The sequence below is a fragment of the Coffea arabica genome, chromosome 5e (genome assembly GCF_036785885.1).
Source record: "Coffea arabica cultivar ET-39 chromosome 5e, Coffea Arabica ET-39 HiFi, whole genome shotgun sequence".
Taxonomy (NCBI): domain Eukaryota; kingdom Viridiplantae; phylum Streptophyta; class Magnoliopsida; order Gentianales; family Rubiaceae; genus Coffea; species Coffea arabica.
The window spans coordinates 30859624-30931712 of NC_092318.1; the positions used below are offsets into that span (position 1 = coordinate 30859624).

The 72089-nt window shown below is 35.7% G+C and overlaps 3 protein-coding genes across 6 annotated transcripts; 1 reads left to right on the forward strand and 2 right to left on the reverse strand.

Annotated features, from left to right (window-relative positions):
* Positions 1–17631: 17631 nt before the first annotated feature.
* LOC113743583 (F-box protein SNE-like) lies at positions 17632–18545 on the forward strand. Its single transcript, XM_027271633.2, has one exon. The coding sequence runs from the start codon at positions 17747–17749 to the stop codon at positions 18305–18307; it is 561 nt and encodes a 186-aa protein (XP_027127434.1). The 5' UTR covers positions 17632–17746; the 3' UTR covers positions 18308–18545.
* An 8681-nt stretch (positions 18546–27226) lies between these two features.
* LOC113743215 (uncharacterized) lies at positions 27227–33615 on the reverse strand. 3 transcript variants are annotated; one of them, XM_027271176.2, is made up of 6 exons: positions 33478–33615; positions 33236–33353; positions 33051–33121; positions 32808–32888; positions 32634–32677; positions 27227–27635 (listed from the first exon to the last, which is right to left on the reverse strand). In XM_027271176.2, the coding sequence occupies exons 2-6, from the start codon at positions 33273–33275 to the stop codon at positions 27536–27538; spliced, it is 336 nt and encodes a 111-aa protein (XP_027126977.1). In that variant the 5' UTR covers positions 33276–33353; positions 33478–33615; the 3' UTR covers positions 27227–27535. The 3 variants fall into 3 exon arrangements, with proteins under 3 accessions (XP_027126977.1, XP_027126975.1, XP_027126978.1); XM_027271174.2 differs by lacking the exon at positions 33478–33615 and having other exon boundaries at positions 33236–33419; XM_027271177.2 differs by lacking the exon at positions 33478–33615 and having other exon boundaries at positions 27336–27635; positions 32808–32879; positions 33236–33419.
* A 6066-nt stretch (positions 33616–39681) lies between these two features.
* LOC113688190 (uncharacterized) lies at positions 39682–43464 on the reverse strand. Of its 2 annotated transcripts, none has more exons than XM_027205914.2 (3): positions 43324–43464; positions 43107–43218; positions 39682–42465 (listed from the first exon to the last, which is right to left on the reverse strand). In XM_027205914.2, exon 3 carries the CDS (start codon positions 42369–42371, stop codon positions 40077–40079), a length of 2295 nt encoding a protein of 764 aa, XP_027061715.2. In that variant the 5' UTR covers positions 42372–42465; positions 43107–43218; positions 43324–43464; the 3' UTR covers positions 39682–40076. The 2 variants fall into 2 exon arrangements, with proteins under 2 accessions (XP_027061715.2, XP_071904561.1); XM_072048460.1 differs by having other exon boundaries at positions 43332–43447.
* Positions 43465–72089: the final 28625 nt, after the last annotated feature.

Below are 72089 nucleotides of genomic sequence, written 5' to 3' on the forward strand. Positions count from 1 at the left end.
GGGTACAAGTTCGGCCAAGTCCTTACTTATATACCTCGAACAAGAAGACTCAAGTACCCTAGATGGTTCAAGTACTATTCATATCAACTCGACCCAAGTCGCAAGTGTATTTATATAGTCCTCGAGCGTAAATTTGGGCAGCATGCCCTTTGTGTTTACCTAATTTTCCAGCCATTTAGGCTTCATTATTTTTCTTCAACAACAGCCCAACAACATACATATCAGCAATTTATGTCAAGAGCCGTTCCATAGGCTCACAATATCATAACAACAAGAACCGCATCAAGTACAAGTGCAGAAATTCAATGTGGCACAAGACAGATTTGACGTATACAAGCGGAAATAACTTATCCAAGGCTACACTTATCGGATTAATACGAAACCTGTGCCATTTCGAAGCTAAGACACAAAGCTACAACATTTATGAAGGTCACTTAGTCCATTTCCTAATGTAACTTAGTAAAAATCTCAGACTACTAAACCAGAAACCAATTCATCGGCTGTTTAAACGCATTATGCTGTAGCGGACCTAACTCAGTGTACACAAGTCCGAATCAGGTTTTCTTTGAGGCATTTTAAAGCTACTTCAGAACACTACAACTTTTATGTTTTGGCCCAGAGCTAAATCAGAATGGATCCTGATCAAAAATCGTGATAAACTGGACTGAACTGAAGAAACGGACTGCTGGGAAATTCTTAAAACAGCAAGGGTATTTTGGACTTTTCACGACCTCCGTTGCTCCGATTGAGCTGAAATTTTACAGGAACCTATAAAATGCCATTCTATACAACTTTCCTTCTTTGACCAAAGGCCAATTAGGCCTCTAACATATAGGTACAATTTCGGACAGAATGCTTGGGAAATTTTCCAGAAATCTGGAATTTTTAGCTCTAAGTGTAATTTCCTCAAATTTCTGGTTCTAATCACCACTAAACAACCTTATATAACCTTAATTGCAACATTTACACATCATACATCACATTGAGCAGAAAATCAGAACCCCTAGTTCATCAAATAAATTGGGGAAAACCTCTAAATCATGCTAATCATCCATGATTCCACCACTATAATCAAACTACTAACTTAATTTAACAAAATCAAAAGCAAAACTTAGAGAGATGAGTTCTCTTACCTTGGTTAGAAGTCTCTAAAAGCAGCCCCAAGCTTTCCTTTTCCAAACTTTCACCACCAAACACTAACTAACCACTCAAAGACAAGATTAATCGGTTTCTTTTGTTTGATTTCTCACTTTGTTGGTGGATTGAAGAAGAAATGGAGAAGAGTTTTGTTTTTCCTCTCTTGTTCTTACTCTCTCTCTCTCGGCTCTTAGCAGCAGAAAATGAAGAGAAATGAAGCTGATTTTTGTCTTATAAGGAGTAAGAAGGTTAGAGTTAATTAAGACCACAATTTGGCTAACACTTGGACAATTCTTAGCCACTAATTTTTCTCTTTCTTCCCCTTGCTTATAAGCCACAAATTTCGGTCCCCTTAGCTGTAATATAAGAAGATATTTTGGCTCAAATATCAATAAGCTTGTGGTGCAAGAAAGTGGTGGTCCAGTGGTGCGTTCAAACGGTAGTGCGCGGGACCCGCCGGTTCGCGCCGTTTTTCTTAAAAACTCACGTACTAGGGTTTTTACTTCCCATTCACTAACCTTATTTTACTGCTACTACTCACATATTATTTTTCACTTAAAAGTCACTTTTAATCTCCAAATTTAATCCTTACTCTGTACCGAAAATTCATCCGGCGAAAAATCGCGAAAACCCTAATTTTACTCCAAACTTGAAACCAAAGCGTAAAACCTTATTTTCTAGGTTTATTTACACTTATCATGGGATAATTGGATAGTAGGGCTTTAATAAATGATAATCTTCAAATAAAAAGAAATTTTTAAGAAAACGTGAGGAATTTTCCAATTCCAGTAATTAAAATTAGGGTTTCAATTAAAATATGAGAGATTTAGGAAAACCGGTTAGTCACAAGTAAACTAGGGTTTTTGGCTACAATATTAGGGTTTCTAGTCTTTTAAACCAAAATAAGGTTTTAAATCAACCCAAAGAAATACACTTTAATATTTTCTTCACAAACAACCTCCTAATATTCGGGATGTTACACAGGCTAGTATAGTCTAGTTTTTGAATTTTTACGATTGTACTCGCGCTAGTGCTCGATTAGGGCTAAATGTATCTGGAACTCATATCTTTTGATATATTTGGGATTGTATGGATGATTGCAATAGAAATGAATGTATTTGTACGTTCTAAGTTTGGAAACTGTTATTTCCTTTACTCTTGAGATTGTAAACTATTTTATTCAAAATGAATGAGTGAGTCCTGGCGAGAGTTGGGCAGACAGTCCGCTAAACCCTAGGGTAAGCCCTAGAGGGAGGTGAGGTCGTCACAGCTAGTGTCAAATCAACTGTTGGATATTTTCTCGAGCAACTCTTGACTACCTATTGAGGTAAATCTCTAACCCACAAACTTATTTCAATTTCTTATGGCTAACATTTGAATGATCATAAAATACAAGTGCCTACTGTTAAGCAACCACTAAACACAAACATATACTGTTTGACTTCTTTGATGTAATATTTTTCCTTTTAATTCTACTTATTTATCTTTAGAATTATTTGTTATAAATACTTATATTCTGATGCATTGAGTTTTGGAGATGCTATTATAGAAAATCAATTATGTTTGAGAATCCACTTATCTTTTGAAATACTTAAAGAAAAAGATTCGACCACCTGAAGATGGTCGTTCTTTAACGAAAATATTTGGCCACTAGAAAATGGTCATTATTTCAAAATCTGGTATGATAAATTTACTTATCGCTGCAAGTACACAATTCTGCTATGTTTAGAATTATTTCTTAATTGAAAATAATATTCTCTACATATTTCTCAAATATGCTTTTGTAGTAGCAATATTGAGAGAAAATTTGAGAAGTATTATGTACTTATTGCATGCTAGTTCTAGTCCATTCCCAAAAGTGAATGTGACTAAATTTCAATTTACTAGTTATGGTTGCTGCCATGACTATAATTTTGGCAAATATGTATTTTACTATGACAAGAGAAAAAGTTCCCACTTGAAGTGAGATAAAATAATGATAAGAACAAGAAAGTAAGGATCCTAAAGATAAATGTCCCGAAGTACATTTGATGAATCAAAATTATAATATCATTTTCACATGGCAAATTTCTTTAAACGCTCTGAAGGTGTATGATGATTGATTTAATTTATGATAGTAATTGACTTTTCTTCCTGAAGAAGAAATGGATGTTAAATATTTGGAATCAAAGGATTATGGTGATGATATTTGTGAGGACTCGTAAAAACTATTATTTTATGCCTAATTTATGGCTTAATAAACTATTTAATTGGATTTTTGCCACGAGGAATATTTTCTAGCCTTATTAGACCTAAATACATGGAAATATAACTTCGTTATATTTTTAAAGTGACTCGTTCTGAAAATTAATTTCCTGGAGTACGTTTAGTAAAAATAGTGAATAGTACTTGGAGATTTTATCCGCGTAGTAGCACAATAAGCTTGGAATATTGAAGACTTGTACTATGGTCCTAAAATAGGTAATCTTATGAATAAATACTCAAGTGATAGTTAGTAGTACAATCGTTATAAGAATTTCTCGGAAGTTTCGCGTTATATCGTTAAAATTGACGGTACGCGTTTTCAAACGCGCGACTTTATTTGAGGGACTTTAGACCCTTATTTCGGGACAATTAAGAGTGAATAATATTTACATGAATATATATGCATTGGAGGTTTAGTGCATTAGTGAACCAAACGCGCGAGAAAATCGAGCCGTAATCGCACCAAACGGCCCCTAATGAGAGTTGACTTTTGGGTGAATTTCCACCACTTATTTCACCTTCTCTTGGAAGCTAAAGGAAATCAGATTTCTCTCCATCTTCTCTCTCCTCATAGCCGACCAAACACCCTCCTCTCTCTAACTCCATTGCTTCAAAATTTCTGCTCACTAATCTCACTCAAAACCACCCCAAATCATCTCCAAATTCAACCAAACTTGCACCACACCTAGCTTGACACTTGAGGAGCATTTTGAGCTGCAAACAAGGGCTGGAAATCACGGTTTTTCTGGGGTAATAGAGGGCCGAAAATTCTGCTGAACATCAACCCAAAGTAAGTGATGATCCACTCTTGGAAACTTGAAGTTTGGAAGCTATCTTACCTTGTTAAGTTCATGCATGCATTTGGTTAGCTTGATATGGATGTAAAATGTGATAGTGGGCTCTTTGTATTCCCACACTTGGGTTGTTGTTGCTGATTTGAGGATCAATGTTGGATTTAATGGTAGTCTAATGGTTATAATGATGAATTTATGGAGTGTTATTGTTGGGAACTCAAGTAGAGGTCATGACCAGAAATTGCCGAATCTGCCCCTGTTTTGTTCGGCCATGATAAGGCCCATTTTTGGTGATTTATTGGCATGATCCTGATGTGTATATGTTATATTATGTGTGTAGAAATTTTCGTTGGAAAACATTAACGATTGGATGGGCAAATGAATTTATTCATGAACTAGGCATGCTGGAAAATTATTTTCGGGTAAAACTGTCCAGTGGTCGTATTTTGGCCATAACTCTGTCCTCGGGTGTCGAAATCAAGTGCCGTCGGTGGCGTTTGAAACTAGACATTCCTAGATTTAATTTGAGATAAAATGCACGTTCTGATTCTTTGTGAGTGATCCGAACCAAACATTTTAAGTTAGCTGTCCTGTCTCTCGGATTTGCTGGAATGGCTTGTTGAGGCAGCAACTTGAGGCTCAATTTTGAGCTGGTTGCTTGCCAAATTTCAGAACATTTCCTTCTGTGAACTTTTAGTCCCGTGAATGTATTTTCTAACGCCATAAACCATGCCTCATTCCGAGTTAAATTGATTGAGTTGTGACTAAAACAAGAGGACTGCCCTGTTTTGGAAAAACGTAGTATTTGGACTGATTTGGGGCAAAACTTGGGAATGATTTTATTAATTGAAGTTCTTGATGCTCATCACTTACCAAAGGTATCATGGATGAGTCTTAGACCTTTGTTTCACAAATGAACCATGTTCGGATAGTTTTCTTGGTTAAACGATTTGAAATTGTGAAATGAAAGTCACAAGGCAGATTGCCTTAGAATTTTTCCTGAACTTTGGTTGACTAATTAACTACCTTCCCGAGGGTATTTTTCCCTGAAATTTGATAGAGGAATACCTTGCATATAGGAGTAAAATACTGCCAATTTTGGCACCAATTCAAGTTCGTTTCGATACCGAATTAAATTGCTAGTGTTGGAGGTTCAAAACTGGAAATTCTTCTTCAGTCTTGAATCTTCCTCAACTTTGAGCTACCGTATCTCGGTACTCGAAACTCCGATTCTTGATCCGCTTGTTTTGTTATAAACCTCACTTGTAACACTAATTGAGCTGTAAATTTCAGAGGCCGGTTTGCAACATGTGAATCGTGCCGAATTTCCAAAGTTGGCCGAAATCCAACTTAATTCTGCCTTGTACGCCGAACCTGTACCTTCAAACTCATTTTTGAATACCTTCCACTTAGATTCCTGGAAAAGTGTCTTTTAAGAACTTTTAGTACTTTCTAAGAGGTTTCCAACGGTACCAAGTTTTATAATTTTGGACCTATTGAGTGCAAGATCTGATTTTTCTAAATTTGACGCGCAAAGCTGAAATTTGCTGATTTCTTAGAAAATGAAAATTTGAAAACTTGTTACTCCTTCTTGATGATAATTGATCGCTTTAAACTTGATTTCATGAAGGAAATCAGTTTTTCTTGTGTTAATAAAACCTCACTTTTGAACCTTTATTTTGAGTGGCTAAGGTTCTTGGTTTAAGGTATTGACTAGTCCAAATAAGCGTAACTCCTTTCTTGATTAATACGTGATTGTGAGTGAAAAATACTTGTTAATTGCTTCAGGTGCTCAAGCGAGTCTTGAAAAGAATCCCGGAGGGGACAACTAAAGATTTTCTCGCTCAATTACTTTTGAATTGGTGAGTGTCAAGTGCCTGACTTGTCGTGTTTACTTGATTTACCTGCTTATATACGTGAATATCACTTGATGAGACGAGTGTGTACTTTATCGCACTCGCTCTCCTTTACTTGAACTTTACTTGTATTAACTTGGTTTTCAAAGTCGATTGAGTGAATCTCGTCGACTAAAATATACCCGTTTTCGTGTGCGTGTCGTGTTGCCATGCATGTCGTGTATGTCGTGTGTGTCTTGTTGTCGGGTGGAGTGAACCTCCTCGACTTATGGGGACGCCCAATTCTCTTAACTAATCTTACAACTCGAGCCGGCATGGGCTTGGTCGAGAAGTTTGATAAACCAAGAGAATAACAAAACACAACTTGATCTTTTGAGATCTTGTTCGGCATACTCGTGGAGTATCGCCCTTTCTGTGCGTGTTCAAAAATCAAAACTTGATCTCTTGAGATCTCGTGTGGCATACTCGACGAGTATCGCCTTTTTCGTGTGTGTTTGGTTTCGGATCCGAGAGGGTGGAATGTTGGTCGGAGGAAGTAATAAGTGAAGTTTCTACGGATAAAATACTCACCAGGATAACGGAGTGTCATCACGAGGGGGTATCGGATCGAGCCGTGGCGAAGCAAGAGGAAAATAGCTCCTGAGAGTTCCTATATCCTTGAATTGTTTCTGTTTATTTTTTCTCGCTCGAATTGTAAATTACTTGAATATTGGGATTGTTATTTGGACAACGTGCTTGCATGTGTGTTTTCTTGGCCTCACGAGCGTTTCGCTCACCCCGTAGATTTGTTTTCCTTAACAGGAATGGATGGAGTGAAACTCGTTGGAACCCTTTGGATGTACTTTTGTATTAGGGTTTCAATTGTAATTGACTAGACATTTTGGCTATTGTATATATTTGGGAATTGATGTATCTTTTGGATCCTGACGTAAGAATTGGATAACGGATGTATTTTGAACACGTGGTACAAGACTTGGATATTCGTTTATGGAAGCGATTTTTTCCTTATTAGACTGGTATAAATTGTTATATATTGTTAAGTTTGAATTGATTTGTCTCGAGTCCTGGCGAGAGCTAGGCAGGCGTTCCGCGGATACCCTTGGGTTCGCCCTTGGGAGAAGTGGGGGCGTCACAATATTTGTCCCATAAAAATTATGGTGATAATGATATGTGTCTCATTAATAAATGCTACTATATACACTATTTTCCAACAAAAGAGACAAACACAATCAATGGTAGTACTTAAGTGATTGAAAACTCCAGAAGAACCACTGCTATATTTCTTCTTGTAGGAGAAAAGTTTATGATAAATAAAACACTACTTTTTACCATGTCTCGAAAAATTTATTGAATTTGAATATCCATCGAAATAGATATCAAATTGAGACATTAAATGAGACAATAATGGATATCATGTTTAGAAATCAAGTGAGATAAAGGTTAATTATATCATAATAATCATTCGAGAGAGAAATTGTTATCGATATAGTTGTCTTCATTCTCATTTGATTTATGATCATCACCTGCAGTAAACCAGAATTTTACTGATCCCAATGGATATATGATTTGGCAAAAGTGAGAATATTTGAGAGTCGACAAGTATTTATACATACCCCCTTTATATTATATATGGCTCCAAAAGAAATTTAAAATTTATGTCGGGTATGAATCACCTATTACGATTAAATATCGTAAAATATTGATGGGTGATCTATTGAATGGTTTATTTATTCTGATGAGCTACGATTCCCGACATTAGGGGGAGGAAAAAATCAACTGAAAGGAAATCATCTGAAAAATTGGATTTCCTCAATTCTCATACAAAATAACATGAACTAGAAGTTCAAGAAATTATTCATTTGTAGAAAGTTGCAAATCAATTGTCAAATATATTTATCGACTCCAGAAGAGTCATTAAATCAACTATTACTGCATGAAATACTCTGGTTAAAATTGATGTCCCTGAAGGACATGCACAAGTGCTACAAATAAATTTAAGGCCGGCCTACCTAAATAAGGTATAAATTGATTTCAAATATCTCCGGAGATTAAATAAATGTCATGACAAAATTCAACCTCTTGAAGAGGTCGCTCCTGAAGAGCCAACTCCTCAAGAGAATGAAATCATAGAAAATTTAATTAGAACCTAATGAAATGTAGCACTTGATATTATAGAAGTTAATGAGGATCATGAATCTAGATCGGTTGATGAATGACGGTATAGAAATGATTGGCCAAAAATGCGATCCAATATGAATTCGATTTATTGGTTAAAAAAAAGTTTTTGGACCTATAGTCCAAACACCTGAAGGTGTAAATCCAGTAGGTTATATGGGTATTTGTGAGAAAAAAATTGAGAAAAATGAAATTGTAAGGTATAAAGCAAGACTCGTAGCCTAACGATTTTCACAAAGGTCTGGATTTGATTATGATGAAACGTATTCACCTGTAGTGGATGCTATCACATTTAGATATCTTGTGAGTTTTGCAGTACATGAAAAACTAGATATGCATCTAATGGACGTTGTTACTGCATATTTATATGGAAATCTTAAAAATGATATTTATATGAGAATCTCTGACAGAGTCAACATGCCTGAAGCATGCAAATCAAATCCTAAAAATATTTATTCTATTAAATTACAAAGGTCTTTGTATGGATTCAAACAATCTGGACGTATGTGGTATAACCGCCTCAATGAATGTTTAACTAAAGAAGGCTATACCAATGATCCAATATGTCCATGTGTTTTTATCAAGAAAAATGAATCAAATTTTATGATAATTGTTGTATATGTTGATGATCTAAATCAGATTGGAACTCTTAAAGAGATTCAAAATAGTGTTGAATATTTGAAAAAGGAATTTGAGATCAAAGATTTTGGAGAGACAAAATTTTGCCTTGGTTTACAAATTGAGCATTTGAAAGGTGGAATTTTTGTCCACCAAACTGCTTATACCAAGAAGGTATTAAAGCGATTTTATATGGATAAAGCACATACATTAAGTACCCCAATGGTCATCAAATCACTAGATCCTAATAAGGATCCTTTTAAACTACGAGAGGAAGATGAAGAGACACTTGGTCTTGAAGTACAATATCTCAGTGCAATTGGTGCACTAATGTATCTTGCTAATTGTACAAGACCTGATATATCATTTACAGTTAATTTATTAGCAAGATTTAGTTCCTCGCTCACAAAACAATATTGGAATGGTATTAAACATATTTTTCGTTATCTCCAAGGAACAATTGATCTTAGTTTATTTTATTCAAATAAATCCAAACCTGAATTACTTGGTTATGCTGATGCTGAATATTTATCTAACCCGCATAAAGTAAGATCTCAGACTAGTTATCTATTTACATATGGAGATACAACCATTTCTTGGCGATCTACAAAGCAATCATTAGCCGCCACTTCATCGAATCATGCTAAAATAATAGCAATTCATGAGACCGGTCGAGAATGTGTTTGGTTAAGATCAATGACCCACTACATACGGAAGAGTTGTGGGTTATCCTCCGAAAAAGAAAATCCTCCAACTATATTATATGAAGATAATGCAGCTTGTATAGTTCAATTGAAAGGAGGATATATTAAATGAGATAGGACGAAACATATTTCACCCAAATTCTTTTTTACTCATGATTTGCAAAAGAATGGTGAAATAGATGTGCAACAAATCCGTTCAGATAATAATTTGGCAGATTTATTTACCAAAGCATTGCCAACTGCAATATTTGAGAAATTGGTGAAAAATATTGGAATGCGTCGGCTAAAAGATCTCAAATGATATTTGCATCAGATGGAGAGATCAATACACAAGAATAGTATACTCTTTTTCCTTCACTAGGGTTTTTGTCCCTTTGGATTTTTTTCTAGTAAGGTTTTAACAAGGCATATTCTTTGTGTAATGGACATCCAAGGGGGAGTGTTATGAAACAACTAAAAGTGTGGATATCCATTTATATTCTCAATAGAATCAATTCATAATTCATTGCTACATTAAGTAAAGGAATTACATTGGATGAACAGTTTCAATCCACAAGAGCTATTCATGTATTTGATGAACAGTTTCATATGCCTATTCATGTTCTTATAATAATGAGTGTTTAATAGAATTGATGTACCTTTAATTTTGTAGTACCTATATATAGTGGTACCTTGACACCTCTTGGGTGTACTTTTTGATTATTTGGAACAATAAGAACATCATTCTCTATTTCTCTATTTCCTTCTCTAATATTTCAATTCTTATTATAGTAGTTTATTTTATTAGTTTTATAATAACTTCCTTATAATTTCCTTTAATCACATACACCAAACTCCCATGCATTCCTCCTAGTATTTGTATACTAGTGTGGTCCCGATATCACAATTTCTACATGCATCATAATAATGACTGCATATGGATATCTAAGTTCATCAATTTTTTATGTAACTGCAGCCACAATTTCTCAGACTCGTCAAATTCAACTTTCAAATGCTTTACACATTTTTTGTTCAGTCTCTTTTCTTTTATGAATGATGTATGTAGTCCATTTCCAAAAACCACAAAGAATCCATGACCTCACACACATATCTCATATTCTAGTATTCCAAACCCTCTCTACCTACGAATCGAGGACAATGCCCTTTAAAGCTTATCAAACATAGGGTTTTTTCTCTTCTTTCATAGGTTAAGTATGTATAGGCACACGTTATATATATAAATATGTATACACACACTTATATAATAACCCATAATAACTTAAACAACACTTTCGATTGTTTTAAATAAATAAGATAATTTCATTTATTCACTGAAAGTTGCATTACTAATAGCAAATACATTAAGGATTTGCAACAAATACCATAGATAAAAGGAATTTTCTTCAAATATGAAAAGATAATACTATATAATACTAGATACGTATAAACAAGCATATCTAACATATAATAGTTCCAAACCCCAAGACAAAATTTATACCTAACTAGAACATTTATGAGAAATTTCAGATTAAAAATACTCAGAACTACAGAGAAAGAAACTATGAAAACAAGGAAAATACTGACAAGAAAATTTCAGCGACAGAGACCAGATCACATAGAAGAGAAGAAGTTTTAGAGTTTTGGAAATGGGAGAACGAGGAGATAATGAGTAGAAAGTGATAGTTAACTAATGATGTTTATATTACTAGAATTGGAGTTTGAACATCCTAGTCGTTATGTGTTTAACCAATAATTAATTAATAAGTTGTTAGTACTATTAATTATGTTGGTTGAAAAAGCTTCTACTATGCCATACTTTGAGTTAATTTCCAAATTAATATAATTACAAAAACTATTTCCCAATTTAATATTTTTCAAAGCTATTCCTTGATTTAATACTCCTTGTAAGTTGCGGACTTTTAACAGGTGAAAAAAACCACAAACTATGATAACAAGTTTGTAATGACAAGGATATGTTGACACAACAATTCCTCTACCTTTCTCTATTTTATTTACCTTATTGTCTAACCTCTATGCTTTCTAACATTACCACTACTAGTTTTTCTATTTGTCCACCACTCTTGAATATTTCTTGTCCACGCTTTTGAACATCTCTCACTTTGTTTATTTTGGCTCAAATGAACATTGTCTGCCACGCTTTTCAACATCTCTTGCTTTCGAATATTTCCTGTCCACGCTTTTGAACATCTCTCACTTTGTTTACTTTGACTCAAATGAACATTGTCTTGCACCTCTCCATTCTCAATTGGATATGCCTCTAACTGAAGTACTAGTAATTAGTAAAATGCATAAGTTTTTATTCACATAATTAGTCCCAGGATTATTACACTATTTTATTGTTAAATTAGGACATGCTCAAGGTGATTGTAATAACGGACAAGTGAGATTTAAGGATTATAATTATGGGAATTTACATGAATCCAAACTTTGGCTTGGGTTTTGGAAAAGTTAAATTGTTTGCAGTGTTGGATCAATTTCCAATAGAAGAGCTTTCGAAGACCGTAAATTAATTAAAAATCTCAAATTTTTTGAATGGTTAAATCCAACCAAGGAAGAAGTAAAAAAGATTGTTAATGTGGAAGATAGGTATAGGGACAGAAGGTAATGACGGCTTTGATTTGGAAGGAAAAAAGAAAGGGCTTAGTTTGGTGCATATCTAAAATGATTATAGTTTCTCGAACAAGCCATAAAGAGCATTAGGTTAAGGAATAGTGTGAGGACCCAAAAATTTTCACATTTTCTCAACATTATTTTATTTCTTTGATTATATTTTATACTTTCCTTGGAAATATTGAATTTTCTATGCATTTTTACAAGTAAGTATAGTTTTAAAATCATCTTCCTAGTATGAGTTAGTGTACGTTGAGTTTGAAGTGTATTATTGACGTGGGACCCGCTAGTGCGGTAAATGCGTTATATTTTGGCAACTTGTTGGAGTTTTGTATTAAGTGATATTATTTTACGAGGTGTTAAGAGACAATTAGATGTTAGCTAGATTAATTAGTATGGAGAGACAAGAAGATAAGATTAAAGCTTAGAGGCGCCACGTGTCGCGACCCGATTAGTGAGTGGACTTTGACTAAGAGTATTTCACTTTCCTAAACTTCAATTGTCACCCAATTTCTATCCCATTTTAAGCTTCCTTGGCCGGCCACCTTGAGGGAAAGAAACCAAGAGAGAAACTTCATTTGTTCTTTCCCTCCATCAAAGTTGTTTATTAAGGTGGATTAAAGGATTGAGTGGAGTGATTTTGAAGGGACAAGCTCCAAGCTACTACCTTTCTTGTGGTTTTAAGGTATTTTGCCTAGAACATCCTCTTTACTTCAATTAATTGCTTATTAGTGGTTTTTAGTTGCTTTAGATGTTGTTTTGTGGAAGATTAGCACTTGAATGCATGAATTCCAGCTTGGATGATAACCTGCCCTGCTTCTGTCAGGTTCTATTTCACCTTGTTAGAGGCCGAACTAGCCTTAGCACAAAACATAAAAGTTGTAGAGAATGATGTTTTATAGTTGCCTGCAAATGTTCAGCTCAATCAGAGCAACGTAGCCTGTGAAAAGACCGAAATACCCCTGCTACCCTGTTTCTGTCCGAAAATGAAAATCAGCCTCTGTAAGTGGTTAGTTTGACCAGGGATATTACCGAATTGGTTGATGATGTCTTCTTAAGAATTATAGTCTTGTATCTTAGCTTTCAAATGGCTTTGGAATTACCTGAATTGGAGTGTGTGTGCTGAGATATGAGTGAATAAAGCAGGACTGCTAGTTGATTTCTGCAGTGAATTTCGAACTGGAAAATCTGGAGTTGTTTTGGTAAATTTGACCTAATTAGGGTGAGAACTGGACTGAATGGTCTTCATAAAAGTTGTAGGTATTTGTCTTAGCTTTTCAACGCCTCTAAGAACGCCTTAAACGGACTTTGGTAGCCTGCGATATGGCCATTTAAAGGTAGTATGGTTAATTAGCCAATTAGTTGGAACTTGGTTCTGGGAATTGGGAATTTGACTAGGTTACACTGGAATTTGGACTAAGTGGTCTTCATCAAAATTGTAGCCCTCTGTCTTAGCTTCGAAATGGTATAAATTACATCCCAATCCGATAAGCATAACTTCGGATGTGTCCGTTACGCAAAACCCGTCAAATCTGTCTTTTGTTAAACTTCATTTCCGCACATGTTGTTAGCTTGATTTTTGTACTTATATGACTTTGAGCCTATGGAATGGCTATTGAAATGAGATGATATTGTGTGTGACTTTGGGATTGATTGAGGAAAACAATGAAGCTATAAATGGCTGGAAAAATAGGTAAATACAAAGGGCGTGCTGCCCAAATTTTCGCTCGAGGGCTAAGTTTCTATTTGAATTTGTATATTTTTGTTTGGCAAATACTATGACCGTTTTCCATCTTAAAACATGATCCTTCTTCAATTGGAAACTCCAAATGTTTACTTACACTTACCAAATAAAAAGGAGTGGTTTAGGGTTTTCTTCATTAAGACATTTAGTCTATAATATCTACTTGAATATGAGATGATTTTGAACCATATAAACGATCCCGAAAACAGTATTTCTTAGCCTATCTAGTTGGATTCCGACTTGTCTTTGGTTCAACTATTTCCATTGGAAAATTTTATAACCCTTTTGAGTTGGGTTTTACGTTTCGACTATGAAACCCTAGTTATTTTTGTCCACGGGTCCAAATGTCCTCGTTTCACTTTAAAGTCTTTTATATGTTCTACTCATCAATTGTCGAGTTCTTTGATTTCACCTAATTGTTTGTGTTAGATGAGCTGTAATATTCTTTCTTGTTTAATCTTAGGTTTTCTTGGTGACTAAAGATAATATCCGGAAGGATATTTTGCACGTTGTTTTGTGTATATAGGTGAGTGTTCCTTGTTTGTTATATTTCCTTGACTTATTGGCTTGTTATTATTGATTGATAATGTGTTAAGTGCTTTCAATGATTGTTAAAACGAGTTTTCTAGGCGAGTGTGTACTTTATCGCACTCGACCTAAATAAATGTGAAATTTTCAATGATTAAATGCTAGTTGCGCATGAATGTAAGCCGTTTGGCTGAACTGGGCCCTGCCCTTCGTTACCGATCGACTCGAGCCAGAAGCGGACTCGATCGGGCGATATGGTGACCCTGGGTGTGAATGTTGGTATACTCGAGTATTACCTTGTAGGTTGGTGGAGCCTGACCAACATCCAGGAGGGGGTGAATGAAATGAAACGAACGAACGAACGAGGGTTTTACTTACAAAAATGCATTTTCAAACAATTGGAGGAATAAGGGGAAATGTCAGGAGAACGAATGAACGAACGAAAGCATGGCTCCCTGTGAGCCCGTATCCTTTTAATGAATGTGTTATTATCGCTTTCCATTGTAAATGTTTCTTGAATTATTGATACTCTATGTTTAATGTATTGGATTGATTGTTTGGTTATGTGTTCGGAACCTCACTGAGCTTTTAGCTCATCCCTTTAGTTTTGTTTTCCTTAACAGGGAAGGCGAACCAGGACGGGAGTTTTGGATCGACTAGCCTAGACTAGTTTCTTGGTTTTCTTTTGTAATGGTTCTCGCCCTAGTGCTTGGCACGGGTTGGATGTATGAAGAATTGAGAACCTTTGTATATTCGATGTTTGTACTCTAATGTACATAAGTTTTGCGTTGAGTTTTAGATTGTCATTATATTTATTCCTGTATTTTATTTCGATTTTAATTGAGGACTGAGGTGAACGACTGAGTCCCGGCGAGAGCTGGGCAGACGGTCCGCCGAACCCTCTGGTTCGCCTTAGGGGGAGGTGGGGCTGTCACAAATAGTCTAGAAAGTCTTGTACTGGCAAATAATTTTGGTTATAGCATTATTGTGGAAATTAACTAAATTTACTTTGTAGTGCTTATAAGTTTACTCATTATTAAATAAATGATTCGCCAACCAATTCACTGTCTTTTTCTTTGCGGTGTTAGTTCACTGTCATTTACTTTTAGTAACACCTAAACTAAAACCATTCCTATTTCCTGCTTACACATATTTTCCTTAACCTTGGACCTATTTGGCAAAGGAGTTTTTTGCCAAATTTTTCTCCTATAAGTTTTTTAACAACTTTACCTACAATAATCTCAAAATATTGCTCAAAATTTTTAAAATACATACTTTAAAATACCCAAAAATATACAAAAAAAAAAAATTAGCTTCCTTCCTTTTTTCTTCTTCCTTCCCCATCTCAACCCACCACTATCTCTGCTGTCACTGACATTTCCACTGGTGCTAGCTCCTCTTTTTTTTTCTTTCCTTTCCCCTTTCGCTCTCTTCCTCCCCTTTTCTCCTTTCCTGCCCTTCTCCTCCTTCCTTTCCCCTTTCCCTAGCCATCTCCTCTCCCCTCCCTTCCCTAACCACCATCCCCTTCCCCCTCCCCAAGTGCGACCATATCTGGTCACGCCGACCAGAGGGGGAAGGAGATGGCAGGGAGAGAGGAGGAGGGGAGGAGAGGGGGAGAGAGGAGAGGGAGAGGGAGAGGGGGAGATGAAGGAGGAGAAGGAAAGGAGAGAGAGCAAAAAAAAAAATTTTGCCATTGGTCGTTGGCGACGTCAACCAATCAGTGGGCAAGGAGGGAGAAAAAGATTGTAGTGGGGTGGGGAGAAAGAGGGGGAGAGGAAGTAGGAGAAGGGAAGGAGAGGAGAGGGAGGAAGGAGAGAGAGAGAGAGAGAAAAAGAAGTTTCTACTACCGATCGCCGGCTACTGGTCAGTGGGGGAGAAGAAAATTGTAATTGGGTGGGGAAGAAGAAGAGGTAAGGAAGGAAAGAGAAAAAGAAAAAAAAAAGAAAATTTTTTTAAAGAAAGATTTTTACACACCTCAAAATGTTTCTACAAATTATATAGTAAGTTACAGTAAAATGTTGGACAAATATCCAAAAAATTCACTTATCAAATGGGGCCCTTGTGTTACTTAATTATTGTAAGCATAAATTTTAAAGCTAAAACATAATTTTGTTAGTTTCATAGTGATAAGTTTTTTCGAAGACCAAGCAAAAATATATATAACACTAGATCGTAAGAAAAATATGTAATGCTAGTCCAAATGTTGGAATTTAGTGGTGCAAAGCATAAGAAATTATTCCCTCCGTTCCATTGAAAGTGTCATACTTTTCATTTGGGATGTCCCAATTGAAAAAGTCAAAGCACCTTTTAATCTCTCTTTACAATATAACCCTTCTTTCTAATCATATGCATGTTACCATTCAAATTTAAAATTTGAATCTATTGGGATAAAATTAGAAAGAAAAGGTACAGACATCACAATCAAATCACTATTTTAAAAAAGTTGAATACTCCAAACATGACTAAATTATTGAGACGGAAGTGAATATTGACAAGTTGACCAATCATGCACCACATGCGTTCAAAAAGGTCATCAATTTGCCTAAAATTTGCCAATTTTTCAAACACGTTCATCAAAAAGGTCAAAGTGGGACAAAACTTAATGTTTAAGGATCAATTTGTCTAGAATTGGAATTCTGATAGTAAGAATTATAATTGATAAGTGCAAGCTGTAGTAATATAGAAGAATTTCTACACCAATAATCAAATAACAGCCACCCAAAAAAAAAAGTTCCACCAAGTACGATGCCTCAACGTTCATATATGACTTTCACAATCAGAAGTCACAACCGACCTCAATCTCAAAGTCTTAAACCCTCATGCATAGAAGTATGCAAACAACAAATACAACAAACAACATTTTTACTTCCCCCAAAAAAACCACTAAACTATTAATGCAAAGCCTCTGGTTCAATTTCTTCTCTTTGGCGCTTCTCGTTTGGCACCTTCTTCTTCCCTCGATACTCTCTTTTTCCTCTTTCCCACACACCACAAGAGACTAAGTCAAAACGGAAAATACTTAGGTACTGCCAATCTACAAAGCTACTTATAAATCATATGGTAAATTCAAGAGTTACGTAAGAAAAAATGAACGGTGACGATAGAAAGGAGGAAAAAAAAAAACAAAAATCCACTTGACTCCTGAGCTACCTGGTTTATAAGGTAATCTTGAGATTGAGTGTAGACAAATAGTTTCAGTCTTAACCCCTCCAGCTACTACACCTACAAATACTCATTATTTCTCTCCAAACTTTTTACATCATTTCTAACCAAATTCTCTGCAGAAAAAAACCCATTAGTCTTTATCCTTTTTTGCTTCAAAAGAGAAAAGTAAAAATGGTGCAACTACATGAAAAAGATGAGATGGAAACGGGATCTATTTTCGAAGATGAAGAGAGCAAGAAACCCAAGTTGTGCATCAATGATAACATGGATGTCCTCATTGAGATACTGAAGAAAGCTGATGGCCGGTCACTAGGCGTAGCTGCGTGTGTTTGCCGGCTATGGCGTGCTATAACAAGGAATGACTCGCTGTGGGAGCACCTGTGCTTCCGCCACTCTTCGCCCCCGCCGGAGGCAGTGAAGAAGATGGTGGTTGCGCTGGGAGGGTACAAGAGGCTGTACATGGTCTGCGTGAGGCCCGTTCTAAACAGACTTTTTGGGAAGTTCAGAAGAATGAAAGTACTAAAAGGCAGTGGAGGGGGTGGTTGTGAGTCGGACTCGGACCTGGTCAGGCGAGTCTGGACTCGACAGGAGGTGGAGCTTTCCTTGTCTTTGTTCTGCGTAGATTATTATGAGAGGGTGCTGCTTAGCGCCGGCGGCGGTGGTGGGAGTGGAAGAATCGGCGACTCGTCCGCACTGTCGCTTATGTTCCTCTGCGAGGCGGTGAATGTTTGATTGCAGCCGTTGACATGATGGTTTAATTTCAATCAAAGGGCTATTTTTTTTTCCATTTCACATTCTTTTTTTTCCCTCAGTTGTGATTCATTTTAATTACTATGTTTCATGCAATTTTATTTGCACAAAACAAAAATAATTATGTCCATTCATATGTTTTCTCACTATTTATTTCCACAAATATATATCGTGTAATGGAGTCATTGATTTATTATTGGAGAGAGAACTTATTAGTGAAGTCCATGTATCGTGGATGAAAATTTTTTCTATCATTCTTTTCTTCGTAGCCTTGTATTTCGTGAACAAATTATTTTAAACTTACTGCAATTCAAATGTATTTTGTTTCGATGGAAAATATTATAACATTTTACTGTAAAGTCGTCTTTTTTAAGGCACATTTTACTGTATGTCTTAATGCTAGTTATAAGTAATAGCAGTTATGGAGTCTTTTTTTTAAAATGAACACTCTTACCTTGTCCATGGTCCCCTTTTCCCTGACTTTTCTTTTCCTTTTTTCTGGATTCCCTCATTGTTCATAGATTACTAAGAATTCCTTGCATATGCTTCTATTTTCTATCTTTTTTCAAATAGTTATTGATAACATCCTATGGAATATTATAAAAATTATACGGATAAGGGAAAGAGATAGCTAGGTTAAGTGATTCAGGAAAAGGAATATAAGTAAAAAATTTTGAATTTAAATCTTTCCACTTACATTTAAAAAGAACACACAGACAAGTTTCGGTGAAATGGAAATTTTATTCCATTCAAAAAGATTAACTGAAAAAAGATGTTAATAAGTAATAAAAAGACAAATTTTAAATGCCGAGGTCACTTACTTCACCCAATAAATAAATAAATAATAATAAGAAATTTAAATGCAATGAGTGCCTTCAAAGAAAACAAGAATATGACTATCGAAAAAGTTGTTAGACATACAATACAACATATTAAGAGGAATTAATTTTATTAAAAAACAATAACGCCCAATAAACTATTTAAGGATTTATTGCAGAATCTTAGAGGAAGGATAGCCGAACCTTGGACGAATCTCGTGATTGTTAGACCAATTTTTGGTCTTCGAAACAGGGCCCCACGACTTTATTATATTTATGGTAGTCTAATAAACAATAAATGGGCCATGACGAACCAAACCCCTATACCATAAATGGGCCAGCAGGAATTAAACATCTGCTAGTAAAATTCACATATGCTCATATATTTGAACTATTTTAAACGAATAATTGGACCTATTTATTGCCCATATGTAGCATTTGAGCTCACCCAATCCAATTTACAGCCAAACCTACACGCAAGCTACCGTTAGTAAACTGAACTTGGCGGACTCGATTCCCATAATATCACCAGTTTGAATCGGTCTAAGAGTTCATTTTAGTTTCCATCTCTCAATTATACTCAAACTAGTTTTATACCCGTTCGTTGAACGGGAATCTTCAAAAAATAATAAATTATTTAGCCAATTTTATAAAAATATCGATATGAAATATAAACTTAATGTATATTTTATTATAACCTTTCTTAAATACAAACTTAATGTATATGAAAACTTACAATGAAAATACTTGTTTAAATCCTATCTCTTCATACAAAACAAATAGAAAATAAAACCAAAATACACAAAATTCAAGATATGTTACTAAATGCTTACAATTGAAGATGAACATGTCTTTTTAAAAAAGAAAAATGTATATCAAAGAAAGATATACCTGATAATCAAGAGGAGTGGAAACCCAAAATCGATGCTTTAATGTGCCAACCGCTTGCACTGGAAATACCTAACCATGAATTTGATGCTTGAAATTCGTTTATTAGAGGCTATATGTAGGCATAAGAATTGATAAGCATATAAAGAGATATTGATAAGAATATTAAAAGTAGTTTTATCTTAATTTAAGTTGCTTAAAGTACGTAACTTTGGGTAGGAAATAAGAATTGATAAGAATATAAAGAGATATTGATAAGAATATTAAAAGTAGTTTTATCTTAAATTAAGTTGCTTAAAGTATTTAACTTTGGGTAGGAAAGAAGAATTGATAAGGATATAAAGAGATCTTGATAAGAATATAAAAAGATAATAAAAAATAGTTTTACTAAAGGCGTGCATGTTAAAGAAATTATACGGGTCATATCTTGTTATACCTAGAAGTTCACAAACCAAAAGTGAAGCAAGCGGCCACAAATATATGATTATGATAGAATGACAATCTACCGCAAATATAGGACAGAATGCTTAGGACGGTTATAAAGACGGTTTTATAAGTCATACATGGATGATAAGAACGGTTTTATATTTGAAATTAAATTTAGATAGATAATTGATTTCATGTTTATGAAAAGAGAGAGATAAGCTCCATATAGAGCATAGGTTATTTAAAAAAATAAAGGTGGATATTGAGATGGAAGAGCGTAAGTTATTTTATAGAGCGAGTTGAAACTACTTGCCGTGTCGTTAAGCCACGTAGGAAAGAGAAAATATAAAATGATAAGAATGAGAATATGACTTTATTATATATATATATATATATATATATATATATATATATGATTTCAACTATGATTCATAAATCTGTCCCATTTAGTAAAACTGACAAAACTGGAAGAAAAATTTATGCTTTAACAGCTAAAGTGAGACACATTTTGTAATTATGTAATACAGATTTTATATAATCAACACTAAAGCAAAAAAGACTTTATTTAAGTGAGACAAATTTATATTCAATTACGACAATGCCCCCACAGTTGCTAGTGAGATCATTGAGCCTTTTGACAAAAATTATGTTCTGGACAAGGTCAACCTAACAATGATGAGGGATTCTAAGAAAGGTAAAGGATGGAAAGTGGAAATAAAGAGTAAAGGGATTCAAAGGCATTAAACTATTGTTCACATCGACTTTTGACTATCAAATAATTTTTCGTCACAAATTAGCCACTGAACTCATTAACCAACACACTTGTGGCTATTTCATCGATTGTTGCTTTTAATCTGCAAAATAATCAGAACACATGTCAAAAATGCAAGGGTGTATTTGTCCACCACGGGTATTTTTTTGTCAATATACGGTACTAATTATTTTATAGAATAAGAGTAATAATCAATGAAATCACCACAGGTGTGCTTATTAGTCAATTTAGTTGCTAATTTGTGATGAAAATTGTTTGATGGTTGAAAATTGATGTGAACAATAATTTAACGGCTGTTATGATTTTTTGCCCTAAAGAGTACAAAGGCATCAACAAGTAAGCTTGTAGTGAAAGATTCAAAATGCAAACTAAAATTGTTGGAAATAGAAAGTAGTGATGGGGAAAGGGAAGAATCTACTAATAAGGAGAAAAACAACTCTGAATTTAGAACTGAGAAATTAGAGAAATAAAACAAGGATTTAGGAGTGTCATCGTCCCCTTTCGACAGGTTTGTCACTCAGATTTGTGAATATAATGTCTACTCAATCACTGCACCGTAAGGAATCAAGTATTTATTCACAGTGAAAAATTTTGAAAAAATTTTAATTTCGTTAAGTAGATATTCCTTTGATTAGGCTCCATGCCACGAGGAGTTAGAATGATACCTTTTTTATAGTTGCTAGGCGATGAGCTAAGTTCTTTGAATCTACTCGAAGCTATCCAAGCATCTTGCAAGTGATCCCACAAGCTTCTTAGTAAAAAACCTCTTTAGTAGTTACTGGTTAAGTTAGGTAAGTGTATAGGTGGCAAACAAATCCATATAACTAAATTTACTCATATCCGCTCATGAATAGATGGATATGGGTATTTTAGATTTTTGCATTTGGGTATAAGGAGTATTATTGGATAACCCATCAAACCTAATTTATCCATTTAAAATTGTCTTCTCCTAAACCTCCTCTCTTTTCCCACCCATTTTTTTTTTCAGATTCTTCATTTTGTCATGATATGTTGACCTTGGTCCCTAACTTTTGATGTTTACAAAACAATGGATAATACTAATATCTCTTCAAGAAATACTTTCAGCTATGAAACAAATAAGATTCAAAGTTCAAGTGCATTGAAAGGAACAAAGGCTGCTGAAAACTGTCGGACGCTTGGATCGGACGTCCGATACTCTTTGCTCAACTTCGGACGCATGAAGAACTCCATTACCGGACGTCCGAAAGAATTAAGACATTCCACCTAACTCACTGACCTCTTTCGGAAGCAAGCATCGGACATCCGATAGGATCTTTCAAAGTCGACGAAACCATCAGACGCTGAATATGTCTCCACCGGACGTCCGATAGAAACAAGATGATTTCTTAAATCTCTTTGTTTGCTGTCGGACGCATAAAGAGTTTGCACCGGACGTCCGATAGATTTGAAGAAAATCTCTTAAACTCACTGCCTGCTGTCGGACGCAAGAAACCAGACTACAGGACGTCCGATACTCTAACAGCTAGCTGACTCTTCAACTACTTTCTATCCGTTGGAAGCTTTAATAAGGCACTTTCTTGGTCCTATATAAATAGTGGTTGGTCATATACTATAAACAACTTTTGCACACTGAAGATACAAAAGATCTAGAGTAGTTTTAGTGAGAAAACACTCTCCAAAGAAGATTTGTAGTCTTAGTGATGTGAGATTCATTGTAAGTTTTTCATTTGTGAGTGAATATTTCATGAGTGTAACTCTGTGAGGGTTGTCCTGAGGGATAGTAAAACTTCCTAACTTGACTGAGTGGAGTTCGGGGTAAGGAGGAGGTGAACCTTCCTTTGTACACAAAAGTGATTATAATTCATCAACTTGAAGAAGTTTGTTTGAATTAATCTACAAGCTCAAGAGGAGTTAGGTAGTTAATTGATTTGCAATTCTTTCCTTTTTATTTACTTATTGTTACATTTGTGATCTTTACATTGCTTATCTCTTCCACTTGGTTATTTTCGATCCTTACATGATATTAACTACTTTGTTTCATTATTATTATTATTATTATTTGTTGGTTTTATCTTATCATTTTATTTTATCTTAGTTTATTAACTTGATCATTTTTCAGTATTACCAATTTATGACAAGTTTTAGCCTCTTTTCCTGCGTTTTCAAAATGAAAATTTAAATTTACACACGGAAAAAATGTTAGGGGTTCAAAATTTTTGGATTAAATTTTTAAGTTAACTTTTATAATACTTAGTTCAAATTTTTATATTATTATTGTTCAATTATTAAATAGTATGTAATTTTGCAACATAAAGTACGGATGGGAAAAAAATTGGTAATTAAGTTTATTGAACATTATAAGTAAATATTTAAAATTAATGATGGGCGCAAAGGGTGGTATAAATTGATAACTTAGGGTTTGTTTGGATAGAGGATTATTTGTCAAAATTTATTTGCTTACATCACCATTACAATTTCCAACACACCTTTTTATCTTTCCAATTACCTTTTTATCTCACATACATCACATTATAAAAAGTGTTACAGTAAAAATATCTCAAATAATTTACAATTCAAACAGAGCCTTAGTTTGCAAAAATGAATTTAAATGAATTTACAAAAAGTTAAAATAAATGGGTTATAAATGGGTAATTGGATTACCCAATTCATTTTTTGACTTACCCATTTATACCCATTTAATTAAATGGGTACAAATAGATTAATTCACTTATACCCATTACCCATTTTAACTAATCCAAATCCACCCAAAGCACCCATTTTGACACCTCTAGGTAAGTGTTAGTTTTCTTCCAAGATCTAGCTCACAAATAAACTAACAAGTTGTTTAAAGAAGAGAAGAAAAACCTCAGTTGCCAGAACTAGGAGTATAGGTGTCACAATGGGTGATTTGGGCAAGTTTGGGTTGGATAAAATGGGTAATGGGTATAAGCAAGTCAACCCATTTATACCCATTTAATTAGATGGTATAAATGGATAAGTTAAAAAATGAATTGGGTAACCCAATTACTTATTTATAACCCATTTATATTAACTTTTTGTAAATTCATTTAATTTTATTTTTATAAACTAAGTTATCAATTTATACCATCCTTTGCACCCATCATTAGTTTTAAATATTTATTTATAATGTTCAATAAACCTAATTATCAATTTTTTTCCCATATGTACTCTATGTCGCAAAATTACATACTATTTAATAATTAAACAATAAGAATATAAAAATTTGAACTCAGTACTATAAAAGTTAACATAAAAACCTTAATCTAAAAATTTTGAATCTCTACATTTTTTCGTGTGTAAATTTAAAATTTCATTTCAAAAAAATAAGAAAAGAGGCTAAACTTGTCATAAATTGGTAATTGTGAAAAATGAGCAAGTTAATGGGTGGGGGAAGAGAGAAGGTTTGGGGGAAAACAATTCTAAATGGGTTAATTGGGCTTGATGGGTTATCCAATAATACCCATTTATACCCATATGCAAAAATTTAACATACCCATGCCCATCTATTCATGGACGGATATGGGTAAATTTAGTTAAATGGGTTTGTTTGACAGCTATAACTTAGAGGAACGACTAGGAGAGAGGAAGAGAGACGATGTGTCTTCCATCTTTCCCTAACTGATACTCACTAACTTCCTCTCTCATGATTTTCTCTAAATCTCACAGATTGATATTATGTGGTTAGTCTTTCAAATTTAAGTTAACAGAGTATTTATAGACAAATTAAATACTCTAATTTTCTTGAGAAATGCATAAGTGGTTTCCAAGAGAATTTAATTTTCATCTTTTAATACAACTCTTGTTTTAAAAATGTTAACTTTATTAGCAGTATAAGTCCCTCAAATTTAATTTGTCTTTCAAATAAAACTATAAATTATTAAAATTTATCAATCAATTCCCTACTTAAATTCCTTTTAATCTTGCTAATGGAACCCCATTAAGTTCACATACACATTGGCAACAAGTTATAACTCTCAAAATAAATAAGAATTAAATAAATTAAAATTTCTTTAATTAATCATTGATTCAACTAACTAATTTATTTATTCTTATAAATCAAGATTGGCATCTAGTGATTATCCAAGCAATGAAAAAAGTCAAGTTGATAACGTCACCCTTTCATGCACATTCTCTATCTAATTAATATATGTCACTATATTTATCTCATATTAATGTAGAGTATGACATTTGTGGCAACTCTAATATGACTAATGATGATTCTTTGTTACCAAAATAAAACCCCATGAAGACGGACTTAGAAACATGTTTCTAATATCTATCCACTTAGAGCCAAAATTTCTTTAAGTTATACTTCAACAAATGGTTATCAAAGATATAACTCCTCCACTATTAGAGGCAGTATGTACTTGTAAATTACACACTATCCTTACATGATTCATACTATACCCAACTAAATAATTTGAGCCACCCATTTATGAAAAGCAATCAAATAGAGTCAAAACATGGTTATCCACATTCGAGATTCTATGGTAAATCTAAGTCTAAAGATCATTTACACTCTTGATATTTTTGAGATTAATCCATTGACACTCAAATAACTATCATCATAAAAATCTCTATAAGGATTAATCTAGTAAATTTGATCATTTTATCAAATAATCATATACTAGTTTAGATGTTTTCATATTATAATATATGAGATCTACTATTTACTTCAAAAAGAAAGAGGCATAGTATATATTGGTCTATCTGTATTAATAATTTCTTATCTTATTAATACTATAACTAAAAATAAGAATAAACATAAGTCGAATGAATGTCACCATCATAGCTCTTATGATTTCACTTAATTAGGTTTAATATAAAGACCTTATCATTCTAATATAAATCATATATAATTGAAATGATAAAGATGCAATTCATTAATATATAAATAGTAAAAATGTATAACAAATCCCTAGAAGTCAATCAGTTTAAGGGCATACATACTAATAATCCCTACTAACATAGCACGGGGAAGGGTTGGATTAGGTGGTAAAGGTGAGAGGGGTTGTAAGTAAGAGATCTCAAATTCAAAACTTTTCATTAAAAAAAAAAAAAAAGGCTCTTAGAGAATATATCATTGATATTCAAATAGTTTTCCACGTAGTATACTCTAATTAATTCAACATGCATTATGCTACATTCCGTAGGTCATAATTCACGGCACTATGACTATGTGCCGCTGAAGGAGAAGTGATGCTTAATGTATTATTATTACAGGCATATATTATTGACTATCAATACTTATTTATTCATTTAATTGTTTTCCTTTCTTTAAGGACATTGCATGTATCAGATTGAACTTTTAGTTGAATCTAAGATTTTTATATTTAACTGGAATAAATATAAAGCACTAACCGCAATGTATTTTTTAACAAGCATCAACAGAGAGACGTTTATTATAACTGGTAAGGTAATCAACATATATACGATTATCTTGAAAAGATCTGCTTAATGCATGTTGTGCTCGCTACATCAGCCAAAAATAATTACATTCTCTTAGTTTTTATGTGATTGATTTGTGAGAGTAAAGAAGTCTAGAAAAAAGTTATTATTATCCAGGGATAGGTTTCTTGAAGGAAATGGCTTACAATTCAGTTCTTGTAATTTGACGGAAATGGTGATGTCTAACTTTCCTGATAGCCTATCAAGGGAACCAGTCAAGTATATGTTTGAATTCCACATCCATCCTGCTATTTTGAACGCAAATTGTTGTATTTGACTATTTTCTACTTCTGTAAAATTGATGTTAATCTTCTCTTTAGTATTCAAATTCTATATGGCTGCATTTGGATTAAGGAGTTTGATGAGGATTTAAAATCCTCTCAAATCCCTTTTGTTGTTTACATTATCTAGGCAGTATTTGGATTTGTAAATTACCAATTATTCTAGTATTTAAAATATATTTTAATAGTTGATGTATTACAAAGTCAAATGCCTATTAAGGAATCCAAACAACTAAGGGCGATTTGAACGAGTCTTTGTAAGAGATACAAAATGATAGCAGTTTAATTTAATCAAACCAGTTAAGACGAACTGCTAGACCAAACAATCAAAGATAAGAGGTACTTAAAGAGTAAGCAGCAAATTCCTTGATATCTTTTAACATGATGACGGAATGAACCTGTGGCAACAGCTTGAAGGACTTGCCATGAGACTGACTTCTAACCACGTGTATGTGACCTAAAGACATACTTCCAGAAAAACCACACATGAAGTAACAACAGGCTTGTCCTGAATGCATGCTCCAAAACCTTGAGAAGTGAAGCAGCTATTCCTTAATCAGGGTGCTAAAAGTTCCTAAAACAGCAAGCTTGCCCAAGCACCAATAAATGCAAAGCCACCAAAAGGAGCTAAGGTTGCATATTTTCTGTCTTCAAGGTAGGCAACAGCATAACACCTGCAAACCCAGGATTGGTTGTATTTTTCAATGTAATAAGGATCTTTCTCATAATTAAACATTTAATTCCAGAGTAAATAAAGCAGGAAGAGAGTATCTGATACTTGAATTTATGTTGGCTCTCCAAATCAGAGTACACAAAATTGAGAATAAGAAAAACGTGACTTCTCCCATCTGTTTTACCAATTGTATTGAACAGCTTTCTCATGGCTGAATCGTGTTTTTGGTATGATCTGGGGCACCATATTGAACCTCTTTATCAGCATTTCAATGGCGACCTGCTTTCTAACCTTGGATACCAAGACAAGATAGCAAAGTGGATCCATAATGGTGTGTTGAAATGGCCTTTGGCAGGAAATTCAATACTGAGGTAAAACTGTTGCAACAACAAACTCCTATTCTTGTGCCAACTACAGATCCAGACCAAACTACTTAGACGCCTAGTTTTGCTGGCAAGTTCACAGTCAGCCCTGCTTATGAAGTTTAAGCTCGTTCCATCCTGTGGTGCCTTGGTGGAAATTGGTGTGGGATAAACATCACATTCATAGATTTTCTTTTATCCTTGGCTATTGTGTAAAAGAAGGCTGCTCACAAGGGATCAATTGAGAAAATGGGGATGTTTGAGTGGGTTTGCTGAACGTGTGTTATGTCATAGAGAAGAGAGAGAATATGCATCACTTGTTTTTCATGTGTCCAGTGGCTGCTGCAGTCTGGACTAAAGTACAGGCTTTATGTTGCGTACCCATGGAGCTTGGAAATAGAATGGCTAACTATGCATTGGAATAGCAAACATTTATAGACAGGCTTAGAAAGTTGTCTCTGGCTATAACAGTGTATCATATATGGCGAAAAGGAAACAAGGTGATGTTCCAGCAAGCTTCTGTTACTCCCATTGGTAATATAAATAGTATAGTTACTAAAATGAGATATGTTGGTGCTACTTGGCACGTAATCCCAAGGTCAAGAGTGAACTGGTGCTTGATCAAGGACTGGGGGTATTGCATGTGTGTTTTGACCATGAGTAGATAGGTTTTTGTAGATTCTTGTAATTACCTTGTCTTTGTATGGTCATAGGTGACTGTGTGATGCAAAGGCAGCTTACTGCTGCAAATGTGCAAGTTTTCTTGTTATATTATATGAAAGGTTAATTTTTACTCCAAAAAAAAAAATTTACTCAACAGAAACAGAACTACAAACTAAAAACAAAATGGAAACAGCTATTACCTATCAAACAGCATGCATGTTAAGTAGTTGAAGGTCTCCTACAAAATCATCCTAGGATTCATAAAGAAGAGGCTTAGTAACTAAAATAAATCAACTATCACAGGAGTAACTGATTTCCTTCATCATCTTCATCCAACTAGAGAAGAGTAAATTACTTCTCACTACATTGGATTCAAGAAAAAAGAAAGTAACAAAAAGGGCATTGATCTACTGACAGAGGCAGGGCTATGTATATCTGAGGGCTTCTCAACCAAACAGTGACAAGAGCCACAATCACACGGAATACATATTTAATATACCATGCAAAACAATTAAAGAACAAGGCTGAAGAGCATGAATACTTGAGAGGATAGGGATAGTTTGTTCAAGAACATAAAGGCAATTTGTGACAGCCATGATTGGCACATGGGCTCTAAACAGAAGGGCAAGCCCACAATCAAACCAAATTTCCTGATTCAACTGAAGTTAGATGTGCAAAGCAACAACCAACAGCATATTAATAATGATTTGAAGATAAACATGCTGAAAGTAGATCTTCTTTGGAGCAAATAATGCATTGCAAATAAGGAAATGCTCGATGTTTATCAACACCAATGAAATACATTTCAAAAGAAACACTAGACCTTCATAGCAAAATACAGAAGGATACCGCTAGAAGTGGCAAGATGGATAAATGGATAGTAAATGGTCTTAGCTAAATGGACAGTGGATAATAATAATAATAATCCAACTAAAACCAATTAAAAAATGGATGTCAATGGATGAGATTTAAGTGGATAATCTAAAACCATAATCCAACCATTTAACCACTTATTTTCTCAACATCTAACACTATTTATCATCCTCCACCCCTACCCACTTACACAGTAATATATCTGCATATACTCCAACAGTCCAACTCACACATGGATTAGGAAAAAATATACCCAAAAAAATGTGACCTGGTTGAAGTGAACTGATTTGAGCATTATTGAAGGTCAAGAACCCAACCTGATTCAAAATAACCTTGTATTTACCGATTGAAACCAATGGGTTCAGAATCAGAAACTAGGAAAGTGTCAGAGCAGCATCAGCACATTCTCCACACTTTTATCATCATGAAGCAAAATTGCCCACATTAATTGCTCAATTGGAGTTCAAAACAAATGCTTAGTCAAAATTCACACTAGAAGCTTACAAAATCACGTAATTGCTACCCATTTGCCAAAAAAGAGCAGCAGCCAGAGACTTCCACATTAGATGAGCTGGAATTCCAGAGTCATAAACTCAGAACTCTCTGTTGAGGTTTCAGGAGAATTATCCCATTTGTCGAACACTATATAGTCTCCATAGATGATCTGGTTCCCCCCCCCCCCACCAAAAACTTTCTTTTCTTTGTTTAAAATGGATCTTTTGATAGCTGGTTTATGGTTTCCACTTTATTGTTTTGCTCTGTTTGGATACCTTTGATCAGAATAATGGATTGATATTCCCCAGAGGTTGTTCACTTGGGTAGTTATAGTGGAGAGACTTTTTTTTTTTCTAAATAAATGGATTTATATGATGAGGTGGATAATCCATTTAAATCCACCAAGTAAAGTGGGTTTAAATGGTCAACCATTTAAAGTCATCAAGAATTTTAAAGTCATCTAAATTAGGGATGGTAATTGGGGCGGGTGCCTGTGGGGCTAATGGGGCAGTGTGGGGGGAATTTTTTCCCCCCGTTTTAAAAAAATTAATAAATATATATGTACATAATTATATATAATATTTAATTTAATTAGTTACAAACTTAAAATAATGATATTATTAGTTATATGTATTATATAATGTATATTAGTATATGTAATATAATTGATATTATCAATTATACTAATAATTATACATGTCTACTAATAGAAATTATTAATTATTTATACTAAATTTACTAATACATTTATACTAAATTCCTAGTTACACTTTTTCTCAAAAAAAAAACACAATAATGATTTAGTGATTGTATTTGTATCAAAAGTGAAAACTTGGCTACTTTAGTTGTATTTGTTTTATCGTGTTGGATTGTATAATAGCTTTTATTTGATTGTTTTTATGAGTTTCAATTGTGAAATTACAATGAATAATAACTTGATGATGTGTTGATATTGTAGTACTTGATTATTTGCTAAAATTTGACTATAAAAAATTTTTATTAACCCCACGGGTGCCCCGCAGGGGAAGCAGGGCGAGGCGGGGGAAGCAGGGGACGGGGGACGGGGCGGGGCATTGCCATCCCTAATCTAAATCCATTAAGTCAGGATTATTTGGATGGATAATTGGATATGGATCAAAATTGCCAAGTGTAGATACCACTATGTCAGATCAGAAGGGCCAATTACCTTCCTGTGCTGACCCCAAATTTTAGCACCAATTCCAAGTAATTAAAATATGACTTAACACTTGAAAGTTTCCTCAATATAGATAGCACACCAGTGCAGAATCTCTTAAGAGGTTTGAACCTAACGAGAGCCCACTACATCAGATCAGGACCAATTATGTTCCTGCAATTACCCCAAATTTTAAACATGTTTGACGACCTAAAATAGTAAAATACGAACTAATACTTGAAAGCTTGTTCGGTATAACATGCATGCAGAGATTTGAGCCACAGCAAGTCCATCTCTTTGCAATTATCCAAATGCTGAAGCTTAACTAATTATTTGACGGTAAAACTTGACATAGAGATAAGTTGACCCCCTAAGGAGACCATATAAAAGAACAAATGGCAATTCCCTTAGCTATTGCAATGGATCTCTCCAACATTCTAAGGCATGAACATCATCACATTTCGAGAAATTTTCAGGACAGTCAGCATAAGTTTGCCTTTCATTATCAAACATTCACTCCATGACATTCACCTTGTAAAAACCACGGGTAATACTATAAATTATAGAATAAAATCTAAATTCATATACATGTCATGAAACATTATCAATCAGACATTCTTATTAGGCAACGTCGCTCAGAGAAAATCAATTTTAGCAGTCCTCAATTATCAGTCATACTCATGAGAGAATCACCAGTGCTATGGACAGGGATATCTAAACTTAATAGATTAACCATTAAATGAGATATATTAATTCCCATAGCACTTGACTACGTGCCCTGTGCTACACATCATTCCTCCACTAAATCATACAAGGGGTGGGGGATATACCAGTTTCTCTGCCAGATTCTTTAAAACTCATCAAAAGATCTTGATTGTTTACCTTATGTAAGACAAGGTTACAGGGATGTTTTACTTAAACCAATATCTAATGTACACCATCAAATTTGGACTCTCAAACATGTATGACTACTTTCACATACTTATGGTTAGCATTTTATTTTTCATTACCATCCTTCAATTTTTATCCATTAAACCCCAATATGACCAGATATAAAGGTGGCACTCAACAAAGTATAGGATGATTTTTAAGATTTCAAAATAAAGTCTCTTTCACTGCAACTTCCAGAGAGCTATGGCACCTTTAATCCAATTGCTTACAAGGTAGAATTATCTTTGTTATCAGTAAAATTTCAGTTTTTTGGACTTCGTTGTAATTAATGGACATCAGGCTCTAATTTCAGTTTGTGTTTCAACTCGTACTGCATCTTCAACTTAACTGTGATACTTCATTGCAGCGCATATGGCCTCTTATACTTTAGCAAGGACCGGATGAAAGGAATGTCTCTTTTAGCCATGAAAACTCGTAAGCACAACAAACTTTTTGTCCACCAAAGAAGAAAAAGAAGAAGGTAAAAATGATTAGCACTTACGTCCCAGAGAAAGCCAGAATGCCAGTCGTCAAAAGTCCTCCAAACTACAACAGAAGAACCAACAAAAAATAGTAAACGAAATAGAAAAACAGAAAAACAATTTATCAAAAGCCGCAGCCAAAACCGTTTTTCAAAATCCAGCTTGAAATAATAAGAGACAGAGGGCTGACTCACAATGTTAGGGCGGCTAGTCGTGGGAGCAGCAAGCAAGGCTGCAGTGTGTACCAAATGATATAATGATGCTGTCTGCCAAACCTTCCATTACCAGTTACGACAAAATAAGAAAATTTATAAAATTAGCAAAACACATTCTAAATAACAGAAAAATGCAACTGAACTTGTTTGTACCCTACAAAGAACTAAAGAATCAGAAAATTTCATCTAAACCAAAATCGAAGCCAAAGAAGAAGAGGAAACCTCTTTGTAACCAGGATTTTTGGGCTTGAAGACATGAGAACCATAGGTTCCCAACCCAAGTGCTGCCATTCCTATTTAATTAGACAGAAGAAAACAAAATCAAAATAAACGAAAGGGAGGGGGAATTTGTAACAGAGAGGAAAATACCAATCTTAATTGAAAACAGAGGAAAAGAAGGTACCCACCAGATATTGCAGCAACCTTGTGCCAAAGATGAGGATCCATTTCCTCAATTCTGCTGCTCTTTTGTTTCGACACAGGGATTAATGACTACAGTTTCAGTACCCCGTGACCACACCCCTACTGAGAAATTGAGGCCAAAAGGAAGGAAAAAAGAAAAGAACACAGAAACAAAGGAATTAATGAATAAAAAAGAAGAGAGCGTGGAGGAGGGAATCGGAGATTGGGGAAAGAATCGAAAGTTTACCAGACAATAAATAGACGAGTTTCTATCTCGCATTGTCATGTTTACAGGTGCAAGTCTATAAACTTTATGAAATACATGGGTGAAAAGAACGAAATATCTTTCAGAATATTTTTGAAAGGCATGTAATACGAAGATTCTTAAAAAATTGTATGTAAATATGTATATTATACAATACCAATAATTACTAACTAGAATTACTTCTAATATTACCATATATCAAAATACTACTTGCAGTCCTAATATTATCAAATATAAAAACGAAAAAATCGTTCAAAACGTCCTTCGCATTTTATAAAATAACTTTTTTCGTCCCTCACTTATAAAAGTATAATTTAACGTCCTTTATAAATTCATATTGATCAAATTTGATTCCTACCTAAGTTTCCGGCTAGTTTTTTGTCGGAATTCATCACATGCCTTGCATGTGATCATTTTTAGGGGTAAAATTATCAAATCAAATTTTGTATAATCCGATCTGTAGTCCCTTACATTTCACAAAATGAATTGTTGCGTCCCTCACATTTCATAAAATGAATTTTTTATCCCTTGTTGACCATATATACAAATAATTTTTTTAACAAAAAATATTCATGTATATATCTATTTGATTTCACTTGAACAGTATGAATAGCATATAATATATATCTATTTGATTTCACCTAAATAGACTAATTGTAGTTGTACACATGCTATTCAATAGATATATACATGAGTTTAAATCTAACAATTTTGTTTTAAATCCATATATATCTATTTGATTTCACCATGTGAATCTATTCAATATTTGTGATATTTTCTCTTTTGGTAATAATTCATTTGTTGAATTGTGTAATAAGGTTATCTAATTAATCAGTCTTAATTCGAATTCTATAATCATGTTAACAAATTGCAGTTTATATTTGAAATTTCTACTCGTCACCTTTAAGATCAACAATTGAATTTCTTGTCTTGTGATTGTCTTAAAATTTGAAAGTGTTAATCACTTACTTCTTTTTGTCATACTTTTCCTTTGTTTATTGTTTCTGTCCAAATTTAATTCAATATAAATACTTGATAATGTTTAGGATTAAATGTCTTCTTTGTATTCAATTTTCGATTAAAAAGAAATAAACATGAGTGAAAAATTAACAATTTTTTTAAACCCATGTATATATCTATTTAATTTCACCTGAACAGTACATTCAGGTGAAATCAAATAAAATATATTACATGCTATTCGTATTGTTCAGTGAAATTAAATAGATATATACATGAGTTTGAAAAAAAAAGGTTATTCGTACACATGATCAATGAGGGATGAAAATTATTTTGTAAAATGTGATGGATGAAAAAATTCATTTTGTAAAATATGAGGGGTGAAACAATTCATTTTGTGAAATGTGAAAGACAAAAAAATTCATTTTGTGAAATGTAAAAGACAAAAAAATTCATTTTGTGAAATGTGAGAGACTATAGATCGAATTATATAAATTTTGATTGACAATTTTGCCCTTAAAAAATGATCACGTGCAAGGCATGGGTGGATTTCGAACAAAATCTAATCAAAAATCTAGGTAGAGACCAAATTTGACTAATGTAAATTTGTAAGGGACGTAAAAGTGCACTTTTATAAGTGAGGGATGAAAAAAGTCATTTTACAAAATGTGATGGACGTTTTAAATAATTTTCCCTATAAAAAATTGTTAATATGCACTCAAAACAATACGACAACAAAAAATGCACTGCTTCACCTGTAACAAATAAATTTTACCTGTAATTAATAAGTTTCACCTGTCACCAAAAGATTATCTTATAGAATCATATTAAATATTTGACGATACATTTCATATCTTATTGAAAAATCAATCATTGTTTATCAACCATACATTGTCTAACTAAATCAATTCTCTCTCGATACATTCCTCAAAAAATCCAATTCCTTCCCCCAACTAATGAAGAGATCTTGGCGGAATTGCCACATATGATATTGAGAATAATTTTGCAAAGAAATAGCTCACTTGTTTCTTTAGAAGAGATGGAAAATATGCTCAATGTCACTTAATTGAATAGTTGGCCCAATCCCTTGTTGGAGGTAAGTGTGATGCGAAGATCAAAGCTGCGAAGATCAAAGCTGGTCATGGTGATCAAGGAGCCCACGGGAAGGCGCCGGGTGAGCCAATGGCTCGAGCACATGCTAAGAAACTAAGGAAGTCAATTGAAAAGTTGGGAGTCCAATCAGTCCATCGAAGCTTTGAAGGGGTCAAGTGTCCAACAAGTTTCATGACTTTCATCGCAAAACCCTAATTTAAGTTGGTGAAGCAGGATCTGGTTTACAAACCATAGCAAGGGTCGCGGATTGAAGGGACGAATCATGCTTAGTCCATGTTTGATAATCTAGTTCAACACTTAAATTTAATGGATTCAGATATTAACATATTCAAACCGTTTGATAATCAAAAATTAAACATTTGAATTAATTAAGTGGCACTGAATTTTCTAAACAAAACTTGCTCCCAAAATTAAGTGATAACCTATTCACTTATCACTGAATGTGATATGCACTCACATGTATTAGATTTAATACTTAATAATTCAATAATTTAATGAATTCAAACTTCAGATTTTATATTTCACACTTTAGTTTTCAAATTTTAATTTTATCAAACGCACCCTTAGTCTTGTTGGGTTTTTTTGTCGTTTATCTTTAGCATTGTTTACACGTTTTGTTCGTTATTTAAAGGCTAAAACTCGGTCAGTTTAATGTTTAGATAGGTCATTAGTTGTTTAGTCCATTAGTGATAGGAATAAGTGACTAAATCCAAAATTCATTTGGATTAGTCCATTTAGTAGTTGAAGGGCTATAAATAGTAGCTTCTTTTCCATCATAGAGAGATGAATTCTACTAGCAAATAAATGCGTGAGTTTATTTCTCTTGGCAAAGAGAGATTTCTTGAATACTCGAGAGTTTAACTTGAAAGTATTTAATTTGATTTATCAATCAAGAATCGCACTTGGTTGTGGCATCTTCCACCGACACCTTTTGATTCACTAAATTATTAAATTGTGGATTGAAATTATATCAAGAAGTTCATAATTCCGTGGTTTTAAAAGGGTCAAGTGTTCCGCAAATTTATTCAACTTGATTCATACGTCTAGACCTGACTTGTTAGTTCACATCAGTGGCCGTTGATTCTCTTCGAAAAAAAAAACTCAAAACAATACAAACAAAATCACTCATAAATAGTTTCAGCTAAAACTCTACTAAAATGGATTTTTTTTTCTAGAAGCTATGCAATCAAGTAGGTACTAAATCCTTTATAGTTTGAACACATCAAAATTGTTCTACAAGCAACAAGTTTACTGCATATAAAAAGTTAAATTCGATCTTAACATGAATCAACCATGATGGAATTATTTACCAATATTGGCCTACAGCTCCTTTCCTGGTTGATGACTATCCATACCATACATGCAAAATAATCAATGTTGTCGAATAAAGGCTGTTAATCAAATCTTTTGCTTTTTGAAGAGATGTAGAATAATAGAAGGATTTAAAAAAATGAAACAAAAGAAGGAGATCGAGTGGCTGCATTTAGAGATGGCAAATGGGCATGATTGGGGTGGGGGGGGGGGGGGGGGGGAGGGTGGATTTGTTGGATTTGAGATGGGATTGAGTTATATGGGTTTACACCCAATCCTATCCATATGTATTTTGAAACTAATTTGGGCTGGATCATTTTAAGATGAGTTTAGATTTATGTCATCCAATATCCAAATCTGTTTCCTATATTCTTTTTTTATTTAGTTCTTCCTTACTTTTGGATTAAAAAATTTGATGAAAGATTTGAAATTCACGCAAATTGCTTTGGTTGTTTAGATTATTTAAGAGACATTTGATTTTATAATTCATCAATTATTAAAATACATTTTAAACACTAAACTAATTTGTGATCTACAAATTCAAATACCTCCTAAAGAATTTAAACAATTAGAGGAAGTTAAAAGAATTTCAAATCTTTCATCAAATCCCTCAATCCAAATACAACCTTATTGTTTTTTATATATAACTTTTATTATTTTTTTGGTCTTATTGTGAATTTATATTTTTTTGAACTCTTTTTTTCCTCAATTCTTCTTTTATTATATATATATATATATAATCTTTTATTTCCAATGTTGCTAAATTTTAGTTGCGGAAAAAACAAGTCCTATGAAAATGTAAAAAGAGACAAGTACTAATGATTACTATGCACATGATCAGATTTCTTGAATTCTTGAGTATTATGAGACAAAGAAACTAGTAAATAGTTACAACTTTATAATCAATCTAAATGAATATCACTATCAATTTAACTCAGACATGAAAACTTTGTGGAACATAACAAAAACACAAACATGTAATATTTTGGATGTCTCTCAAAATCATGCAACACTAATTTTCAAAAAGCATATTGTGAGTTTTTGATTAATACAACAGGAAATAACAAAAAAATATCTTCAGATTTGTCTTTAACTTGATATAGATTGCATAAATGGCTAATGAGTATCGAAAGAATAGACAAATGGTGTTACACTCCAGTAGGAACCAAAATTCTTTATATAAAAACAGAGCACCAGACTCGTGCACATATACTTAAGTTGGAATGATTGGCAAAAAAAAAAAAAAAAAAGTAATTGAAGTATCTTTTTGACATAGTTGAATATCTTAGCAATAGCATCTGTAGAAAAAGTTCGTTATACAAGAATAAAGCAGCAAACTCATGCACATATACTTAAGTTGGAATGATTTGAAAAAAAAAAAAAACTAATTGAAGTATCTTTGGAGGCGTACTTTTGGCTTATAGATTGTTTGGACAGAAGTCTTTTGGATAAGAATTAATTTTTGGTGAGTTGTTTGAGTCCCAATGGTTATGTAAGTATTTTCCGAGAATTTTCATTAATTTATGGGTGTAAATGGGATTAGTCCCATATTAGGCCCAACCTTAAAATTAGTAAACCCATCCCACCCAAAATTCCTTTAGATATGAGTAATCTATTGGAACTTGATATAAATTGCTATCTCTAACTGCATTTTTTTTAATTTTTTAATCTGTCCACCCCTCAATTATTTTTGAATCCGGAACTTGATAGGGGAAAAACTCTAAGAATCCTGCTCTTACCATTAGATTGACATCATTAGGTTAAAAAATATTTTTCTCATAACAATTTAAACACATTCAATTTTCTTTGTATACATGTGGATCATATAAAAAAAAGTACTATATTAAATAAACAATTATTTTCAAGTATCAATCCAACTGACAAACTCCATTAAGGGACGATTTCTCTTTTTCTTTCCTGGTAAAATGGCAAGGAATGTAGACCACCTGATTGTACATAATACATAAGTCGAAATGGATCGCAACATGCTCACTGGACACCACTATTATTTGAAAAAGGCATTACAGAACATATTTCGTTGCCTAATTTTGATATCCTTCGAAGTTCGACGAGTAATTACATTTAATGGGAGAAGCACAACTCCAAAGAGTAATTGCAATTATTGTGGCATTGTGATAGCAATACCACAAAACGGAATAGAGCAACTGTCAAAAGGTTTCAAATGCTTGGCTGTAGAATTTCGGAAGGGTTCAGGTACGACTCGGGATAAATTTATGAAGTTTGAAACCGCTATCCGAGCTCAATGAGAATTCAGTAAGCGTCAATACTTGAGATCCTAGGCAATCCTAGGCACAATTTAACTTAGGGACATTAGTCAAGTGGCCATGAAATCTCTAATTTTAACTCTCAAGACTTCCATTTTTCCCTCCCTCTTCTAAGACTTCAAAATTTTCCTTGAACCAACAAAATAAATAAATACTTCGGTAAAAACACATGAATCCACTTTTGGGATGGTTGTGGCCTGTGGGTAGCTACAGGTGATGAATACGAGTCACCTGGCTTTATAAACACGAAGAATTTAACTACAGCCAATTGAAAACAGAAGATAGGCAGGTGCACAAAGTACAAACCATAAATCAGGAATGTCAACATTCACGATTATCCGGATCCACAAAACCTCAAGGTTTTTCAGAATTAACCCCCGCAAATGAATGGAGCCACAGATACATAGCAAAATTCGCATACCAAGATATAACGTCAATTTCAATTACAATCTCACCATTGAGGCAAGTAGACCGTGAAGAGCATTTGAAGCATTCTATCTAAATCAGCAGTCAAAACAACTGAATTAATATGACAATTGTTCATGTAAACAAGCAGTCAATACAACTGAATTCCCATTACAACTTGCTCAACAAATTTAGAGCCAGCTAAAACAATAGGAGACACATGACGTGGATCGGTTTTGATCCCTTCCAGCTATCTAAATTTTAAGGAACTGATCCTTCGCTGTGTATTTAAATCTATACATGTTTAGTCTCAACTTTGTTAGAATAATGAATATAGTTGGACCTCTGAACTTGATTCCAAATTTGCTCAGCCTTCTCCGTGTTTCGTCACCATGTATGGTTCCCTTTTAGATGCTTATCATTCTCCATGCTTCGTGACCATGTCTGGTTACATATTAGATGCTTAGGCTGAGCAGCAATGCAAATTCCCTTTTCACTAGGCTCTCTCTCCTAAGCCTGCACATTGGTCTTGGCTTGATGAACCTCAGCTGGAATTATGGCTATGTTTTCAGCTTGACTAGAAATCTCCTCACTCCGAACTTCACACAAAATCTGGGAATCATTCTCTCGAAATGCAGAGCATTTGTCTTTTTGACTCGGATTTTCTTCAGCCCATGTGCTGCTTTGAGGCAGAAAAATGTCATCTGAAATTATGTCAATCCGAGTAGGCCTGTCTTCCTTTTGCACTTCACTAGCTCCCAGAAGAAGCTCATCTGGAGTCGCAGCAGGATCAAGATCCCAGCAGCCATCAGGCAAGTTAAGGGAATCTCCTTTCAGTAAACAAGATGGCACTTGGTGCGAAAACCGTAACATCTCCCTTCGAGGAATCCACCTAATGGCATCCTTGCTTGTATTTTTTTGGTACACAGTCTTGAATCCACCCAGCTTAATTAAAGGAGTCACACAGACACCAAGGTCTTCAGAATAGTCATCGAGCACCTCTACCATCTCATACTGATGTCTTACTTCAGGTGGAGTTGTTTTGTTCCAATCAGGCGACCAATTACGATAAACAGCCCAAATATCTCCACTTCTAGGGTAGATTCTAATGCAACCTCCTCTACCTGCCTTCTCCTTGCTCAGCAGATGGGAAAAAATGTTAACTTGCTCAACAACTTCAGCATTATATGCCCTAAAATTTCCACAAGATTTTGTAAACCCAGAATCCAACCAATTTACAGGCCCAAATTCACTATCAGTTTTTGAGCTCAGGTAACTGATGTGAATCTTAAAAGGCTTAACAGAGATAATCTGGCGGATTAGACAATATAAACGTGGCATACCATCTTCTTCATCATATAGAGCCCATATCTGCTTTGGCTTAAAGCATTCTTCAGCTCTGTCCTTGTCGAAGTCATGGAAGTCTGAATCAGGAACAGTTATTGACAGTGAACCAGCCTTCTTCGGTTCTGATTGATGACCCAAACCCAAACCTACTCGTTTAGGTGCCTCACTAAATTTATCTGCTTCAGCCTCTGCTTTTTTCTTTTTCTCAGCCTGTGCAGCAGCAGCCGCTGCTGAAGCCAACTTAATTTCCTCCAGTTTCTGACGGATTACTGTTCTAGCCTTGTCAATTAACAATTGTCGTGCATCAAATGCAGGAGCTGCCGAACAACGTCTTAATGAGGTATCAGATGGAGTTGAAGGCTTAGCATTAATTTTCAAACTTCCATTTGCATTGGCCAGTCTCTCTTCTGCAACACTTTTCGCAGAATCTGAGATGCCACTGGCACAATTGCCTCCCGAATCAAACTTTCTCTTCTTGTATGGTCTAGTAACCTTGGGTGCAGGTTGTTCAGCATAAACTGTACAACTATTCAAAGAAACATCACCTGTAGCATTCCTCATACGATGTCGCCCATTAGCTTTTCCTCTGTTTACCTTTCCATTTACCTGATGGGATGCTTCGGTAACAGCAGACAATCCATTAGCATCTGAAACTCCAGCAGAATGTCCAGTAAAGGAAGTCCACTGGAATGAAACATTAGAGACATACTCCCCCGGCCCATGTCCAGAATGATGTCCTGAGATCCCATTGCCCGAACAATATGCAGAAGCTGTTGGCATGTATGTAACCCCACATCCATGACTTGCATATCCGTTTTCAGGGACAAATGACCAGGGACAATATGGAAAAGAACCATTAACTGGAGCTACTCCTGTTTCAACAGCAACAAAAACACCTCGGCAGTTCTTACAGGAAAGTTTCTTGTTCACATATTTCCGGAGATATTCATACTGAACATGACAGGAGGTGCAGACAGTCCAAAATGTATCAAGTCTCTGATGAGAACCTGAAGACTTGGAATAATTGTCAAAACCACTTACCCCAGCAGAATGTGCAGCAAAGTAGTTTCTCCGGTGATCATAAGAGTTCCTTTTAGCACTATCAGACAAAACCGTCCATGCTTCAGAAACAAGCTTGAAAGCTCCATCAGCACCCACAGTTTTGTTCTTATCAGGGTGAAGCAACACAGCCATCTTTCTATATTGTTTCTTCAACTTAGCCTTGTCTGCAGATGGATTCAATCCAAGAATAGCATAAAAATCAAACTCCCCATTAATTTTCACCTCTGAAGCAGTATAAACTCCAAATGTCGCTACCATTTGCGCTATACCCTCTAACTCAGGGCAGAGCATTTGAGCCTTCAAAGCACAATTTCTCGCACCTGCAAAGTCCCTCTCCACAAATCGCTTCTCGGCATATGCTTTCACTGTAAGCGCTTCGTCTATGTTTGACTCCATATGAACGTCAGAGGATCCAAACAACAACTATCCTGAAGATTCTATAACAGGATCATTGTTCCTCAACAATTATATTCCGGCTTCAGCAGCACCTCTACAGGAATATGATGGATGTATAAACAATACAGTGTTTCTAATCACTTCAGCAACTAACAATTAAATCCAAATTCGAAAAAATAGACAATTCAAAAGAATTCAATCCAAACTCCAAAACCCACCCTTTTGTCTACACCAGTAAACATGAATTCAATTAACAAATAGACCTTACCAATTTCCCATTACAGTGTCAAAAATAACTCGGAAAACATAATTAAGTGAACCTTTGTATTTCCTTATTTTTAATTAATAAATACGGTTAAAAAAAAACATAATCCAGGTAATTTACAGACTAGTTCTTAGGATATCCTGAATCAGCCAATTTCAGCTTCCCAAAGTAGCTCATTTCAATCAAAAGATTTCAACTTTGTTTTAAGTCTGAAGTCAAAATTCAAAATTCAAAATTCAAAAAATAAAATAAAATTTGAATTACTGCTCCTTAATCACTGAGAATAAACCAAAATTCTTCAAGAAGCAACAAGATCGAAACTAAATCCTACACAAAAAATAGAAGAAACTTTCCAACAATCAGATACCATTTCTTCACATATTAAGCTGAAGTGGGGCTTTAAAAAAAAGAAAAAAGTAAAGAAAAAAAGATGAGCACTATCAAAGATCATAGAGTTGTACTGAACTTACTGAGATTTGATTTGCAGCGAGAACTGAAGCAGACCCAGATGAGCAAAAGCTATTTTGATCCTCAAATTTGCTTCAGATCTTGACCAAATCTAGGAATCCTTAAAGGGTACATCTATAAAGCAACCCCACATAAAATATATATATTAAAAAAAGGTAAACGGAAAAAAAAAAGAAAGAGCTAAAAGAAAAGTAAATATTCAAAGAGGGGCTCATGTACAATTTTACTGAAATTTTGGGGGCCCAAGATTCCGGCAGCTAGCAGCGGCGAAGGGTGGATAAATCCCGCCTTCAAAAACGCCGACCAGAAAAATGTAACTGTTGCTAGTATATAGTAGTTAAACAGAACCTACACACGTAGATACAATTAGAAGCAAATATTAGCTAAATAATAATGTGTGTGATTAGAGTTGTATTTCTCTACTTATTTATTTTGACATATTTCAATTTTAACACATACTTTTTAGAGGACTCAATATTAAAACATACTAGTAGTTATTTTGGCGCATTTCGCACGGGATTTTTTTTCCCTTGTGAATAGTTGTGAACCTTTTGTAAGGCATAAAAAATCCAAGAATGAAATGTCAACAATATTTTTATATGTTTATTCAAAAGATATGTTGTAGCCTAAATGTTCAACTACCACATTAATTTTAAAAATTTTTATATTTGAAATTTATTATGATCCCTTGTGAAATTTATTATGAAATTTTTTATATTTGAAATTTTTTTTCCTTGTGAATAGTTGTGAACCTTTGTAAGGCATAAAAAATCCAAGAATGAAATGTCAACAATATTTTTATATTTTTATTCAAAAGATATGTTGTAGCTTAAAGGTTCAACTACCACATTAATTTAAAAAATTTTTTATATTTGAAATTTATTATGATCGATAATATTTGTCAAATAAATCAAGAAATAAATAACAACAATATATTTTAAATATGCTTTCTAGAAAAATATTGTATTCTAAATGTACTACCACCTTACTAATTTTAAAAAGCTTTTTACACCTAAAATTTAATATAAAGTAATAATATTCATCAAATACTGAAATACATACAAAATGTTAATAGCAATTCTTTGAGATAGTTTGATGCAAACTTGACCTCTCAAGTTGATCCAATGAAGATTCAAGTTTCAAGCATCACTTTTGGCTGAGTTTAGGTTTCATCAAGTTTCATAGTGTTAGTTTAGTAGTTTTCTTTTGAAACCACCAATCAAACCTGGCGGGAGGGGATGGTTACCCACTTTATTAAAAAAATAACCAAGACGACAAAAAGAGTCGTGTTATTATTACTCAAGAGTTAAACACAGAATTCTCAAGTATCTCATATGATTGATGTTCTTGAAAGAAGACTTGAAAATCTCAAGTATGAATTACCTTCAAATTCATCTTCCTTAGCTAATTTTGTTTTCAATAAAGAAAAAGAAATTTGTCGGGGAACATGTGTACAACATGCAGAATTTTTCTCATCAACACGGATAAGAAGAGCATCTTCACCACCAGGAATTGCAAGATCTAAGGCATGATTTTGCACTCGATAAACCATTTGGTAGTGTAGGGTTGCTGCAATTGCATCTGTAACTTGATCTGCACTGACAATCTGTACCTGTACCTTTAAGGCATCTAACAGGTGAGGATCTTCTAAAGACATATTAAAATTGGGGAAAAGGGTCACAAAAACAGTTCCAGCATTAAGAGTTGTTTCAACAGTTGCAATACAAGCATGCTGGTATTTTGTTGAAGATTGTCTTATGCTTATAAATATGTACCAAGATGAACTGCAAAATTATTCTGAGTTTTTGCATCATATGTCTTATTCTATAGTTAGTAGACAAGTTAGAATGAATATATTCAAGCTTCTAAGGTAGATCAACATCCAATCCTTGCCACTAAGAAGGAACAGTTTATCACTTTACATATTCCCAATGATTTCCTTCTCAATGGAAAGAACAAGGATTTTCTCATATTCATTTTGGAGCAATTAGGATATCTCTATCTTTTCATGGGAGAAAAGATGGTCAGCATGGTTTTCTCAATATTCCTTTGATGTTAAACACATTAAGGGAAAGAAAAATATTGTTGCTGATTTTTTCTCAGGAAAAGAACCTATCCAAGACCCTCCTTTGAAACTAGATCCTTGGGTAATTTCATCATGTCTGATGTTTACATCCATACAATCAGAACCTCCGGATATCCATGAAATTCCGTACCCATGGCAAAAAGAAAACATTGAAAGAATCTGAAACAATTATGACCTAGAACTTTTTAGTTCATATGGTGGTTCAATTTTAAGTCCTTTCGGTACAAACCTTGATTACCCATTTTGCCAAATCTTCATAGCCAATCCAACTGAATTTCCAAAACAATTATTATGGTATTTTTGGTGCTTATTGTGAGGACTCGCAAATTTCTTGTATTTTCCTCAAAAATACCCTTTTATTTGAAAATTATTATTTATCAAAGCCCACTACCCAATTATTTCACAATAAGTGTAAGTAAACCTAGAAAATAGGGTTTTACGCTTCGGTTTCAAGTTTGGAGCAAAATTAGGGTTTTCGCGATTTTCCGCCGGATGAATTTTCGGTACAGAGTAAGGATTAAATTTGGTGATTAAAAAGTGACTTTTAAGTGAGAAATAATATGTGATTAGAAGCAATGAATAAAAGTTAGTGAAAAGAAATTAAAAACCCTAGTATGTGTGTTTTTAAGAAAAACGGTGCGAACCGGCGGGTCCCGCGCACTACCGATTGAACGCACCACTTGACCACCATTTTCTTACCATACAAGTTGATCACTAATTGAGCAAAATATCTTCCCCCTCATGGCTATCTCTTGACCGAAATTTGTGGACTAAAATAGCAAGGAAGAAAGAGAAATTTTTGTGGTTGTAATTAAGCCAAGTGTTGGCAAAACTTGTGGCTTAGATTAATCCTAGTCTTCTTGCCTTTTTAATCACCATAGAGCAGCCATTCTTCTTCATTTTTTTCCTTGAGCTTGGCCGAGAGAGACAAGAGGGAAGAACACCAAAGAAAAACAATTCCATCTTCTTGATTTGCTTCAACCCAAGTAACAAATTCAAATCCAAACCGATTAAAGAGTAGCTTGTGAGTTAGGAAGCTTGGGAAACCAAGAAATTTCAAAGGGAGTGAACTAACACTCATCCAAGCCTTGCTTTTGAGGTATAAACATCTAGCCATGATTCTTGTTGCTTAAATCTTGCTTTAAGATGTTTCTTTAGCTTAAGTTGTGGCTTAATTTCATGATTTTGCATGTGGGTGTGATGAATTGGGGATGAATAAGTAAGTTAGGGTTTCATAGTATTCTGCCTAAATTTGATGTATGATGCATATATGTTGCGAATAAGGTTATTAGAGAGGCTTTGGTAGTGATTAGACCAAGAAAAGTGGGAAAGTTCCATTAAATACCACAAATTCCAGATTTCTGGAAATTCTTGCCATCATTCTGTCCGAATTTGTAACTGTATGTTAGAGGCCGAATTGGCCTTAGGTAAAAGAAGAAAAGTTGTAGGGAATGGTATTTTATAGGTGTCTACAAAATTTCAGCTCAATCGGAGCAACGTAGTTCGTGAAAAGTCCAAAATACCCTTACTATTTTAAGCTTTTCCCCAGCAGTCCGTTTCATCAGTTTGTCCAGTTTATCACGTTTTTTCACTACGACCCATTCTGATTTAGCTTTTTTCCAAAACATGAAAGTTTTAGTGTTCTGTCTTAGCTTTCAAATGCCTCTAAGAACACCTGATTTGGACTTTTTTACACTGAGTTATGACCATTACAGTGTTCTGCGTTTAAACAGCCGACGAATTGGTTTCTGGTTTAGTAATTTGAGAATTTGACCAAGTTACATTAGAAACTGGACTAAGTGACCTTCATGAACATTATAGCCCTGTGTATTAGCTTTGAAACGGCATAGTTTGCGTCTTAATCCGATAAGCGTAGCCTCGGATATGTTATTTCCGCATTCGCACGTCAAATCTGTCTTTTGCTAAATTGAATTTCTGCACTTGTTATTACTGTATTTCTTATTCTTATGATATTGTGAGCCTATGGAATGGCTCTTGACTTGAATTGCTTATGTGTGATGTTGGGTTGTGGTTGAGGAAAAATAATGAAGCCAAAATGGCTGGAAAATTAGGTAAACACAAAGGGCGTGCTGCCCAAATTTTCGCCCGAGGGCTAGGTTTCTATTTGAACTTTATACTTTTGTTTGGCCAATACCATGACCGGTTTTCCATTTTAAAACATGAATTTTCATCCTTGGGTTCAAACAACCCTCTTCTTACTTGAAAGTCATCTTTACACGTTTTACTCCTAATTAGTCGGGTTTCTTTGTTTCCCTTAAATGTTTTGCTCGATAAACTGTAATATGTTCTCTTGTTCAACCTTAGATTTCATTGGTGATTAAGGGTAATATCCGGAAGGATATTTTGCACGATATTTTGCATTTCTAGGTGAGTGTTCCTTATTTGATTCTATGGCTTGTTGTTATCATTTGCTAATGTGTTAAGTGCTTTTAATGATTTCCAAACGAGCTTCCTAGGCGAGTGTGTACTTTATCGCACTCGACCTAAATAACTGTGCAATTTTCAAGGATTTAATGAATGAAATATTACTTGCGCATGAATGTAAGCCTTTTGGGCTGAACTGGCCATTGCCCCTTGTTACCGGTCGTCTCGAGCCAGAAGCGGACTCGGTCGGGCGATTAGGGACTTGGGTGAACGTTTGGTATACTCGAGTATTACCCTGTAGGTTGGTGGAGACTGGCCAACGGCCAGGACGGGGGTGAATGAATGAATGAATGAACGAACGATCGAACGAGGGTTATTGATAAACGAAAAATGCAGTTCCAAATGATTGGAGGAATAAGGGGAAATGTCAGGAGAACGAATGAACGAAATAACGAATTGCTCCTTGTGAGCCGTATCCTTTTAATGAATGTGTTACTATCACTTTCCATTGTAAATGTTTCTTGAATTATTGATACTCCATGTTTAATGTATTGGATTGATTATCTGATTATGTGTTCGGAACCTCACTGGGCTTTTAGCTTATCCCTTTACTTTTGTTTTCCTTACAGGGGAAGGCGAGCGAGGACGTGAGCTTGAGATAGACTAGCCAATCTAGTTTTGTTTCTTTTGTTTCTTTTGTAGTGGTTCTCGCCTAGTGCTTGGCACGGGCTGGACGTATGAAGGATTGAGAACCCTTGTATATTTGATGTTTATATACTCTTTTGGGTTGGCAATGTATATAAGTTCCGCTTTAAGTTTGAATCAATGCTCTATTTATTCTTGTGATTTATTTCAATTTTTAATTGAGGACTGTAGCGAACGACTGAGTCCCGGCGAGAGCTGGGCAGGCGGCCCGCCGAACCCTCTGGTACGCCTTAGGGGGAGGTGGGGTCGTTACACTTATGCCATCAATATCATATTTTGATGGAATTTGACAGTCCTTTCTAACTTCCAAGTTTTCCTCCAATGGTTTAAACCCTTAACATATTGGTCTGAACTATTCTCTTCCAATCCCAATCATGTTATTTTCCATTTTTATGGGCCTTGCCATCTTATCAATAACCAGATTCAATCCCTTCCCAATGCAGTTATTTATAAGGAAAATACTTATACTATTTTAGATCAAGAAATTGAATATGGGGAAGCACAGAGATATATATTCCAGGAAAACAGATGTATTCCTCCTGAAATTTGGCCAGATCCATATGGCTCGTGGAATTTTTAGAACAGTCATCCTTACTGGACTAAAATTCAACAAGCCAAGAAACAATGGCAAGATATGATGAATTCTTCTGTTATGCAAGATTCCCAAAATCCTGATGAACCAGAAAATTCACAACAAAAGTCAAAAGCAGGACCATCCTTATCCTCTTACAAATCAAGACCTGAATGGAAAAGACAAGACAACAAGAGGAGAAATAAAAGAGCTCATGAAGAATGAATTGAAATGTACAATATCACTGATCCAGATTCCACTCCCTCGGATACTCCAGATCAAGATTATTGGCGTATATAAATCAAGGGTCCCATCCAATAAAGATGTCTGCCAAAATTGTCTGCCAGTTGGTTAAAAGTTGTCTATAAAAAGTCTTAAAGTGTTTACTTTTCTGAAAGGTCAAGAGTCCAAAGGTCGTTTGTTATTTACTTTTCTGAAAGGTCACCCTTTGTAATATGAATAGATGAATCCTATCATCTGAAGGATCATCGAGCTTTTATCCAAAAATAATTCCGAGTGTTTCATAAACTCTATGGCAGCTTAAGTTCCCTTTTATTTCCTTTAAACAAGGCAATGATACATGGCTAAAAGAGAAAAAAGCTAAAGAAGAACAGAAAAGAATTGAAATAGAAAGAAAAAGAAAAGAAAAAGAAGTTGTACAGGAACCAGAACCTCAAGCTTCATTAATGTATACTGTACATACTAATCCTGCTTTTTCTCTTGAATAGGAAAAGAAAGCTAATGATGTTACCAAGATCTATGATAACCCCCTTTCATCAATGATGCATGAATTACATGAAGAATCAGTTCCATATATTTCAACATATACACAGGCATCTGATTCTTCTAAATTAGAAGAAACAGATTCATCAGATGACAGTCAGACTTCAGAAGAAGAAAATTCTTCAGATCAAACATCTGCTGATGAAGAAGAAATCCCTGTGATCAATATGGCAACTGAAGCTGAAGTTGTACATCCTGATGATATAGATGAAGATGAAGGAGAAACATCAGGAGCATCTAGAACTCAAAAGACTAATTTTCCTAAAGGAAAGAGAGTACAGATTTTTACAATTGATCATATTCCTGCAGAAAAATGGGAAGCAAAATTCCAAGATGTTCATGCTTGGATGATTGCTCAAAATTTGGTAGAAGAATCTCATTTTGAAATTTTATCTGTTTTTACTGCTCATTTGTCAGGAATACTTAAAGATTGGTGGTCAAGTTTAGGAGAAGCTGACAAGATGTATTTCTTGACTCGACAAGATTTCTCTGAAAACATCAATATTCTTCATTTGATGTTTATTGGTGATGTCAAAGAAAGCAAAGAAACAAAGAGAAAAGAATTCTTTCAGATGAAGTGTTTATCTTATGATTGAAAAGATTTAAATAAACATTTCAAGAAAATGACTAAATTATTTTTTGCTCTTGGTGTAGATATAAATCTCAAACAAGCTTTTATCAGTTCATTTCCAAAGTCACTTGCAGATGGTGCAGAAATGTATATCCATAATAAATATGGATCTATCTTGAATCTGTCCACCGGAAAAATCAAGCAAGTAGTTCTATTATCTCTTGATGATCTTTGCAACAAGAGAAAGGTTATTCGTGAATATTTTAAGGGAGATGTTTGCTTGGATCAAGCCTGCAAGAAGCCTGAGCTGATAACAAAAGGAAAATGTCAAGCTTGTGCCCCTTATAAGAAAAGAAAGAAGTTTAAAAGATTCAAAAGTTTCAGTAAGAGTTACAAAAGCTTTGCAAGAAGACCCTTCCGGAAGAAATGAAGATATTTCAAACGATAAGAGGAAAAATGAGATTGGTAATCAACTACCAACCTCTCAATATTTTCCTACTTGATGACAAGTTTCCAATTCCCAATAGATTTACTCTTTTTGCCCAAATTTCCAAAGCAAAATGGTTTTCAAAGTTTGATTTAAAATCTGAATTCTGGCAATTGGGAATTCATCCTGAAGATAGGCACAAAACAGGTTTTTGTATTCCAAATCATCATTTTCAATGGAAGGTCATGCCTTTTGGTCTCAAAACGGCACCTTCACTTTTCCAAAAAGCCATGATAAAAATCTTTCAGCCTATCTTGCATTCTGCATTGATTTACATTGATGACATCCTTCTTTTCAGTAATACTTGGGAAGAACATTTTCAATTACTTAATAATTTTCATAATATTGTTAAGCAATATGGTATCATGATTTCTGAAAAGAAAATGATTATGGCAAAACAAGAGATTTCATTTCTTGGAATGAAAATTTCCAATGGACAATGTACACATGAACAACATGTTGGACAAATTGTCAAGAATTTTCTAGAAAGAGATTTGACAAAAACACAGGTACAACAATTTCTTGGAGTTGTCAATTATGTTCTGGAATTTATTCCCAAAACAGCAAAGCATGTTAGTCCTTTGACTAAAATGCTAAAAAAGGCATCCCCTCTTTGGGAATCTTCTCAAACCCAAGCAATCCAAAAGTTAAAGGAAGAACTTCTGCATCTTCCAACATTACACATTTGATGACGGAGCACCAAGGACCAATGGCGATCAAGAGCAAGTCATTCAAGTACCAAGTGGTCCAATCACAAGAGCTCGTGCCAAGAAGATGCGTGAATCCCTTCAAGCTCTTGTATGCATTATCCGAGAGAGAGTTGGAGATGATTTGAAGACCATTGAAAGCTTGGAGAATGAAGATACGATAATATATACCTTACTCCAAGTTGAAGAGCCAAATGAGGAATAGTCGTGCAAGTTGGCTTAATCAAAGTCGAGGCTTATTTATCATTTTTATTGTTGTTTCCTTGTTCAATAAATTCGGCTAAACAGCCTTCTAGTTGGCCGAATATTAGAGAGTCCATTTAATCCTTATTTGGGCCCAAAAGGCCTTAGCCTAGCGGAGTTAGGGTTCTTTTTCAAGTCACTTTAGGTTGTCAATTGTATGGCTATATATAGTGAAGGGAAGAGACCTTTACAATCAGTTTTTGAATGAATAAAATTGTGAGTTTTCACTTTTCTCTTTCTAAGAGAGTTTCTTTGAATATTTGAGAATCTTTCTCAAGTTATTCAAGTGAACTTATCAATCAAGTAACTCCTTGGTTGTGGCGTTCCTCTACCTATAGTTTGGTTCGCTAATTCGTTAAGTAGTGGGTTGAGATAGTATCAATATTGTTCGCTACTTCGGGGATTAGATTGGGTCAAATTTCCGTTGCCAAACCATTGGTGTTCGTTGTCTAGATCGTGTCCAAGTTGGTAATCAGAGCTAGTCGACAATCACCAGGTTATATCCTTCTTTCTTTTGTGTCGAATCATATAGTCTTGTCTTTTCAAATCTGTTTCGTGTGTCAAAGAGCAGAAACAACAAAAAAATAATTTTTTCCAGTCACTAGTCCTTTTTCGTTTTCCTTTGCTGTCCGCAAATTTCCTCTTACTATCCGAATTGTTCTTTGTGTTGTTGCTGTGATTCTTGTCCTTATTTGCATCTTAGTGTCGTGTGTTGAGCCTTGGCAGTAATCGAGTCAAAAAAAAAAGAGAAGAAAATCCAGCCGCTAGGGTTCTTGTTTCATCATTGTGTTCTTATGTTCTTGTGTCATGTGTGCAATCTGTCTAGTTTGGTCATTACTTGCTACTGATATTCGTCTATTCATTGTGGTTGTTGTGTCACTTTGGTTGTACAAACAACCCAGCGAAAGTGTCAAAAAAAAGAGAGGAACAACAATTCTAGTCGCTACCTTTTCTTGAAAATCGAAGTGTTCAACAAGGGTTTTGAACAAAAGGGTTGGGAATATTGTCTTGTTCTTTGCACAAAAGAGGCTGATTACATTAGTTCTTGAAGTTCTTGACAAATTACCTTGTTTCTTGGAATTCTTGACATACATCTTGAAGTAGTAGGTTGGTTCTTGAAAATCTTGAAACTAACAACCCTTCATTCTTGTTTCTTGAGTTGCGACGGAAATCTTGAGTGTTTTGAAGTGAGATCCGAATTCAAAAAGAAAGAAAAGAATTCTGGTTGTATTACAAAAAAAAAAACAGAAAGAAAGAAAAAGGAAACCAGAATTGAATCACAAGAAATAGGAAACCCACTTGGGTTGGGAAACCAAGTTGACTTGGGTTTGGTAAAGCTAATCCTAAACACACTCAAACTGTCCTAGTCAGTTTGCTATCCTTTGTGCCGTGAGGAACCTGGGAAAAACAGCCGCTAATCAACACCAAGACCTTCCAAGAGACGTGCTTACAACTCCCAAAAAGAAATCAGCCAAGTGCAAAGGTTGGGTAGAGTCACTCTAGGTTCCAAAAAAAAATTCTGCCGTCTTAATTCTTGTTGGTCGGATTTAGCATTCTGTCCAAACCATATACATTAGTATTTTGAGTCCTTTTTTGATTGTGTTTTGTGTTAGGAGTATCCCAAAAGAGTCTAGTTGTTGCTTAGTTGTTAACTTCCCGTCAAGTCCTTATTCAAGCCAAACTCTCACATGCTCGAGTCACTCCTTTACGTACTAAAAGCTGAACATACCAGCGTGGTGTCTCGTGTCCTTTGCTGCCTTTTAAGTCATTATTCAGTCCTAAATTTCCAGCTATTCATATGCCACTTTTGGGGAAAATTTGATTGAAGTTTGGTTGAACTATTTGGAGGAAATTTTTGATTTCTTCAAAGCAAGCAATCAAGGGATTTGAGAAGTGAGTGGTGAGAACATTAGAGTGTTTCAAACACTTGAGTGATACATAAGAGTGAGCGAAATGTCACGGCCCCACCTCCCCCTAGGGTGAACCCAAGGGTATCGACGGGCCGCTTGCCTAGCTCGCGCCAGGACTCAAAACTTAAAGCAATAAAACTAGATAAATCGAAAGAGCACTATATACAATATATATACAATCCCAAAAGTTACATTTACATCCTCAAAAGTCTCGAGTCAAACCACTCTAATACACTATAACCACAACCAGCAGAAGATAGACCCTAAGAAGGGTCCTTATACAAACCACCAAAACTAATACAAGCCAATCTAATTATACTAGTGTACGAGCCAAAAGTCCCCGCGTCGGCCCCTGCTAAGGAAAACAAAAGGAAAGGGGTAAGCTATATGCTTAGTAAGTAAACAGGGGCGAAAGCATAAATTCACGTAACAACAATTACACAATAAGAGTAAAGCAAAAGCAGAAAAGAACAACATCATATAATAAGGATACGGGTGGCTCCAAAGCCAATTCATGTGCCATGTATGATCTCCTGCCGACACTCCGTCGACCGCAAATAATAGTCCGTAGAACTTCACTTATACACCCACCGACACCTTATCACCCTCACTGGCCAGTCACCTCACAAACTTGCCCGGGTGAACGAAATCACAAACTTGAGCTTGAGTCACAAGCTCGGGTCACAAACTTGGTCACCTTCTCGGTGAACCGGATTCACAAAATTGGTTCATAACATGAACCTACAAACTTGGTGACCTCAGACTAAGTTGGACTGACTTCGACCAAGCCCTAACCGGCTCGAATAGTCCAAACAGGTCTTAGATCGGGCCCACGAACTCACAAACTTTGCAAACTTCACAAACTTTACTCGAAAGTCGCCCCGAGCCACAAGCTCAAGGGTTTTGGTTCCAAAAGGTTCATATACATATGCCAAGTACAATTACACATTCAAATTAGGGTTTAGGTCGAGTGCGATAAAGTACACCCTCGCCTAAGTACCCTTTTCACATATCTCAAACACATAGCAAAGAAAACACACCAAACTGGCCTGAATACTTACCAAGAATCTGAAATAGCAAAAACACGAAGTCGGATCGAAATGAACAGCTAGTAGTGGGCCCCACCAGTTCCGCCCAGCTCACCACCGTCTGACATAGAAGATTGTGTCACATAATATCGCAAACGGCTACTATTGTGCCTAAAACAAGAAAAATGGCAAAAACGACACGCGCGCACGTAAATATGACGGACGGAAACGGAAACGGCCGTTAGCGGAAACGGCAGATTTGACACTCTTTTCTATTGTAATCATAAGTTGATCTACGAATATCGGATTAAGGCGTATGAGACACCATATCGAAGCTTAAAGGATGAAAAACAATTGTTATGAAGACATCCAGAACTGAAACTGGAGGCTTCAGCCCCAAATGAACCAAACACAATCACTTACGAAATCTGGCCAATGCACAAATGGTCAGTTTTGAGTGCAAACTGTTTTCTATGCTACACATAGGCAAAAGAGCTGAAAATTGGCAGTTAGATAGTTCATTCCAAATGGAACAACTTTCATGAAGGTCGGCAATCCAAATTCGGAACGGAAGTTGGTCGTCAGGACCAAAACAGATCTGACCAGAAAATGGTCATTTTCACGGGCAGGCCTTATTTTCTCGGCTATATCTCAGGTTTTATAAATCCGATTCATGAAATTCCAAGGGCGTTAAAAATCTCTGATATAGGGCTATAAGTTTGGTGTTTTGGTCGCAAGCCCAAACAGCTTGTAACCTAGTCAAACGTGAAGCCAAAGCTCCAGTCATAAACTGTCCGGATATAAAACAGTTCTGACATGCATTCTTATTTCGATCATAACTCGAGCTACGAGACTCGGATTTTGACGCACTTTATAGCGTTTCGAATCTATGACCAAGAACTACATTTCTTATGAAGGAATCAAAATCCATATCGTACAGGATAAAAATGAAAACCCCCACGGTCAGAAGCTGAAATGCAAAACGTACCCAAACTAATGTCTAAAACAGGCCTGAGTGTTCTGTCTATAACTCATAATACACTACTCCGTTTGACTTGAAACTTTACAGAAATATTCAGGACTTAAGGGGCTACAATGTTCAAGAAGGAAACTTTGTCCAGTTTTGAAGATAACAAGGTCAAAAATGCAAGACACTATACCAGAATCGCAAAACAGGTTCACAAACCGTATCCTAGTACAAACATCATAACTCAGCCTACACAAGTCCAAATCCATAAATTCCAAAGCCATTCGAAAGCTTAGAAACAGGGTTACATTTCATCAGAAGACCTCAACATCCAAATCGAAAGCAATGCCAGTCAAAACAGACGAGTTCAAACGCAGTTCGCACATTCTGATCAACCCAGAACAGCAACAGTAAAAACGGCATAACTCACTCTATACTACTCCAAATGCCCTGAAATTTTGCAGGCACTTCAACCTCATCAATACCTACAACTTTCATGTTTTGAGCAAAGTCCAATTAGGCCTCTATATATGACCTAAAATTTCGGACAGAATGTTCAACCAAGAACCCTAATTTTCCAGAAATTCTTCCAAATCCAAAATTGATTGCAATTATCAACTATTCACACCTACTAGTGTCATTATAGGCCGTTGCCAATCATCATAAACAACCACACCATCATAATCCAATTAAACCAGAAAAATCATCAATAAAATAAAAACTTCACCAAATCACTTCAAACCAAGATAAAAACCAGAAATTTCAGCACTTTAATCACTACTAATCATATCTTAAGCATCAATAGGTGTAGGTGGAAGTTTAAGCTTCACTTACCAAGAAAACAAGAGAGGGGAAGATGTTGGACACCTTAGCTCTTCCAAAAACTTCACTAAGACACTTACTAGCACTAGAAGAAAGGATTTTATGGAGTAGAATCTAGTTTAGGTGTTTGGTTTTGAAAGACCAATTGGAAGCTTGCAAAATGATGAAGTTCTCTTCCTTATTGAGCTAGGGAGAGCCGGCCACCAAGGAGAAGAAATGGTGAATTTTGAGTGAATTTTTGGAGATATTAACCAATTAGTCAAAAAAAGTCAAAAAAAATGAATAGTATTTCTTAAGTCAAATCCAATAACTATGTGACACTTGTCACCCTCATAAATGCAATCTTATCTTTTCTTTTCTCTCTCACATCAATCAAATCACCTCCTCTACTTATCTCCTAACACCCGATAAATTTTTCACAGTATCCGAAATTTAATCTTATTGGCCGAATTTTCCCGAACTTTTCGCACTAGTGGGTCCCACGTCCGAAATCCGTTCTTATTTTCTCAAAATCTAACCGATACTAGAAAAATCATCTAAAAACTATATTTACTCAGAAAAAGAAAATGTAGAAAAGGCGGGCGATAAAAACCCGAAACCACCCCACCGATTAACGAATAACTCTCATCTCAGATTACGGACGGACTGGGGCCTCACACGAAACACGTGAGGGAGTGAGTGAGGATTTTTTACCTTACCGTTTGTTGAAGTTTTGCAGGTTTAAACCATGGCCAATGAAAACGACATTACCATTGCACAATTGGCACTAAGAATGGATGCTTTGTGGAAAGAAATGCAAAGAAAATTTGAGCTTCGTTTTGAGTCCATGCAAGAGAAAATCGAACAATTGGACCCCTCAAGAAACTCCTCTAAGAAAACTAGATGGAAACTTACTCTAACTCAGAGAGGGAGTTCGAAGATGATGAGCAAAGGCCGAGGCGAACTACACAACGGGCTGACCGTGAAGAGGACCAACTCAAAGGAATAAAACTCAAGATTCCTACATTCCAAGGTAAATCGGATCCTGAAGCATACTTGGAGTGGGAGAGAAAGATCGAGTTGATCTTCGATTGCAACCACTACATGGAGCCTCAAAAAGTAAAGTTGGCTGCCATAGAATTCACCGATTATGCCACTGTTTGGTGGGATCAACTTCGCATCAAGCAAAGAAGGAATGAAGAACCACCCATTCGAACGTGGGAAGACTTAAAGCGGATCATGAGGAAACGCTTCATACTCTGTTACTACCATAGGGATTTGCATCACAAATTGCAAACCCTCACTCAAGGTAGTATGATGGTTGAAGACTACTTCAAAGAGATAGAAATGGCGATGATACGGGCTGATGTTCAAGAAGATGAAGAGGCCACTACTATGGCACGGTTCTTGGGAGGCTTACGGCCTGAAATTGCTGACGTCGTAGACCTTCAACACTATCTTGACATGGGGGAACTATTGGACAAAGCCATCAAGGTAGAATGGAGGTTCAAGAGGAGGGGTACAATTCGCCAAACCTCCAACTTTCAATCTGGAAATTGGAGAAACTCGAACTCAAGGAACGAAACTAGCCCCTCAATTGGCACTAATTCATCAAAACCAAATGGAGCTTCACAAGGAAATATGAGACCGAATGCCGCACCTTCCAAGCCAACTCCAAAAGAAGGGTTTAAACCCAATCAAGAGGTCTCTAAACCGAGGACCTGTGACACTAAATGTTTTAAGTGTCAAGGATTTGGACACCTTGCCTACCAATGTCCAAACCAACGGGCCTTGATTATGTTACCCAATGGAGATATGCTGACCGATAAAGAAGAGGAAGATTATGAGACGATGCCGTCATTGGAAGAGGAAGTCGACGAGCTTGAGGAAATACCAACCAATGACAAGGTTGGGTGCCTAGTAGCAAGGCGAGCATTAGCTACCCAAGCTAGTCGAGATGAACTACAACGAGAAAACATCTTCTACTCAAGGTGCCATATCAACAACAAGGTGTGCAGCCTAGTCATTGACCCGGGGAGTTGCACTAATGTTGCAAGTGCATTGATGGTGGAGCGACTCCACTTGCCCACAACTGATCACCATCGACCCTACAAGCTTCAATAGTTAAATAATAGTGGCGAGGTACGTATTTCTAAACAAGTCTTAGTTACTTTTCACATTGATCGATATGAAGATGATATTGTATGCGATGTAGTACCTATGCAAGTGCACATATTCTTCTAGGCCGCCCTTGGCAATTTGATAGGAGAGTTACTTTTGATGGTTTCTTGAATAAATACTCCTTTTTGCATAATGGTAAAAAAATCACACTTGCACCTCTTACACCACAACAAGTGCATGAGGACCAAGTTAGTTTACAAAGGGAGTATGATATGCATGCAACTAATCAAAAACAACCCTCAAAGGGGAAACTAGGGGAGTCGGCCGAAACACCAAAAAATAGGAGTGGGTCTAGCCGAACCCTTGAGCTAGGAAAAGAAAGAAAACACAACATGCTAGCTTGAGTGAAGGATGTGAGAAACGCTTTATATTCTGACCAAGTCTTGCTTATATTGATTTGTAAAGAAGCTTTACTCACTAACGAATTTGATACTTCTCTGCCTAGTATTGTGACTAACCTATTACAGGAGTATCATGATGTATTTCTTGATGATGTACCTAATGGATTGCCACCTTTGAGAGGGTTTGAATATCAAATTGATTTCATTCTTGGGGCTTCCTTACCCAACAAGGCACCATATAGGACTAACCCCGAGGAAACTCAAGAGCAACAAAGGCAAGTAGAGGAGCTACTTGACAAAGGATGGATTCGTGAGAGTCTAAGTCCTTGTGCTGTATCCGTTCTACTTGTGCCTAAGAAAGATGGAGGATGGAGGATGTGCACCGACTGTCGAGCCATTAATGCCATCATGGTAAAGTATCGCCATCCCATACCTCATTTAGATGACATGCTTGATGAATTGCATGGTGCTATCATTTTTACAAAAATTGATTTGAAAAGTGGATACCATCAAATTCGTATGAAAAATGGAGATGAATGGAAAACTGCTTTTAAGACTAAACATGGCTTATATGAGTGGTTGGTCATGCCTTTTGGCTTAACTAACATTCCTAGTACTTTTATGAGACTAATGAACCATGTCTTATGTCCCTTCATTGGTAAATTTGTGGTCGTATATTTTGATGATATCCTAATTTATAGTAGGAGTTTAGAAGAGCATGCGATGCATTTACAAGCTGTCTTGGATGTACTTCGAAGGGAAAGGCTTTACGCCAACTTTAGAAGTGTACTTTTTGCACCGATCAATTTGTTTTTCTAGGATATGTCATAAGTGCACAGGGTGTACAAGTTGATCAAGCAAAAGTGAAGGCTATAAATGAATGGCCAACACCTACCAATGTAAGTGAGGTGAGGAGTTTTCACAGCTTGGCAAGCTTCTACAGACGCTTTGTCAAGGACTTCAGCACCATAGCCGCACCATTTACAACCATTATCAAGAAGAACACACCATTTCAATAGGGGGAAGAACAAACTAAGTCCTTCCAATTACTTAAACACAAGCTCACACATGCACCTGTTCTAAGTTTACCTAAGAGTGTGATGCTTCTGGTATAGCTATTGGGGCTGTTCTACTCCAAGAAGGTCGTCCGATTGCCTACTTTAGCGAAAAGCTAAATGGAGCCGCCTTGAAGTACTCAACTTATGACAAGGAGCTCATGGCCTTAGTTCGAGCACTCCAAACTTGGCAATACTACCTTCGACCTTGAGAGTTCGTCTTACATACTGATCATGAATTGCTCAAGCACATCAAGTCACAAACCAAATTGAGGAAACGATATGCAAGATGGATAGCCTTCATCGATACTTTTGCATTCGTGATCAAGTATAAAATAGGTAAGTCTAATGTAGTCGCTGATGCACTTTCTAGACAATACACACTTCTTACTACATTAGATGCTAAGTTGCTAGGCTTTGAATTTCTTAAAGATCTTTATGCAACTGACCCAGATTTTGGAGAGATTTTCACTTCCTTGCCATGAGACACTCATGAGCATTATTCTATATCACAGGGGTTCTTGTATTACAAAGACAAGTTGTGCATTCCATCGAGCTCCATGCGACCCTTGTTGGTTCGAGAAGCACATGGAGGAGGACTCATAGGTCACTTTGGAATTACTAAGACGTTGTCCGTCCTCCAAGAGCACTTCTTTTGGCCCCGAATGAAGAGGGATGTCTACCGACATATACAAAGGTGTGTAACTTATCACCATATACACCCCTTTACCCATCCCACATGCACATTGGATTGACTTATCTATGGACTTTGTACTTGGATTACCTAGGACTAGACAAGGTCATGGCTCTATCTATGTTGTGGTTGACCGCTTCTCTAAAATGGCACATTTCATACCTTGCCATAAGACCGATGATGCTAAACACATAGCTGACTTGTTTTTTAGAAACATAGTACGTTTGCATGGCATGTCTCGTACCATTGTGTCTGATAGAGATGTAAAATTCCTTATCTACTTTTGGAAAACTTCGTGGTGTAGACTAGGCACTAAACTGCTTTTCTCTACTTCTAGTCACCCACAAACTGATGGACAAACTGAAGTAGTTAATAGGACTTTGTCTACATTGTTGCGTGCCATAATAAAAAAAAATATTAAGACTTGGAAAGATTGTTTATCGCATGTTGAATTCGCTTATAATCGCACTGTGCACACTGCTACACAATATTCCCTTTCTGAAATTGTTTATGGCTTTAACCCTCTCACTCCATTGGACTTATCTCCTTTACCTGATCATGAGAGAGTTAACTTGGATGGTAAGAAAAAGGCGGAATTCGTCCTAGACTTACATGCCAAAGTTCGAAGCAATATCGAGAAACGTACACTCCAATACATCCAAAATGCAAACAGAGGTTGTCGCAAAATGGTATTCGAACCAGGCGACTGGGTTTGGATCCACAAGCGAAAGGAGCGCTTTCCACTCCAAAGGCACAACAAACTCCTTCCAAGGGGTGATGGTCCCTTCCAAGTCATGGAGAAAATCAATGACAATGCCTACAAACTTGACCTTCCAGGTGAGTATGGTGTACATGCTACTTTCAATGTTGCTGATTTAAGTCCTTTTTATGCAGACAATGCGATTGATTTGGAGACAAATCGCCTTCAAGAAGGGGGGGGGACTGATGACGGAGCACCAAGGACCAATGGCGATCAAGAGCAAGTCATTCGAGTACCAAGTGGTCCAATCACAAGAGCTCGTGCCAAGATATGCGAATCCCTTCAAGCTCTTGTATGCATCATCCGAGAGAGAGTTGGAGATGATTTGAAGACCATTGAAGGCTTGGAGAATGAAGATACGACAATATATACCTTACTCCAAGTTGAAGAGCCAAATGAGGAATAGTCGTGCAAGTTGGCTTAATCAAAGCCGAGGCTTATTTGTCATTTTTATTGCTGTTTCCTTGTTCAATAAATTTGGCCAAACGGCCTTCTAGTTGGCCGAATATTAGAGAGTCCATTTAGTCCTTATTTGGACCCAAAAGGCCTTAGCCTTGCCGAGTTAGGGTTCTTTTTCAAGTCACTTTAGATTGTCAATTGTATGGCTATATATAGCGAAGGGAAGAGACCTTTACAATCAGGTTTTGAATGAATAAAATTGTGAGTTTTCACTTTTCTCTTTCTAAGAGAGCTTCTTTGAATATTTGAGAATCTTTCTCAAGTTATTCAAGTGAACTTATCAATCAAGTAACTCCTTGGTTGTGGCGTTCCTCTACCTATAGTTTGGTTCGCTAATTCATTAAGTAGTGGGTTGAGATAGTATCAATATTGTTCGCTACTTTGGGGATTAGATTGGGTCAAATTTCCGCTGCCAAACCATCGGTGTTCGTTGTCTAGATCGTGTCCAAGTTGGTATCACATCAACATTTCAACTAATGGCAAAAAGATATTATAGACTGATGCTAGTGACAAATATTGGGGAGCCATACTTCTTCAGGAAGATGATAAAGGTACCAGACATTGTTGTGGATTTGCAAGTGGAAAGCTCAAAACTTCAGAACAACATTATCATTCCCCTTTCAAGGGGATTCTTGTAGTAAGAAATGGAATTAAAAAAATTCTCTTTTTTCCTTATATCTCATCATTTCTTGGGTGAAATGGATAATGAAAATTACAAATATTTTGCATGTCTAAGGACAATAACCTTTTAGTATGAAGTTGCAAAGAAGAAACCGAATTAAACAACGAGAAAGAACCATGCACGTTACCATAAGATGCTAGCGAATCAGCTATCGTATTTGCTACATGCTAAGTTTGTAATGCATTATGGAAGTAGGATCTACTAGTGAGGTGTGTGCGTTAAATTTTTGTAGATTAGGAGGAGTTTTGTGCAAAGAGATTATTTTATAAGGTGTTAAGGGATAATTAGAGGTTGACTAGATATTTTAGTGATTGGAAGACAATAGGATGAGGATTAACCCTTGGATGCCAATTGTCACTCAACCCTTGGAGCCTTGACTTTGACTACAACCTTTCTTATCCTTTATTAAAACAAACAAAATGGCCAAAATCCTATCATCTTCTATCTTTCTTTGGCCGAACCTCATGAGAGGAAAAGAGACAGAGAGAGTGCATCTTCCTTCTTCAAATCTCGCTTGAATCCTTGGATTTTCAACTTGAACTTGCAATCTACTCCATAAAAGTGGACACTTAGGGAGGATTAAGGGCTTTGGTGGAAGATTTTGGATGAAGTTCAACTAGATTCCACCCAACCTTGACTTGCTACTTGAGAGGTGATTCTTGGAGTTCTTGGTGCAACTTGCAAAGCTTGAGGAGCTTGAGGTAAACCATAATCATGAATTAAGGTGCTCAGATAACCTAGATACTTGGGTTGTTGATGGCTTGGCTTGGGTTCTTGTTTTTGAAGCTTGGATCATGGGTTTATGTTTATGCCTTCTATGTGTTTGATATATGGTTAGGTGTATTAGGTAAGGATTTCCTTAGGTTTTCTTGGTTGTGTTAGCATGAGAATCATGGTTAAAATAAACTTAGATAACTCGATACACATGAAGTAAAAATTGAACAATCACAAGTTGGAATTTATGCTTGGGCTGGCCGAATTTTTAGCTTCAATTTGGTGAGGATTTTTGTGTTGTTTTGGTGATATTTATGCTCAAGGAACTTGGTTTAACCTTACCCTAGAAGTGGATGTTATGTATGTGTGTTTGAGTAGTAGTTTTGTTGGAGTAAAGTTAAGAAAATAAGGGGAAGTGTTGCTGGAAATTTTTCCACAGGAGACTCTGAGCAGTCTTGGGAAATCTCTTATATCTTGGTGTAGAAAAATCCAAATTGTGTTTTATTTGTTGTGTTTGAAACTAGATTCAAATTTTATTCTACTGTGAAAATTTCAGAATTTTTCTCAATTCCTATGAATATTTATGATTTTTCAAAATTGACTGAATTTTCACACCAGCTCTGTTTTTCTACTTGATGAAGCAGCAACTTGAGACTGGAATTTGACTGATTTATGGATAGAATCTTACAAATATGTATTCTGAAAAATTGTATTCTTTTGAGTCTATTTTCCAACGGTATAATGTTTGTAAATTTTGGACTTAAGAAGCTTACGTTACGATTTTTCAAACAGTGTGATACGTTCCTCGATCAACACGTTTCGAGACACGTAGCACGTTTGCCCAAGGATCTAGCGAGGATGTCCAACGCTTGGAATTGCGGGGTCTAGAACCAAACGGACGACACGATATGATTCAAGACGGTAGACGACACTCCGATGAAGGTGAATACTCCAGGGGAATAGGTCGGTAGAACAATCTAGGACAGAACGCAAGACTGCTCAAAACCCTTGCCAAAGCAAGTAAAGGGGTCGAATCTCTCTCTCAAGAAGAATCGAAAATATGCAAAACTTTATTGATAAAACGTCTACCCTAAAACCTTACAAAGCAAGCCTATTTATAGGCTAAAGTGACTGAAACCCTAAAGGGACTAGGAAAGGGGAAAGTCGGCCCATGGTCTTGGGACAAGATGGGCCGACCCATGCTCTTACTTAAACACTAATCAATTGCTAAATAACTACTAAGGCCTAAGGCCCTATTCGGCCAACTCATTTGGAGGCCCACTTGACTCTTCATGGGCTTGGGTCATGGTGTAGATAACTCGATTAAAATCCTTCAAGCCTTCAATATCTCTATGGACTCCATGTTGATATTGAAGGCTTGAAGGATTTTAATCGAGTTATCTACACCATGACCCAAGCCCATGAAGAGTCAAGTGGGCCTCCAAATGAGTTGGCCGAATAGGGCCTTAGGCCTTAGTAGTTATTTAGCAATTGATTAGTGTTTAAGTAAGAGCATGGGTCGGCCCATCTTGTCCCAAGACCATGGGCCGACTTTCCCCTTTCCTAGTCCCTTTAGGGTTTCAGTCACTTTAGCCTATAAATAGGCTTGCTTTGTAAGGTTTTAGGGTAGACATTTTATCAATAAAGTTTTGCATATTTTCGATTCTTCTTGAGAGAGAGATTCGACCCCTTTACTTGCTTTGGCAAGGGTTTTGAGCAGTCTTGCGTTCTGTCCTAGATTGTTCTACCGACCTATTCCCCTGGAGTATTCACCTTCATCGGAGTGTCGTCTACCGTCTTGAATCATATCGTGTCGTCTGTTTGGTTCTAGACCCCGCAATTCCAAGCGTTGGACATCCTCGCTAGATCCTTGGGCAAACGTGCTACGTGTCTCGAAACGTGTTGATCGAGGAACGTATCATAAGCACATGAGGTTTTCTCCTTGATTGCAACAAGAAAATATTATATTTTGATAGGTTATACGGGCATAAAACTTTTAAATTGATGCATTTTCTAAATGAAGTTTTGAAACCTCAATTTCTTCATGTATTTTGCCTTTGTATTGCTAGTCTTTTAATATAGTATATGACCACAGGACTCGAGAGAGTTCAAGAGGATGAACCGGGGTTAAAGTGAAGAGTTGCAATTGATTGGTGAGTGTTCCAATGTATGTTATTTGATTATGCATGACTTGAAAAAATGTTATTATTTGCTTAAGTGCTCTCCTTTGAATGACATGCTAATAAGTGAATGACTGTTGTGATTTTCTTGTCTTGTTAATTTGTTATGAGCGCATGTTCACATTGCATGAATGCATGATAAATATGCAAGAATGTAGGCCGATGTGTACTTTATCGCATCTGTGACAACCCCATCTCCCCCTAGGGCGTACCCTAGAGGTTAGCGGACCGCCTGCCCAGCTTTCGCCAGGACTCACTCACTCACTCACATTAACTTCCGAGATAATATATAACATCGAAAGTAACAGAAACAACAGTCCCCAAAGTTAAAATGTACATCCCTACACATGTCTTTCTCAAATGTTCATACATATCCAAATAATACAACAAATTCAAGTTTTAGTTGCACTTCTAACCCTAATCGAGCACTAGCACTAGTAAAAGTACAAAAGTTAAAAGTCTAGACAAAACCAGCCTTTCCCTGCCTCAGGCCTATGCTCGCAACTCCTGTAAAGAAAACAAAACTAACGGAGTGAGCCAAATCTCAATGCGGTTCCAAAACATCATGCAAAAACCAAGTAGCAAGTTGGCCATTATATAAAACTTGAAATCTCAAAGTGTGCGAGCACAAAAGTTCATGAAAGTAAACAATAACACTACAAGTAACAAATTGACTAAATATACAACATTTCCAGTTATAAAGATACAGTCGCTCTTGCGGGTTAACTCAGCCACTGCTTGCCAAGAAGTAATTGACACTCCGTCAACTTTCAAAGTAGTGTAACCAATCCAGTAGATCACCAATTAACTCCAATCTCAATCCACCAATCAACCCCCTACTAGACCCGAACTCTGAATTAATAGTGATGGTAATACTTGAGTATACAAAATTCAGTGGACCATATCCAAAGGATTACACAATAAATAATAAACAATAAACTATAAACAATAAACAGTACCTATGGTTCGCCAGTCTCCTCGACCAAGCCCTTACTGGGTCAATTTGACTGACTAACCAATAGGGTTAGAATCTCAGGCAGTATTCAAGTCACACACACATACACACACATATATTTCAAACCATTTGTAACCAGTACACAATAATAAGTCACATTAGGGCAAGTGCGATAAAGTACACCCTTGCCCGACCAAACAAGCCAAGCAATATCCAATCACATCAAGAAAATATTGCATTCAAGTATCAAGTTCGGTCATGCAGTTGGAAACACTCACCAATGATTTATTGCTTTCCTAAACCAAGATCAGGTTCAACTCCCTAGTTAGAGTCAAAATCTGCGATAAAATACCGTTTAACAGTTTGCAATTAATTAGGGTTTCAATATATAGGAGTTTCGCTTAAAGAAAACCAAGTAAATATAACTCATTTAAGTATTACTCATTTTACTTATCAAACTCTAGAAAATTCATGCTCATTTTTTTGGTTTCGATAAAGACGCTTTTAAAACTTTTAAGTTCGCAACTTAGTATAAGAAACTAGGAAATCGTGTTTAAAGTGGTCGCTACTTTCTCCTTACAAAATTTTTAGGTTTTGGCAAAAAGTTCAGCTCATACATCCCTACTAAGGGAAACTCAAATACCCTAAATAATCCTAAGTTCAATTCAACCAAGAATCATTGATCAAGTTCCGATTTCACTCGCTTGAACTTCAAGAAATAAAATGGACAGCACTTCCTTTGTGTTTCCCTAATTTTCCAGCTATTTTCAAGGCCACATTTCTATCTCAAATCAGCCCAAATCAACACCGCAAGTTATAAGATAAATTCGGTTTTCATACTAGCCATAAAACCATCAAATTAAAGCTCACTTGTAGCATATATACATCACAATAGCAAAACTGGAAAATCTCTAATAAAGCTGGAATTTCCTATTTTAAAGCTAAAAAGTCATAATAAAGCTACCAATCACCTCACAAGTCCATAGCCAAGCTCAATACCAACATATTATGGATAAATAACATAAATCAAAGCTGAAAAATCATAACCCTAGGCTGAAATTTCACCAATTTTCACCAAATCTAGATTATCATCCTTAAAATTCTAAGTTTCAAGTCATCTTTGTGACAGCCCCACCTTCCCCTAAGGCGTACCAAAGGGGTTAGCGGATTGCCTGCCCAACTCTCGCCAGGACTACTAGCATGGTTATGTACAGTCTAAAATGTTCCGGAAGGTATAAGCGCGCTCAAACGAAGCAAAAATCACGAAACGAAAAAATGGAAAATCGGAGCCGCACATGAACAGTGCCGGCCATGTCACAATCCGGCCGGATTCTTGGCCGGATTGGAGGCAGTAGCCAACTGCCTGGATTCAAAATTTTCCAAGGCAATCCGGCCAAGTTCTGGCTGGATTCGCCCTGACATTTCCCGCCAAAAATTTGTCTTTTGCCGTTTGAAATCCGAACCTGTCCGAAACCCAATCAAACAACAACACATCATAAAAACCTCGAAATTTGACCTTTACAAACCAAAATAATACATGAACATTGCCAATCACATTTATACATGTAAGGTCCCAAACTTACAACTCAAAAGATAGTGTTAAAACAAAATACATTTAAGGTTTTCCAACCATCGAGGAGCTATACAAAAGAATATTAAACTAGCTCAACTCGGCTTCAAAATTCACAGTTCCCAAAAGGTATTCATATCCCTGTAAGGAAAACAAAGGCAATGGAGTGAGCTTTCGTTCAATGAGGTACACTCATGGAGATCAGTAAAGTTCACATAAGCACAAAGTTGTTCAAACCAAATAGGTTCAACAAGTAAGCCGAACTAACATCACAATTTAAATTCAATAAAAGGATACGGACGGCTCTCAAGAGCCCTTTTTCACACTTGCCATGCTTGATCTTACCCCGTTGACTCTCCGTCAACGTTTAAAGAGGAACCAATACCGTAGACCCCACTTTCTCCAACATCCATCCACCTCATATACTCCCACCGGGCCCGAACTCCATTCAGTTTTACAATGGTAATACTCGAGTATACCGGAATCAAGAGTCTCATACCCAATGATTCCATAGAAACAGTCCCCACGGCTTATCAATCTCCTCGACCATGCCCTTGCTGGCTCGAGTCAATCGACCGCCAATGGGGTTGAGCTCAGAATAAACAGTAAGAGTCGTTGGATACACGTCCAAGCGACACCAATTCAAGTATAATCAAAGACATTCAAGTGATACAGTAACGGTCACATAAGCCAATCACATAAGCCATTGAGTGTAAGAGCGATAAAGTACGCCTTTTACTCAACCAAGCTCATCAGTACACGCAAGCATTCAAGTCATAGATTTCAAGTATAGCGAAGCCATGAAGTAACAAGTATGTGAGTAATACACTCACCAATCAAACAAAAGGGAGTTTCACAAATTTCCACCCGATGAGCGTCTTGAGTCCACGTCACGCCCTAAAACATTCAAGCAAGTACAATGAGACTCAATTACGAGTCATAAATCCGAACCACACATCATTAATGTACAATCGTAACAACTTGCAAGTAATATAAAATACACTTGGTGCTAAAGGTTTATACAACCCTAGGGTCACCATTTAACCCCTAAAGCACCCCAACTCCAAGAAAATATATGACCCTATAATTTGAACAGCATTTCCCCCTTATAAGTCAATTTTCCAACTTACCATCATTCACTCAAGTTTCCCAAGCACAACCACCACTACCATTACAAGTCCTAGGCTTTCCAATACCACTTATTAGGGTCACAATACCCTTAAACAAAGCCAATTCAATAGTTCTATAGTCACCCTAGAAAAGCCCCAATTCAAAACCCTAAATCTGAAATTTTCCATACAAAGCGAAAATTTTCCGCAACTAGCTACAATTTACGCACTATAGCTTCATTCTAGACCATTCCACACCATCATCCATGGCCAACCAATATAAAACAAATCAAAAACAGAAAAATCATGAATAAATATAAAATTCACCAATCTCTATCAAAAGTCACAAAATCTTACACAAAACCAGCTCTATGACTAACACAAGTCATAAATTTCACATTATCAAAACCAAAGAAGGAATTCCTTAACTACTCATCTTGCAACCTCAAGAAAAGAGCCAACTTAGCACCACTTTCTTCCAAACCACTTCACCAACAACCTCACTACAACTAAACTAAGGATTTTTATGGAGAAATCTCAAGTTTAATCGGTTGGATTGCAAGATTGAGCAAGATTGAGAGCAAAAGAGTTGAAGGTTTCTTTTCTTTTCTTTCTAGAGAGAGCCGGCCAAAGAAGCTTGAAATGAAGATGATTTTGGGTCAATTTTGATAAATTGGTAAAGTTAATGAATAGTAGTCAAAGTCCAAGATTAAATAGGAAAGTGACACTTGTCCCCCTTTTTAATACAAAGCTATCCTTTTGTCTCTCCAACACCCATTAATTTGGGTAACCTCTAATTATCTCTTACCACCTGATAAATTAATCCCGGTATACAAAACTTAACCTAACTGGCCGACTTTTACCGAACTTTCCGCACTAGTGGGTCCCACGCACGGTATACCTTCCTAAATTCTCATGAACTAACTTATACTAGAAAAATAATTTAAAAACCATATTTACCCATAAAAATAATTGAGAAAATTTTTCCTAATAAGAAAATATAGGAAAGGCGTACATTAAATTAGAATAAAGCCTAGAAAATAAGAAAATTACGGGTTCTCACAATCTTTACCATAACTTGCAAGAATAAGAAAGAGAAAGGAAGTTGTTCATCTTATACCTTCAACCCCTTGAAGAAAGTGAAGAACCAAGGCTTCCTCTCCAAAAAGTCTCCGCTACAAGCTTCCTTGCTTCCTTAGTGCTAGTTTGTTCGGTTTAGTTTTGTGATTCTAATTTAAACAAGGCAAGAATCAAGGCGAAAATGGAAGTTTTTCTCCTCTATTTTCCTCTCCTAAGGTTTAGCCAAGACAAGAAAGAAATGAAGCAAAATTGGTCCAAAAGAAAGAGAAGAAGGAAGAAAGTTGTCTTGCTCGAACTTGTCTTGGATCATTGACACTTGGCAAGGCCAAGTTTTTCCTCTTTTTTTTTTCTTTCCTTTTCTTGGTCAATAATTTCGGCTGGATTTAGGGTTAATTTCGGGAGGATTAAATGAAATAAAATCAAGGAAATTAGGGTAAGAAAGTATTGATCAAGTGGTGTACTCAACCGGTAACGAACGACACACGTCGGTTCAAGCCTACTTTCTTAACTCCCTTGTACTTTTATTTTAACTTATGATCTACTAACTTATTTTTAGCACTTCTAATCACATACTTCCTGTTGCCTAATACCCATTCTTTTCCACCAAATTTAGTACACATACCTCACCAACTGATCACACTACCAAAATGCACAAAAACCCTAGTTTACTCTAACTATAAAAGTAAAAGTAAAACTTTCGATTCTATTATTTATTACAACTATTGAGGGAGTAAATTAGTAGTAAAAGGAATTATAAATTAACTTATTCAATATAAAAGAGGATTATAAGGAAAATATAGGTGAATTTTCAAGTCCTCACAGCATTGGCTGAACTGAGCTTAACCTATGCTGGTACCCTATCCAAGACCTACCATTTGCAAGGTCGGATCAGTTGGACAGCTTTAGGTTTATAACTTACCAATGTTAAGTGCAAAGCTCAAAACTCTTTGCCGAAAGCCTTTGAGTACAATGTTTAATGTTAAATGAGGGGATTGTTGATCTTTTGGAGGACATAAGGTGGGAGTTTGGAGGTTATAAGGTGGTAAAATGTAGGGGATTGTTTATTGGCAGTTATAAGGTGAATGTTGCTCTTTGTGAGCCCGGTATCCTTTTAATATTCAAATTATTGTTCATCCTTGTATTTACTTGAACGAATGATTGAATACACGCATGAATGTTATTGTTTATCAAGTATTTTACATTAAAAGATTCCTATTTCAATTAATTGCTCCACTACCAATTTCTAAAGTTGAGTATCAATTTACTTGAACCTATATTACTTGGGAAAATATGTTTACATGTTAAATTGTGTTATTCTCTTATTTGGTCTGTTTACCTAGAATGCTCACTGGGCGTAAGCTCATCCCACGTTTTGTTTTCCTTAACAGGATTCAGATCCGAGAGTGCTCAAGAATACTGTTGGAATGTTTTGAGAGACTTTAAGTTTTTGTTTTAGTAGAAATGACTGTAGTGTATATATTTTTGGGTTGTAATTAAGATAGACGCCGAATGATGATTCTTTTGTACGCGAACCTATGTAATAGCTTTTGGTTGATTGTAAATGTTATTTTGGGGTGTAATGAATATTATTTTGGTTGGTTTAGAAATTTCAAGTAGTTCTTGCTATGGATTGTAGTAAGTCCTGGCGAGAGTTGGGCAGGCGGTCCGCTGACCCCTCTGGTTCGCCTTTGGGGAAAGTAGGGCTATCACATGTAGCCTCTTGGTGTTTATACTAGCCGAATTGAGGGGAGAAGGAAGAGAAGCTTGGTGCGATTTTCTTGAGGACCCGGGAGAGGAACTAGGCTGTCCATATTTTTCAGCTTAGATTTTCATGGAAAGGGAGGTAAAACTTGTAATAAAACCCCTCAATCTTCCAATACTCTTGATTATGTATGTTGCATGTTGGTTTTTAGATAAGAAAAATGAGTTTTGCTAAAAAAAAACCTGTTTAATGATTGCTC

Bases quoted from the DNA above. Each gene is read 5' to 3' on its own strand.
- LOC113743215 (XM_027271176.2), bottom strand. From the start codon at position 33,275: ATGGATCCTCATCTTTGGCACAAGGTTGCTGCAATATCTG. The intron at 32,889-33,050 runs GTTTCCTCTTCT...TGGTAATGGAAG, and splicing joins AAAATCCTGGTTACAAAGAG to GTTTGGCAGACAGCATCATT. The intron at 32,678-32,807 runs GTGAGTCAGCCC...CTTCTGTTGTAG, and splicing joins CGACTAGCCGCCCTAACATT to TTTGGAGGACTTTTGACGAC.
- LOC113688190 (XM_027205914.2), bottom strand. From the start codon at position 42,371: ATGGAGTCAAACATAGACGAAGCGCTTACAGTGAAAGCATATGCCGAG.
- LOC113743583 (XM_027271633.2), top strand. From the start codon at position 17,747: ATGGTGCAACTACATGAAAAAGATGAGATGGAAACGGGATCTATTTTC.